Here is a 72,089-nt window from a genome sequence, read left to right as displayed (position 1 = left end):
ACTTCTCAGGGCCACAGGCAGGTCTCTAATCATGCCTTTCAGGGTTTTGCTAAATTTCTCAACAACCCCATTTGCTTGTGGGTGATATCGAGTGGAGGATTTGTAGGTTACCCCTCCTTCCACATAGACTGCACATAAGCTGACATGAAGTTTGTGACCCTGTCAGACACCAATCCCTTGGCGAAACCCGCTCAGGTAAAAATCCCTATCGGGGTTTTGCCAGTTAAAGTGCCGTAGTGGGCCTCAGAGGGATGGCCTCTGAGTACCTGGAGCATGTTCCACCAGGATAAACCTGTTGCCTGAAGTTCCATAGGCACAACAATGTCGATGCCCACCCTCTCAAAAGGTGTGACAACACTAGGCAAGGGTTTAAGGGGGGCTTTAAGATTATGTACTGCCTTCTCACTGGACTGGCAGGTTACACAAGTACTACAGAATGCATCTGAGGAAGTCTTGATCCTAGGCCACTGAAAGTGGGAGACAAGCCTTGCAAAGATCTTGTCTTGGCCCAGGTATCCTGCCAGGAGAGGTTTGTGAGCCAGCTCCAGCAGGAAGGCCCTATAGCATGGAGGGACCATCAGGGCCCTTGTTGTCCTATGCACAGAAACCTTAGGCTCACTTTAAAGGAGGTTGTCCTCCCAGTAAACCTGATTACCCCCAGAGGCATCACCTGCTGCTTGGGCTTTTGGCCTGTTGCCTCATGCCCGCAAAGGTTGGGAACTCCCTCGGTGCTCTACAGAACTCCTTGGTGGGTCCTCCTTCCATATGCCATCCAGCAAAATTTGGTAGGTCACAAAGGGGACAATGCCCTCCTTAATATGGGCTACAGGCCGCGACAGCAGGTGCCTCGTGCACCTCACTGGGAAGACATTCAGGGGCTAGATTCCCAAGCCCTCTGCCTTTCCCCTTTCTAGCAGCTGGCTGGGCCATTGTTCCAGGTTCCAGCACTTGTTGAATCCCATCCTGGGTAGCCATGGACCGCCTGGGTGCATAGAACAATGAGGTAGCCACAAAATTTACACATGAGTCCTGAGCTTCACATCCTTTCAGGCAGTGTGGTCAAGGTCATTACCAACCAAAGAGTTAGAGGCATTGCAGGGCTGACAGCAATCTTCAGAAGACCTGTGCCCCACACCCTACACTCAAATGGAACAAGGACCACTGGATAATGACCATCTCTGTTGTCAGCCACCACAACTTGGTGAAATGAATTGGGCATCACCTGCTCTAGGGAATCCAGTGTACTCCCTAACATAATTATGCTGGCACCTGTATCCCTCAGAGCCGCCACACCATGCCCTTTGATGGTGACCTTTCTGTGTTTAGAGCACTAGTTATTGATCATCTCCTTTCTATGTCTGTGCGCCCCAGTTCGTTATAGCTGTGTGCTGACTACCTAAAGTGGCAACTGCGCTCTTGTTTGGGAGGTCAGGTTCAGGGAAGAAACAAAAGGGCAAGGCAAATCATCTCTGGATTCTTTACTTTCTTCGCAGGTGGGAACTCGTTCCCCTCTCCTTCCCCCACCTTCCAGGACATCTTCAATATTGTGCCAGTTGTAGAGAAACTATTGCTGCTCATATAATGCATGGCAGTCTGGGGGCTGCAGGTGAAGAATACAGAACTGAACCCTTCCGACGTATCAGAGCACCATGGAGCAAAACCTCAGAATTTTGAGTAAGGAACGTTTCTGTAGACTCCACTGTTGAGACCAAGAGGCTAGCCATAGATTGGCCACAGGTGCTTAACTTGAAGGCATGTTGCACCTTACCTTCACTCCAAAGAGGCATGCCGCACTGAACTGGACATGGAGTAGTAGGCACACTGGACGCTTTTTTAATGAGGGCTGATTCAGCACTCATCCATGAATTTGACCTTACTGAGCGAAGACTATCATTAGAGCCCCACATTTTGTTTAATAGATCTGTACCTACTACCCTGATTTTGCAAGCCAGTACTGAAGATAACCCTCCTCAACCGATCGATCAACAAACCACGGTTTCAGATCCCGAATCTATTGGTGTCTTCGAGATAGTCGATGGACCAACTGGGTCGAATGTAATTACTTGGGGTTAGAAAGCAAAAAGTAGTCATGGGAATAGCCTAGATCTGCCACCTAAGAAAAGGAAGGGGCAGGGTCCCCATAAACAAATCCTTATCTGCCAAAGCCATCGGGACGTAAAACAAAAACTGTAGATAGGGATGTCAGCCAGGGGTCTAGATCAAATCCGACATACAGTATGGCTTTCAGCAGGGTCTTGGGACATCCGAACAGAGTCTAAACTTAGCCATCTTTGTTGGGAAATATACTAGGGTGAAGAAGGGCAGACTGTTTTTAGCCTTTGTGGTTCTCACCATGGCCTTTGACTCTGTGAGGTACAGTAAGAGTTGGGAGATCCTCGAGACAATGGGGGTAGACGCACAAATGATTTGTTTCCTTAAGCGCCTCTATAGTGATGCCAAGGCTCGACTGTGTTATAGCTTGGGTGGTGAGTGCACAGACCCTATTCCAATCAGGGGGGGTCAGGCAAGGCCGTGTCCTGGCCCCCTTTTGTTTTAATCTTTACATTAATGACTTGGGCCTGGCTTTGCTTAAAGATGGCTGTGATTTTCCGCAAATAGATGGACGTCCAATACCTGCTCTCCAATATGTGGATGACGCAGTTTTGATGTCTCACACTCAAATAGGCCTCCAGAGGGTTTTAGACAGTTTTTCTAATTTTATGGCTGAACTTGGCCTTAGTGGAACACCTCGAAGACTTTTATAATGAGGTGTGGCTGTGGAAGCCAGAGGTCTATGGATATGTTTGTGGCTGGGCAGAAGATAGCCCCCACAAAGAGTTTTGCATATCTCAGCATTTTATTTAATCAATGTGATACGTGGGCCCAAGCAGTATCTACCAAAAAATTGGCGATTGCAAGGACAACGGCCCTAGAGGATATTTCTAATAAACTGGGTAGAAGATCGCCAGCAGAGCTTATCCAAATTTATAAAGCAAAATGTATCTCCCCTGTTATGTAAGCGGCAGGGGTCTGGAGACTTGCTGATATGCACTAATTGCAACTGGTGGAAAATGCTTTTTTAAGATACACTTTGTCTGTACCGGCTAGTACTTCTTCTTATGTCTGCCATGAGGCACTGAGGCTTTCTTATATTTCTGACCTCATAAAACTGGAACCTATTCTCCTCTGGCATAGGAGTTGGACAAAAGAACAAACCAAGTTGAACAGAGATATCTTGTTGGATAGCTTTAAATGGGAAGAGGCTTTCAAGATTCCTTAGGTAAGGTACGTCCGAAACTTCATGCGTGATCTAGGTTATTTAGAATATTATACAGACCCAAAATAATTACAGCTGATCACGAGAAAGGATTTAAAAAAGGAGGGTCTCCACCTATTGGATATGTTAAGAATCTCTGTAGAGATCTTAAAACCTAGAGTTCCAGCAAAACCAGGTGATTTTGACTACTTTCAGCATTCAACCGTACCTGGTATTTGTTCCTGGTAGATATGATAGGGTTTTATTAACTAGATTTAGGTTGGGGTCCATTGAAAGATTTGTAACCTTTCCAAAAATGAATGATTGGGCCTATGAACTACAAGTGTGCCAGTGTGACAATTGCCCAGCTCAATCCACTATTCATGTAGTTTTATTTTGTAAATGTTATGGTGAGTTAAGGAAATTGGATTGTTCCAATTTCAAAAAATCTGGGTTTGAGACAATGTCGCCAAGCACTTGGTAAACTTCAGTTTCTGGAGAATGAACATACAGCCTGGAGGATAGCAATGTTTTGAAGAAAGTAATCCATCAAAGGAAAATGCATTGTAATATAAATATTTAGATTAATCAGGCTTATTGTCATTGTTGTACTTCCTATGTAATATTTATGATATTTTTACTAAACCATATCATTTAGTTCATTTTTCCTTTTATACCTATTTTGAGTAATGAATTGTGTGTTTTTATCTTTTTTATGATTGTCTAAAAAAGCAATCAAATAAAGTTTCCTTGACTCTGACTCTGGTGACCCATTGGCTATATTTTGCAGTATTAATGGGCACATGGATCTTAGGAACCATTTCCCTGTCACCCAGGGTCACTAGTGTAAGATTAATGAACCCCCCCACATTAACTGGAACAAACTCCTCTCCCAGCACTACAGTCACCACCCTTGAAACATTTCCTCCACTGGAGGTTGTGCTCATTTTGGACGGCTAGGGTCCCCCCTTGCAGTGACCATACAAGATGCACTCACAGCACTTGGTGGGCTTCGGCTGCTGACTCTTTTCAGGGTTGTTTTGCTGCTGGTGGACAGATTGAGAATGAGAACCAGACCCATTCTCCTGTGAATTGTTTTGGGGGCCTTTAGAGAGATCTGTCTTTATCCCCCCCCCACTTTCTTCTGATGAGAACACTGACAACCTCTTTGGGAGTTCCCTCCTGATACCTTCTTCCACACACTAGTGCTGATCCAGATGCCCACCTCTTCAGCGAGCCTGCAATCATGGAACCAACCAGGTGTTGGCACAGCTCTGGAAAACAAGTTTCAATTATGTTCTCCTTTGCAAATAATCTGTGCAGCCCTGAATAATCATCAACATTGTTGGCCCTCACCCAGCACTTCAGACCCTTTCAAGCATAATTCAAGAAATAAACCACATCTGTTTGGAAAGTTTGTGGCTGGCCCTAAACCGTTGCCTATACTTTTCAGTGATCAACCCAAACTTGCTGACTAAGATGGTTTTCATATCAGTATAGCATGTTTGATCCCCCACTTCTAGTGTATGGAGTGTGTCCCTCCCCACTGTTGGCATGTACCTCCATAAACTACCACCCCATAATTTATCTGGAACCTTGTGCACTCTCAGAGCCACTTCATACACTGCAAACCACTTATTTATGTCATTCCCCAATCCATAAATGGGCACCACATCGATGGGTATCTTGACTCTTGAATCACTAGTGGACACTGCAGGTATGCTTCCACCATTGCTGTCGCTGGACCCCACTTGTAGGGCTCTTATGTCCAGCTCTCAGAGACTGGTCTCATGGGAGATCTTCCTCTCCTTGATGGCTAGTCTCCTCTGGAAATTGCCTTTTTCTCCAATCAAGCAAGGGCCTGTGCCTTCTCTAATTTGATAAGGGGCTGCTCCTTGTCAATTTTGGCCAGCTCTAGCCTTAGCTTTCTTTTCTCCCTCTTATCAGCCAGCTTCTCTGAGGATAGGTTCTTTGAGGAGACACTGTGTAGTAATGGACAACACTACATTAAAGGATGATAGGTTCTTTATTTCTAAGTAAACACATGGATGTCGTCAGCTGTCTTCTGTCGGTGGCGCTGCTCTGTCAACATTCTAGAGCGAGCGCCGCTTGACACATGGAGCATACCAAGTACAGCCATAAGGGAGGGGGGAAAAGGGCACAGGGTGAAGAATCAGGTCAAGGGGCAAGTTACAACACATCATCCTCCCTATAGAACAGACAATAGAAAATGAGAACTATTCTGGACAATACGGAAAACTAAAGTAGCTATCTCATTAGAAACTGTTTTTGCCATTGGGGGGCGTGCCTTTGCCTACCACTTCTCCTGTCCAATCTAGTCTCCCCTCTGACGTCTCCACCCTCATACCTAGCGGTGTGTGGACTGGAAACCTCTCTCCCTGCTGGCACTACCCTATCCTGGCTCCACATTCTTCCATCTTCCATGACTACTGAATTCTTGTTAAGAGTCTTGATCGTGCTGGGGGCATAGAATTTGTCTCCTCCTATTCTCAGCCTTTCCGGTTTTTTTACATACACTCTTTGACCTTGCTGGAATCCTCTCTCCTTAGCTCCCCACTTCTTGTCATACCATTCTTTGTATTTACGTTGATTGGCTTCAATCTTCCTCTTGATCACCTGGGGGTCAGTTTCCACAATTTGACTTCTTCCCATCCAACTGGGTGTGAGCTTAGTGCCTGCTTTCCTTCCTCTCAGTAGCTCAAAGGGTGTGCATCCTGTGGTAGACTTGGGCGTGGTATGGTAGGCCCACAGCATGTCCCTTAACGCTTCCTCGATGTTCCGTCCCGCTTGTTTTGCCAGTTGTATGCACTCTTTAACCATGCGGTTAACTCTTTCCACCTTGCCGTTAGCCTTGGGGCAGTACAGTGGCGTGCGGACATGTGCAATGGAACAGTCCTTGAGGAATTCCTTCATTTCTTCAGATATAAGCTGTACGCCATTATCCGTCACCAGAGTCTCAGGCACACCTTCTCTTGAGAACACCTCTCTCATGAACTCGATGATCGTTCGGGTGTTCACGTTGTGGACTACCTTGTAGGTCACCCAACTAGAATAGTAGTCCACCATGACAATGAGGTACCAGTCTTGGGGCCCTCTTCCATGTATCGGCCCAGTTATGTCCAAGCCGAGCTTGTTCCACGGAGCTTCAGGTACCTCCACAGGTGCCAAAGGTGATCTTCTCACGGTCTTGGACTTGTCGCTCAAGCTGCATGCGTAGCAATCACGCACTTTGTCCTCCATCTCACTGTCCATCATAGGGAACCAGTAGTCCGTACGAAGTCTGGCTTTGCTCAGGCTCCTTCCCAAGTGACCTTCGTGAGCCAGCTCCACTATTTGGTTTCTCAGTGCTTCTGGGGGAACCAGTTTCCCGGACTTCAATATTAATTCTCCCTCCACTGATAGATCCTCTCTCACGTTCCAATATGGCTGGATCTCGCTCTCCATGTCTTTGCACTTCTTCGGCCATCCCGTGAGTATGAACCTCTTTACTTTCTTCAGTGTCTCATCCTGACCCATTTGACTTTTCCATGTGTCCTTTTCTATGGCTGCTAGCCGCAACTCCAGGACTGGGTCACCTCTAATCTTCTCCTCCGCCACTTCCTCCGCCGGCGCTCTCGATAGGAAATCAGCTACCTTATTCTGCTGTCCTGGAATGTATGACACTCTGAAATTGTAGGCTTGTAATCCTACTGCCCATTTGGCTATACGCGGCGTCATGCTTTCCATATCTTTTTTTGTGAATAAAGAGACTAAAGGTTTATGGTCAGTCTGCACTTCGAAAGGAGTTCCCCAGATGAAGAATTTGTAGTGGCAGACCACCCAGTAGACCGCTAGTGCTTCTTTCTCTATGGTAGAGTAGTTTTTTTCTGATGCCGTGAGTGTCCTGGATGCAAAGGCCACCACCTTGATTTTGCTCCCTTCTCTTTGTGCTAGGGTGGCCCCTACCCCCCGGTTGCTGGCATCCGTAAAGATGATAGTCTCTCCGTTTGGGTCAAACTTCCCAATGAATGGGGCTTCAATGATGGCCTTCTTGATGTCTTTCATTGCCGTCTCTTGTTCCTTGCCCCAATTGAAAACACTGTCTTTTTTGATCAAGTCTCTTAGAGGCTGTGACACCATCGCAAAATCTTTAATGAACTTGGCCATGTATTCAGCTAGACCCAGAAATGACAGAATGTCCTCTTTAGACTTAGGAGTAGGGGCATCTCTCACCGCCCTGATCAGGTCACTCTTGGGCTTGATCCCATCTTCCGAGAGGGTGTGACCTAGGTAGTCTACAGCACACACTCCTAACTTGCATTTTGAAGGTTTTGTGGTAAACCCCACATCTCTCAATTTTCTCAGTACCTCCTTTGCCATTTCGTTGTGCTCCACTTCATTGCCCCCGTAGATCAGTATGTCATCTTGGAAGCAAAGTGTGTTCATGCAGTCCTTTAGTACATGTTGCATGACTCTTTGGAAGGCCGCAGCCGCAGACGCCAAACCAAATGGCATGCGCAAGAACTTAAAGTTTCCAAACGGGGTGGTGAATGCAGTGAGCAGTTGAGAGTCTGGGTGCAGTCTAATTTGATAATAAGCTGACGATAAGTCCAGCACGCTGAAATACTTTGCTCCCTTAATCGTGCTCAACATTTCGCCTATTCTGGGAAGTGGATATCTGTCCACCAGGATGTTGGCGTTGAGGCCTCTCAGGTCCACACAGAGCCTAATGGTATTCCCTCCATCTTTTGCCGTGATAACTATCGGGGCCAACCAAGCAGAACTTTCAATCTCTTCGATAACTCCCTGACTAATCAGTCTCTGAAGTTCCTGCTCAAGAGGTTCTCTCATGCGCAAAGGTATGGATCTTGTCTTATGCACAACTGGTTCTGCCCCCTCCTTGAGGATGATCTTGTGCATATAATTCTTAAACACCCCTAGATTGTTACTGAACACTTCTTTAAACTCTTCCATGAGGTTTCCTGCTATGCCCAAGGGGTCAATTAACAACACTTGTTCTGTGTTATTGGGATCTAAGGTGATACCTAACTGTTTCTGATGCTTCCAGCCCAACAAAGTGGAGCCCCTGGAGGAAACATACACCTTTCCCACCGTGTGTCTATCCTTAAAGGAAATCTTCATCGTCACCATGCCCTCCAGTGGTATTCTCCCCTCATTGTACCCCTTGGGATTGATGTCAGGTTGCAACAACTTTACAGAGTGATTAACAAACTTTTCTTCAAAAACATTTTTATCCACCAAGGTGTAGGGTGAGCAGGAATCAGCATACATACTAAATTTAACTCCATTTAGGAGAACATCACATTTGGGATACGAGATCACTTCATCTTCCTCATCCCCACTCAGTTGAAAAACATATGATCTTTCCCCTTCCTCCCCTTGGGTGGTTTCTTCAATGACATTCACTGACTTGCCTGGCGTTTTACACACTTTGGAGAAGTGCCCCCATCTGTTGCACTTCCTACACTGTACATTCCTAGCAGGACACTTCCAGTTACTTGCTAAATGGTTAGGACTACCACATTTGAAGCACACCATGGGGCCTGACTTACTACGCACCCCCTCTTTATTTTTGTCCCCTACTTTACAGACGGTTTCTCCCTCAGAACTAGACTTGCTTTCCGTCCTCTCTTTGCTTGCCCCCTCAGGTAATTTCATTTCCCTGATACATCTCGCGGTATGTTCCAGACCCTTGGCTATGTTCACAGCTTCTTCTAGGTTGGGATTCTTGGTGAGTAACTCCTCCTGCGTCTTAGTGTCATTTGTGCACCGCACCAGTTGATCTCTGATTAAAGAGTCGGTGAGTTGCCCAAATTCGCATGTGGCAGACAGCCCTCTCAGTACCGCTACGTAATTGCTCACTTTTTCTTCCCTTTTCTGCACCCTCTTAAAAAACTTGTGCCTCTCCATCACCACATTTATCTTCTCCTTAAAATGTGCTCCCAGTTCCCTGAGTGTGCTTTCATATACATTGACACCTTCCTCCACTTCCTCCTGGTCGTCTTCTACTAGCCTCCCTGTAATGTCTTCATAGACCTTTCTCCCATGAGTACCCAGGTTGTGGAGTAGTATGTGTTGCTTGCGTATATTGGTGTAATTACTACCGCCTATGGCAATCAGGTACGATTTGAAAATGCCTTCCCACCTTCTCCATGGAATGTCAGGTTCTCCTAATTCATTTAGAAAGGGGGGAGGTTGACTCATGCCCGCCCCCGCCATTGCCATACAGGTGTGGGATACCTGAAAAACTTGTCTTCAAAACAGACCACAGAGATGCAGGAGAAACCTTAAAATTTAAATATGTAGACACCGCAATTTTTTTTTCCTGTGTGACCCCAATGATTATTAATTCCACTCTACTTTGAAATCAACACATATATATGAGAGAAGACATTAATTGTGAAAGTTGTAGTAATAGTCCCCTTTCTACTTCCACAGAATGCCTCTCCTCAGACCAATGAGGTAACTGGCCCCCTCCCACTGGCGGGACCTTCCTGTTGAGGTGGCTTCCCTTCACACGATCTTCTCCCGTCACCTCAGGCAAGCTCGTGGAATTTCGTTGTGAAAGCAGGTGAGCTTCTCCTCCAAATATGCCCGTAGCTCAATATAGCGTAGGCTTAGAACCAAAGGTTGAGTCAGTTAGTGCAGCGCGATATGAGCCAATCTCGAGGGAACCACTCTGCCCCACATCGTAGCCCTGACAGAAAGTTCAGCTTTCACTTTCCGCTTCACACCGCTGTCACCCAGGGGAACGCAGAACGCAGCGCGTAGCTAGGTCTTTCCCTCACGCCGCCTGCTGAGAACGAGAAAATTCCTCTCAGAGACAGCTGTTTTCACCGTGCTCAGCCTGCGCTTAGCTGTGCCCGACAAGACACCCGACTTTTCCCCCAGCGCGCTGACAGCAGGAGCCCCGCTGGACTGGTGAGGAGAAATCCCGGTGCCCGACCCGACACCCGACGATGGTCCCCACCACCCTTATGACGCAGGGGCTGACTCTAAGGGTTCAGACGCTCTTACTTGAAATTCACTGGAGTCGGCACCTTAAACGCTCGCGCTGCCTCAGAGTACTGCTCAAACGCCTGGCTCCGTAATATTTTCCTTAAAGTTCCACTTCAGGCTCGCCTGCCGAAGACGTTATATACTTCTCATGACAGCACTCACTTCACCAGGGGAACGACATCCGCTGTCCCTGGCACAGCTTTCCCCGTCCTCGTTGCCAAAGAATGTAGTAATGGACAACACTACATTAAAGGATGATAGGTTCTTTATTTCTAAGTAAACACATGGATGTCGTCAGCTGTCTTCTGTCGGTGGCGCTGCTCTGTCAACATTCTAGAGCGAGCGCCGCTTGACACATGGAGCATACCAAGTACAGCCATAAGGGAGGGGGGAAAAGGGCACAGGGTGAAGAATCAGGTCAAGGGGCAAGTTACAACACACTGCTCCCTGCTCTGGGTACAACTACTGCTTTCACCATGCTGTTGGCCCCTCCACAGGTAGTTTGAGAGCCACCTCAGACTACCGAATCAGGTCATCTCCTTCCTCTGGATTTTCTGCTCCTCCTCCTCAAGAGGAATCAGCTTCTGCATTGTGGGCCTCTGCCTAGGCTCTCAAAGCCTTCTGCAGCTCCACCTTCCAGGTGAAGCCTTGAGTGGAAACCTGAAATTCTTTGCAAAAGCTCTTCAGCTAGACCACAGTATAAGACTCTAACTGGGCCAGCTCAAAATCAATGACTTCAGGAGCATATGTAAGTGCTGCTGCTTCTCTAGACTGAAAGTAGTGGTGAGCGGGAAACTCTGCTCCGCCGGTGGAGTTTGCAGAGTTTTGCCATGCCGTGTTCTGTTTGGAATGCAGAGGTCCGAAAAAACTCCTCCAACCATTGGTGGAGCGGAGTTTACCGGATCAGTCACCATGGCAATCGAAAACAAGTATTGTTACAGCTCTAGGCCCAACCCTTATGGCTTCCCATTAGCTGGGCATTATAAGGATGGATGACTTGTAGCTTTGATTACAGGCATATTTCTCACACCAGCTCAGTGCAGTGTCATTGCGGTCTCTCATTGGCTGGGCATTAGGTGAAACTATCCAATTGGTTGTTTTGGCCAGTTATTCTTCAGAAGTTCACTTGGGCTGAGCCTTCAGTTGTACTTGTTATTATGTACTTTTTCAGTACTCATTGGCAGGAATTGCTGTGTCCTACCTAGCCTTATAACAAGCCATGAAACTCAAGAAGTAAGTTGTTATGGGCAATGTTGTAAAAGTGGTAGTATGCTGCCCTAATCGAAAAGAAAGACAAATATGTAGCTTGGAATCAATTATGCAAGCACCTTTTGTGGAGCCATCCTCTCTGAGAGACACCCAGCTAATACGTGCCTCTTCCTAGCAGCGTCCTGCTACAGGCTTTCTCCGGCTCTCACGGTTTACTACGATCCTATGCTGTACTTCATATAGCTTAAGCTTTCACACCAATCTTCTGCAGGCTGCCTACAGTTTGACACAGAATACACAATTAACAGGGGGTCCTAGGGGATTTATATTTAAAGACCAAGTAGCAATCTAGCCCCCAATCACAGTATGCAAAACAAAATAAATGCTACTGGTCTGGCAACACCATGACTTCCCAATAAACGTATCCCTGTTATCGTAATAGTCAATTTTAAACCTCACCTTTGTTTTCCTTTCACAATTAAGTTACACTGCATAATTAGTTTTTTCAGCACCACAGAGTTTACATCTCATGGCTTGTTCCATCACTGGTGGTTTTTGTTAGGACATCTCATATATGTATCAGGTGAGATGCCTACCATATGCCAGTTACATAAAAATCCCAGATGATGAAGTTCTGCCATCTGGTGGACTGATGGGATTAATTTCCAGTTCAACACAGGCCTGCCTGCTTTAGATTTTGTTCCTTAGCCGTATTCATGGTGTTGCCAGACCAGTAGCATTTATTTAATTTTGCATGCCTACGGTTTGAGCCTGCATTCTGAATTGGTGCCTCTCTTGCTGGGCACCAGCGGACTCCCTCCTGGTTACCAGGTAGGTGCACCTTTCCATCCACAGCTATTTACCTGGGGGTTGGTCTCCTAGATGGGGCTGTCTGCTATGAGGGGAATCCTGCCCTTCCAGCTCTCTGTGGCTACAGCTCCAACCTTCAATCAAGGTGCATTTACCGACCACAGCACCTAGCAGCAAAAATCTACTGGGTCTGGTGTATACTCTGGAGGCACAATACTGGCCGGGAGCCAGTTAACGGGACCTGGACTTAATGCAACAGGCCTCGCCTCCTGAGGGATGCCGTGATGAGAGTAGCCCATCCCGGGGTACACTGGGTGAGTGGAGCAAGCCTCGCCCTCTGTACTCTGTATCAGGTGACCGGTGACCTGCAACCTGCCCCAGAGAGGATTGCAGAAAATCTCTGACTATAGAGGCGGTAACAGATAAATTGGTGTCATTTTAATTCCACATTTCCCGTGAAGTTTATGTACTTTGAGTTGTATTGTGTTCTTTAGTCTGTTTGTGATTGTTATGTTGCATTGGAGAATTCTCAATCACCCTGCTACCACTACTATATCTTCCAATGAGAGATGCTTTTATTAGGAGGAACGAGGAATATTTGTAGTACCAGTCAAGGCAACTACGTCAGCATGATGGATGTCCTGGAGGGATATATTGGGAAAGAAGCCTGTTTCATGTTGTGCTTTTATCACAAATGAATTGTTTTAGCGTTCTGCTTGTGTTCCCTGGTATTTTTAGTTCTTCTAATGTAGTGAAAAGATAAAATCAGACAAAACTACAATTCTTAAATATTAAAAAAACACTTCTTTTTGAGTTACTCATGTCTGCAACTTGATATCTAAGTGGTGATAACAGGAATGGCAATGTTTCTGCCTAGAAAACAGGAGGGGGGTCTGGTTTGATAATTTGTGGTGGAGATGGTTGTCTTTATAACTGTAAGACAAAACAATTGTAACAAAAATGTATTAAATAAAAAAGACTGTGTGGATTACTCAAACGTGATATAGGTGATCTCGTAATCTGTCATAAAAGTTGCCCTAACTTCTGGTATGTTGACCAAAGTGCAACAGAGTGGTCGTACGTTAGCTCCATGTCATCAGAACAATAGTTTTCAGTGACATCCTTTCATTTACCTTATTGTGGTAATTGTAGTCTTATTTCTCATCAATGGTATACTGCCCACAGAGAAGCCCAGATTGACTCTACAATAAGCAGTCCATTTGTTTCTTTATGTAAACAAATTTTACTTCCTGTGTCTGGCAAAGATTTCTGAGCATCCCCTGACTGGAAATGTGATGCCAGGGAGATGTTAAATCATAAGATATACACCAGATACTGTCACAGATGCTATAGCAATGACTACTCACGCACACAGACACACCCAAGTGGACTGACACCTTTCTGTAACTGCAGTCAAGTCTGTTCTGACTCTGAATGTCTGCTTTTCATTGTGCACTGATATGGTGCAGCAGTAGATAGATATTGCTGATATCTGTTCATGCATGTATGTGCTGTGTAATTGAATTCACAGTGCAATGCAGAGTGTTTTATGTATGATACTACTGAGGAAGGTGTGGGACTCAAAGGGATTCAGCAGTGTTTGGTTAGTCTGTTCCGAGTGCCACTAGTTAAAATTACGGTGGCCGAACAATACTCCTCCCTCTCGCGAAACAGCATGAAAATTTGTGGCGTTTTTCAAGAACTCTGTGGAATTCTGTGTAGTGGAACTCCATGAGCTCTGCCCAGGCCTAGTTGAGACATAATTTAGCAGAAAAATTAAAAAGGCCAATTAAGGAGAATTGAAAAAGGCTCAAATTGGTTTTAGTGTAGAGTTGTAGTAAACAATTAGTTACTATATAGTATTGCACAAACACAAGTCCTATCCTCACCGCTGATCACCAGTGTTTGAAGTTGGGTTTTTTGTTGGCAGAAGTATACACCCTGTCCAAGCAGGATCCACAATCCTAGTCAGGGTAAGCTAGACGCACTAAAAGATTTCCTGTGCTCAACCTCTGGTAGCTTGAAACAGAGCAGTCAGGCTTATCTAAAGAGGCAATGTATAAAGAATTTGTGCAACACATATACACACACAGTAACATAATGAAAACACCACAGAAAGACCCCACACACGTTTAGAAAAATAGATAATAATGTAATAAATAATTCAAGGCCAAAATGACAAAAATCCAATGTATAGAAGTAGAGATATCATTTATCATTACCATTTCAAAGATATAAAACATGACTCAACAACTCCTTTCTAATCAGAAATTACAGCTTAAAAGTGTATTAAGGAATTCCAAATGTTAACATATGGGATGAGTAGGCCTTGCAGTAGTGGAAAACTACCTATTTGTCACTGCCAGGACATGCAAAACTTAAAAGTCTGTCCCCTGCCTTTTATTTACACAGCAATCTACCCTATGAGCTGCTTAGGGCCTACATTCGGGGTGACTTGTGTGTCATAAAAGGGGAGTTTAAGGCTTGGCAAGTAGTTTTAAATGCCAAGTGGAAGTGGCAGTAAACTGCACATACAGGCCCTGCAATGCAGGCCTGAGACAGGTTTAAAAGGCTACTTATGTGAGAAGCACAATCAGTGCTGCAGACCCACTAGTAGATTTCAATTTACAGGCCCCAGGAATGTGGTATACCACTTTACCAAGGACTTAGAAGTACATTTAATATGCCAATTGGGAATACACCAATGTTAACATGTTTAGGTAGGAAGCACATGCACTTTAGCACTGGTCAGCAACGCATCAGCAAAAACAGGAGATAATCAGGCAAAAGGATTGGGGGTGAAACACAGAGGGTACAAAGTTCCCCGAGAGCATCTAGAGAGGGAAAGGGGGGGGAGTGTGTAAACAAAAAGAGAGTGGAGTCAGGGAGCGGAAGGCTCCCTTCTTAGAACTTAGAGGCCTCACACACCCAGCGAGCTAGATGTCAAGCTTCATCATTGGCCTCTTGCTCCTCGTCAGACTGGCGCTGCAATGCCTGACGGGCGCCTAGAACACTACCTGCAACACGACCACCGTGCAGACAGCATCAAGTGGGTAGTACTTGAATCCCATCCTTCGATCACGCAACAGGCCCTATTCAGGATCGAACAACGTTGGGTTCACCGCTTGCAGTTAGATACCCTTGGCCTAAATGACTCGGTCCCATGGTCATCCCTGACGAGGTAGATCTATGTCTGCCATTAATGGTTCATTTCTCCACACCATACCCCCCCCATGTGACAAGTGCCATTCCACATTAGGCACTAATTCTTAGTATCCACTTTGCCACGAGGGGTATACTAACACAATATCCGTTTACCCCTCAGCTCCTGCGTGGGTGATTTATGACAACATTGCAATTTAAGGACAACAGGTCCACAATGGTCGTCCGTTCTCGACCTTGGTTTACACCTTTATACCTTTTTTGTCACTAATCCCATGATTGTCTTGAGCGTGTTACTACCCGGTTACCCATTCATTTGTAACCAAGCTCCCCTCGAGAGAGATATATATTTTTATTTATATCTATATTGACTTTTGATTATCACGGAGCCTGATTTTCACCATGATAACATGGCCGCCACATTCCCTATGATTCACATGCAACCCTGAGACCTTGAGAGTGCACTCTGCCCACGCAGGCGCAGTCGGTCTAGCCTTGTGACCACGCCCCTCCCTCCCGGTTGCCGAGGCGGAGCTGAGGACAGCTTTTAATCCCCACACACCGGAACTTCCATGACCAGCTGTTCCGCGCTACCAAGTGAGCGCCTCGCGTGCGGGTAGGTTCGCAAGCCTTGGGCTGCACTGACACCAGGTAAGAGCTGCGCTTGTACTCACCCAACGGGGGCCCCCCTGACGTCACCGACTCTGGCCGCCCATACCGTCAGTACGGGGTCCACGATGTCCGTCGGTTTTTCCCGAGCCTGTTTTCCGGCCGCTCTGGCCCCGTCTAAGATTGGTGGGTGGTCGTGCGGTCCCGGTGGGGCTGTGCACCAGGGTGGTTTGCTTGGTTTCCGATGTGTGTATATCCCGGATGCTTCTGGTCTCTGCCCCTGACGTTCATTAACCCGGATGTTTGGAGGCTTAGATACATTGATTTTTAAACACATGTGCCATGACAAAGTGCACGGGGTTCCACATGCCTACACTATGGGGCCGCACTGCACGCCACCCTGACGGGGGGTCTGGTGGGCTGGGCCTGGCTTGGGGTGTTCCGGATGTCGGGTCCCGGTGCTGGCAGTTGTCCTACCTGACCTCCTGATATCATGGTACTCCTATAGCCATTACCTTCTCACGAGTCTTCACTCGGTTTCCCCCCTCCCCCCTTTTAACCTTAACTTTGAATCGGGTGTGTGTATTTATTGTTCTCTCTCCAGGTTATTATACCTTTTGTGCTGCCCCACGGGAACAGACTGCGAGGCCCTTTAGGGACTCCTTTAGGGTAAGCATTAGCCTACGCCTTTCATTCTTATGTGTTGTTTCCATCGTTATTATCTATTCCTAATGTTCAAAGGCCTTGCCTGTTGTTTTACACTTTGTTTTTAATATTCCTTGGAGAGGTATATTCCCTAAGAGATTAAGGGGTACCTCTGACTGGATGAGGTGATGATGCCATTATAAGTTAAGCGGCTTGTTATCTCATATCTCTTCTAGGTTAACCCCTCACCGCAGAACCACTTGACCTGCACCCTTACAGACCCAGAGAGGTTGTATTGATCTTTTATCTTCACTTTTTGTTTTTCACTGTGTAGTACTGTGTATTTGAGGTCCTGAAGAATTGCGATACTAAGCAAGAAACATGTCGACCTGACTAGAGGGTCGAGGTAGTTCCACTGTGCCCTTTACAGCCTCTATCTCCCCTCCCACCTTTTAACCAAGGGAATCAGTCACGCGAATAAAAATCCTTGTGAATTGGTTCACCTTTTTTAATATCACTTTCCCTACATGACTACACCCCCCATTCTCCCCCTCACACGCACACAACCGTTGGCTTGAACTAAAGATCTCCGACAAAGAGCGCCTTTTAGGCGCCCGTCAGGCATTGCAGCGCCAGTCTGACGAGGAGCAAGAGGCCAATGATGAAGCTTGACATCTAGCTCGCTGGGTGTGTGAGACCTCTAAGTTCTAAGAAGGGAGCCTTCCGCTCCCTGACTCCACTCTCTTTTTGTTTCCACACTCCCCCCCTTTCCCTCTCTAGATGCTCTCGGGGAACTTTGTACCCTCTGTGTTTCATGTTTGACTGGACATGTACACTGGACCCCGCTAAATATTGTCCAGAACTGGTTCCCCCCATTTGTACTGAAAAGGATTGGGGGTCCCACCCTTAGGATTACATGTCTAACATAGAGGTTATGGAAACTGCTGCAGAAGCCAGAAAGAGAGCATATTTTATATACGTTCTCACTATCTTTCTCAGCCATATGATACAAATGGCTGATATTTTGAGTAAAACCTGTACTCCCAAAAGCAGAAGCCTGTCAATTAATTCCCCAAGTGTTCTAATAACTAACTAGACTGCTAATTCTGTATTCATGGCACAGTTGTGGTACATCTGAATCCGTATTTATTGAATCAAAGCTGCAAAATTGTAAACATAAAGCATTTCCCTAAGAAAGGTACAAAATGAGGGTGTTAATTATTGGTAGAAATCTTGTCTAGTGCTCCAGAAGGCTAAAATGAGGGCATATTTACTATGAGCTCTTGTCCATTTCAGTAAACCATTTTGACATGCAGACTGGAACAACAGCAGTTAACTCCCTTATGATCAAGTGCAGTGTTATCATAAAGTTCTAATAAGAAACTGGACTGCTAACATTCTGTATTTATGACAAAACTGGGGCACTCCTGAACACCATCTTAATGGAATCAAAGCTATAGAACTGAAAGCATTTCCTACAGAGGATCCTGCAGTAATCAAGCATTGCAATGCAATTGGTCTCACCTGCTTAGACCTTTTATGATTTTAGCTATGCAGCATATTATCCTGGGTGCTAAGAAACGTAAGAAAGATTGATCCTATGATGAAACTGTTATAGGCCAACTAGAAAGCCCAGATTGCAGCAAGTGCATGATTGAAGAAAACTAAAATAGAAGATGCTTTCCACAACCATTACAATGCAGTCGGTACATCATTACAAGGCAATACCTTTCCAACGCAGTCATTACAACACAAGATCCTTTACATTGTATGCCATTACAACATAGCCATTACAACGCATGTCACTACAACGCATGCCATTACAACGCATGCCACTACAACACATGCCACTACAACACATGCCATTATGGCGCATTATAAGGTAATTAATTGGGAAATTGTAATTTTTACCCCCACACTATCCAACAGTTACCCTACTGTTGCACTCACTGAAAAGGGAATAGTAATTTTTACCCCTACACTTCCCAACACTTACCCTACTGTTGCACTCACTGGAGTGGGAATAGTAATTTTTATCCCTACACTATCCAACACTTACACTACTGTTGCCCTAAAAGTATTATGCTTTGTAATGGTATTCGTTGTAATGGGATGCGTTGTAGGTGTAGTTTCTAAAAATGCGTTGTAAAATCATGCCTTTTAATGGATGTTGTGATATAAAAACTGTGTTGTAAAGGCATGCATTGTAGAAGTTTGCGTTGTAATATGTCCTTTTCGCTTTCCTCTGTCGATCTACCTAAGAATGGGGTTGTAAATATTTTCTTGTAGGCAATGGAGGGTTAAACAGTCAACTGGGGGGGAAAGGGCAGAGATGCCTTTCAGATTTAATCGGCTAAATTAGCACTCCTTAGAAAACCTGCGGTGGGCGTCCTTTCCAGAACAATGTGAGCAGCAACAGTTAGAAGTGTCCAAACTTGACACTCATAAATAAAGATTTATTTGAGTACTTACACCACCACTGTGAAGTGCCCTGCATGACCAAGTGCAGCCCAGGCTGCACTGCTGCCCCGCAACAGCCACCAGGAAAATCAAAAAAGTATTTCTAAGTACACAAACTCATGTAGCACTAATTCAATTATTTCTAAATCTTTTTGTGACTACCCTATATAAATTTACACCCGTAAAAAAATCTACATGCATACGTTTTTTTCCTGTTTTTTTTTATTGTCCTCATACATGCCATCAAGCAAGCTCTAGATGGGATTACTCCACGCCCTTCAGACAAGCCCATTTTGGAGCCACCCTTGTAAGGGGCCTAAAAGAGAGGCAGAGTTCTCCCAGAGGTACGGTTGTATCCTGGTCCCACTCCTGTTCACGACACCTGGGAGACCGTATGTTACTAAGGAGGACCGGACCGACAAACCTCTGGCATATTCATAGGACTGACCTTACTTTTCTCTCTAGACCTCTAGGGCAGCCCAGATCTTATTGGTGCTAGAGTTATCACACGCCATGTCAGATTGACTGATCATAATGATGTTCTTTAAGCAATCCGCAAAGGAAGGAGGAACTTCCAATTTCCAGGCTCTACAGATTTCCCCATGGCAATGATTACTACTTAGAATACAAGCTTCGTTGCTGGAACATTCATGCAATAGTCTGGGAAAAGTCTAAAAAAGATTAGCCTTGCACTTACTTCAATCTGTACAGACAGCAACTCCTCTAGGAAACCACATACCTCAATCCAAAAGGAGCCGATCTTTGGGCAGTCCATAAATATATGCAGGTCATCAGCAGTTGGGTACTTACATCTGGGACAGTGGAAGATCGTCGTAGTCATCTTAGATAATTTCCATGGAGTCCAGTGCACTCTATAAGCCGGGTATAAATGGTTTCTCCTAAGATTAGCTGGTTTAACCACAGCCTGTAACATAATAAAATAGTGACTCCAGAGTTTCCGTAGACTATCCCCACTTTCGGGAAGGGCACTGCCCCAGCGTTTCACCAACTCTGAATCTAGACAATACCCTGAGTTTATAAAGGCCCCATACCAGAATGATACTTCATGTTTCCATGGTCCTAATCTAGAAATAGAGCCAATGCTTGTACTTGTACTCAAATCATCATTGCTCCATGACTTCCATGACTGTGTTGCCCACAATGCGGACAATTGATAGAACTTAAATCTCGTCAATGTCCCGCTGGTTATATTCAAAATTAGAGCCCAGATGATGAGTTGTGTATCATTCTGAAGATCTCCCCACAACTTAATACCTGCTAATCTAAGTGGTTGTGATAATTGGTCGTGGATAAGCATGGGCGTAAAATCCGTTCCGCTCGCGGATTTTGCAGATTTTCGGCAAATTCGCAATCCGCGAACTCTCGCGAACTTGCCGAAAATTCGTAAATCAGTGCAAAGCGAATTTTTTGCTTGGTCGCACTTGCCAACTAGAATACTATACAATTTCGCGGGAGTAAACACTTGCGAACATGTAGATGCGGCGGGCAGCGACAATCTCGCAATTGCGAGATTGCAAAATCTGCAATTTCGCACAAGAAATCCACCAGCAGGCAGCATAAACCTTGAAAATTATGATTTTTATCAGAATAACTCCTCAGGTTGACATTTGCCTGCACTTTTTTTTTGCAAGGAGTCCATTTTGGGTGGGGGTGGGAGGAAGGAAGTGCCCCACAGTCTCCAACTTCCTGTTCCTGTCCAGCAGGCTCCTCCCAGTGCTTTCTTCATATGCTGGTCACTTTGATTTGGATCTTGACCTGGAAGGATTACTTTTTGTGGATGCTGCTGGATATTTGGATTTTTGCAAAACTGAAAGCACTCAGCAGGTGCAAAAGTTCAATCTTATCATTAGTAACTATTCCCTGTAGTGCCTGGAAGGATTACTTTTTGTGGATGCTGCTGGATATTTGGATTTTTGCAAAACTGAAAGCACTCAGCAGGTGCAAAAGTTCAATCTTATCATTAGTAACCATTCCCTGTAGTGCTTCCTGAGGGGCCCCTTCAGAGTTCAGTTGCCTACTTGCAACTATTCTATGACCCTGCTCTGACCTTCACAGCAGGCTCATAGAATAGCTACAAGTAGGCCACAATGGTCCTGTGAAAAAAAATTGCACTGCAACAGAAAGCAAATTACAGATAAGGAAGCAGGTGCCAGACTGGAAGTTTAAATTCAGTGACACATTAATCAACCCCAAATTAATTCATGTCAGTTGAAGCAGGGCAGGTGTGCTTGCTTTTTTTCACCGCCATAATCTACAGTGATAAACCAACCAGAGGGTGGCAGTGATGTACCAGAGGGTGGCATGGGTGTACCAGAGGGTGGCAGTGGTGAAACAGAGGGTGCTGTGAACCTCTGATGATGAACCAGACGTAGAAACAACATAGTCGCGGCCGTTGCGAGCCGACAAGTAAGTTCGCAATTGCGAACTGGTACAAAACCCTCGCGAACTGGCAGAAACCCTTGCGAACACAAAAAAAATAAAAAATCCGCAAATTCGCGAGAGTTCGCGGATTTTGCGGATTGCGAATCCGTAAATACGCAATTTCGCGGATTGCCAATTCGCAAAATCCACCCATGCTTAGTTGTGGAGGCATTCGGGGGTGCCTGGGGAATCCCAGATTGGAGCCTGCGCCGTGCAATAAGATATTCCCAGACTTTTCCTAATGTACCCCCAGTTATTTAGTGCAGCCAATAAGATCTTAAGTCGGACTTTTTTGTAAAACTTAGGATTGCCAAATTTATAAAGAAAAAACTCCTGCCCCTGCGGAACATCATATAGAATTGCATCCAACAGGAGGCCCATAAAGGATGAATCCGCCTTATTAGCTAGTATTCTAAAATGTTTACAATGAGGTGACAATAGGCAAGTAGGTCAGGTAAGGCCAGTCCTCCTATCTTTAACCCCTTCCTGAGCTTTTTCCATGCTATTCTCTGGGTTTTTGTGGCCCATATGAATGATACAATTTTACCTTGGAGGGTAGCAAGATCTTTGATGTTCAAGGAAAGTGGAATTGAGTTAAACAAAAAAGTTAACTTGGCCAAGATTATCATTTTTACAAGGTTGACCCTCCCGTATATATTCAATGGTAGATCCGCCCAGCATGACAATAGACCACCCACGTCCTTAGAAGCCTTCTCCCAGCTGATTCTAGGCGTATCTCTTCTGAACCTTCGCCCCTATTACATTAGTGCAGTTCCAATCATTATTTCAGTTTTTTCTCTATTAATTTTATAGCCAGAGATCTTACCGAATGCCCCAGCTAATTCAAACAGCCGTAATATAGCTTTCTCATGGTCAGATGTATACATGAGAAGGTCATCTGCATATAGGACAAACTTGAGTTCCAGGTCGGCGATCCTAAAAGGCCTAATAAGGGGATCTTCTCTAAGGGAGCAAACAAAAGGCTCAATGTATATATTAAACAATAAAGGTGACAAGGGACAACCCTGTCTAGTGCCTCTAGAAATACAAAACCATTCAGTTAAAGTACCATTGACTGGCCCTTTTGCCCGAGGATTTGAATACAGGGATTTGACAGTCTCGATACAATTTATAGGAAAATCAAAACTCCGCAAGGCCTCCAAAAGATAATTCCAGCTGACCTGGTCAAACGCCTTAGCGGCATCGATTGCAACAATAGTAAGTGGCAACTTTTTTTCCATTGCAACATCTATTGCCCCCGAGGTTTGAAAGGTGAGCTCATTGAGCTGCCTTCCGGGTATGAACCCTCTCTGATCGGGATGTATAATGGTTTTAATGATGTTTGCCACTCTGTTAGACAGTATCCCAAAGAAAATCTTGAGATCAGAATTTAATAATGAGATGGGCCTATATGCCTCAATTTTTTTGGGATCCTTATCTTGCTTAAGAATCAAGGACACAGTCGCTTCAGACCATGAGGGGGGGATACCTTCTCCCTGTAGATATATTTTATTGAAAAGGGTTTTTAAAACCGGCACTACCCTGTCTGATAGACCCAGGTATATCTCGACAGGGAACCCGTCTGGCCCAGCAGCTTTACCCCTACTCATTTTTTCAGTTGTTCTTTAATCTCACCCTCCAAAATACTGGTAGATAGATACATCCTATCTGCTTCGGACCGGTGGGGTAGCTTCCTTCGACTTAACAGCCTCTGGTCTATGGTCGGTGTCCTTCTGATATAAATTAAGCATGAAGGATCTAGCCTCCTCTCTGATCTCTTCATCTTCCTGCAGCAGGGCCTCCGACCCTCTTTGGACCAAGCTCTTGATATGGTTTCTTACCCTATCCCCTCTGGATTTCCAAGCTAGCAGGGTGCCACATTTTTCACCATAGGCGAAATGCTGTAATTTACTGGCATCCCATCTATCCTTAATATTTTTATCGATCCTAGCCTGGATATCAGCTTGTAGGGACACCAAGTCCCTCTCCAAGTGTAACATCAGACTTCGGGAGGTCAGGGCTGCCTGTTGCAGCTCTATCTCGTTCTCCTTAATTTTCTTGAGGCTGTCTAAGTCTGCTTCTTTAGCACATTTCTTCTTGTTGATCATTAAAAAGCTCAAGAGTCCCCTCAAATATGCTTTAAGGGCCTCCCAAACTATCTGATCACTGGTAGAGGTTGCATTAAACCTAAGGAACTCTTTTGTTTTTACATCCAGGTCAACCCTCACGTTCTCATCTAACAGCAGGGTCCTATCTAAAGTCCATCTCCTCTGGCACTCTTTGAGCTTGAAATTGGGTGCCAGCTCAACAATGATCTGATATCGACGCTGGAGTGTGGGCAATAGACCTAAGATCTGAGAGCAAACTCTGATCTACTAAGAAGAAGTCTATTCTTGAGTATTGTTTATACTTTTTACTGTAGAAAGAGTACTCTCTGACATTCCCTTTAACCACCCTCCAGATATCCAGCAAACTGAACTCCTTAACAACAGTCTTAAGAATGGATAGGTGGCACGTTATATCTTACTTTAGATGTTCGATCCAATTGTGTATCGAATACTTGGTTAAAATCCCCTCCAAGTATTACTGGGGTAGATGTATTCATCAAGCTGGCCTGGAGATTCAAAAGAGGGCCTGGATTATCTTCATTGGGCCCATGGTAGGCGGCACATACTATTCCTACGCCACAAATGGACAAGGGTGCCACTATCCACCTCCCTGGTTGATTAGTATCCCATTTCTTTACCTTAATCCCCATGTTACATCTTATAATATTAGCTACCCCTCTTGTGCAACCCCTTTGATTGGAACACATCACCTCCTGAACCCAGCTACACTTGCTAAAACCTTGTTTACATTCCTGGGCTTCCAGGTGAGTTTCCTGTAACAAGAAAATATGAGCCTCCTTATTCTTAAGAAACTCAAACACCCGAGATAGCTTTCTGCCACTCCTGAGGCTATTTACATTCCAAGAGAGGAACTTAATCTCCTGTGACCTACTCATACTCTGTCCAGAAAAGAGCTACCCAGCCTGGGCTGATTAAATGTATTATTGCTCGTATGAGGACCTTTTTTCCCAATTCTCCCCATCCCCCACACACCCCTCCTTGCCCACCCTTGCCCACCCTTGAGGAACCCACCTTTCATCCCTTGGCGCCAAAGACCGCCGGATGGGACCCTCCAAGAACTACAGGGCGCCCTGCTATATTTTCAACACATAGAGAAGTTAAATATCCGACAGAACCCGGAATGCGTAGAACTCAGCCAAGGTTCATGCAGGGCCTTCCCCCCTTCTTTTTTTTAAAATTATATTTTTCTTTACTTATTTTATTCATTAGGCCTGTCGTGCCACGATGATGGCACTAGGACCCAGGGGACGCTGGGTTGGGGACAAGTGACACCGGACACCACATCCGGTCAGGGGAGGGGATCGGAGGGCGGATTGGGCCAGGACCTCGGGGTGAGAGGTCGGGTAATGATGAGCGCTGTACCATACATGCTATGACCAATAAAAGGTACCTGTACACCAGCACGGCGTCCTGAGTGTGTTCCTGGGCTGGGGAACACGACATCTGGTGACGAAGGTGGGATCGAGTGCATCTAGCGTGCAGGACTCACGATTTTAACCAGGAGCCCACCCTGGATCGCCTCTTGATCAAAAGGAGGAGTGAAGCGCCATCTGAGAGATCGCAGCGACGTGGGAGCCCACCCCGATCGCTGCAAGAAAGAAAACAACTGCACCGGTAGGCGCCTGGAAAGAGCGCCAAATTAAAAAAACTGAAGAAGCCAGCACGAGCTCTCGCGAGGCGAGAGTGTCGGCGGCCATTTAGGGTCAGGCGCGAGAGCCAATAGAAACGAATGCTCAGCGCGTCGGCAATTTTGGAGTCAGGCAGCGCTGTAATTGGACGCGAAGTCCCGCGAGAGCACCGCAGCCATTTTGAAGGCAGGCATAAGAGCCAATAGGAGCCAAGAATGAGCATGGCGGCCATTTTAAAGACAGGCAAAGCGCGAAGACAAAAGGAAAGTGAATATAAAGAGGAAAGCACCAGCAAAAAAGGGAATTTAAGGTGCAAATGAGGCCAGAGTCAGCAATAAAAAGGCACACAAGTGAAAAATAAAGAAAGACTAAAAGGAAAGGAGCAAATAAAAGGGACACAAAAGATCATTGAAGTACCAAAGGGGTTGAATAACAGTCACAGAAAGGAACAGAGATAAAAGAAAAGAAACAGATAGGAGAGAAGCACACAAGAACAAGAAGAAAGGGTAACAAAGTGGAGGCAGAATGACAGACCCAAAACCGAGCGCACAATACAGGAGTCCACTACCATTTAGCCTATCAGAACCGCAAACTATTATAAGGTGGGAGAAATGGATCATACGTTTTGAGTACTACTTAGACGCAACAGATGTCACGGCGGCCAAGAAATGAGGGTTGTTTCTGAACCTAGTGGGAGATGAGGTCGTGGATCTGTTGGTAACACTGCCAAGAGACGAAATTGCCACCTATGACAAACTGAAAAAGTGTCTAACGGACAAGTTTGATCCGCAAAGAAAAGTTGATTTCAAGAGATACAGTTTCATAATAGCTTTTCAACAAGCTGAAGAATCACTAGATGATTTTGCAACGAGACTGAGGAAATTAGTCACCCATTGTGAATTCGACAATTTTGACAATGAACAGGCAATAAGGCTACGGATCATCGAGGGCTGTCGGGACATAGAGTTCCGAGCAAGAGTACTAAAAGAAACGATATCGCTAGAAAACATCCTGGCACTAGGAAGGGCAGAAGCGCGAGCAACAGCACATGCGAAAGAAATGGAACGTGGCAAGGCAAGAGGTGGAGAACAGATTCATCGGATGGCTAACAACAACAGAGCAGGAAATTGGAGACAAGATGGAGGTGATCAGACAGGGAAGAAGCAACAAGAAGGAACATGCTACAGATGCGGTCAAGAGTTCCCACATCGAGGCCAGTGCCCAGCATTTGGCCAGACCTGCAGAAAGTGCAATGGTAGGAACCATTACGCCAGCGTATGTCAAAGGGCACAGTTTAGAAATGAACAAGGAAGATCAGGAAGAGCGAGAATGCCGACAAGCAGGCACATCAGTCATGTAGAAACAGGAGTGAGAAGCTCATCCTTAGAGTCAGGGGAGGATTGCGAAGAAGAAAAAACGGAACAACTGTATCTCATGACGCAAGTCACAACGGAATCAGAAGAAGATGAAGAAGAAAGTGAAGAAAGAATATGGCTGGTGGACAAGAAGAAAATAAAAAAGACAGAGTCAGTAACAATAAAGGTGTTTCGTGACCAGTTTCGTCCTAGACAGTGGTGCGACGTGCAACATAATGTGTATCTCTGAGTATGAGAGAATGAAAGTAAAGCCGGTCATAAAGCCATCACGGGTGAAAGTATTCACATGGGGAGCAAGAAGACCAGTGATCAACATGGGAAAATTCAAAGAAGAACTGGCATACAAGGATCTAAGACTAATGGAAGAAATACATGTGCTCAAAGGAGACATCCCAGCGCCATGCCTATTGAGCAATGTCACGGCACAAGGGATGGGGCTGATAGCAATGACATACCAAATGTCAGAAAGAAAAAACATTTTACATGAATATCCCAAGCTACTACAAGGTTTAGGCAAGCTGAAAGGGCGACAGGTAACGTTGCACATTGACGTAACAGTAAGGCCAGTTGCGCAGCACCACAGAAGGGTGCCCATAGACCTACAGTCACAAGTCGAAGAAGAACTAGAAGCTCTACTAAAACAGGACATCATAGAGCCAGAGGATGGACCGACACCGTGGGTATCCCCGATCGTGGCCGTCCCGAAGAAAGACAAATTGAAAATAGGAATATGTGTAGACATGAGGATCCCGAACAGAGCAATTGAACATGAACGACATCCTGGTCCACACCTAGACGACATGATTAGCTGTCTCACTGGCACAAGACGATTCTCAAAACTGGATCTATGCAAAGGGTATCACTAACTGGAGCTGGACCCTCAATCAAGGTATATCACAAAATTCTCCACCCACCTAGGCCTATTCAGGTATAAGCGCCTGAGCTTTGGGATCTCATCGGCTGCGGAAATTTTTCAAGAAACAATTCGTCAAGTCATCAGGCCAGTGAAGAACAGCCTGAACTATAGCGATGATATCCTCGTGTTCGGCAAATCTGACGAGGAGCACGACAATGCCTTAAGAGAGGTGTGTTCACATTTAGAAGAAGCAGGCCTGACACTCAATGAAGAAAAATGCGAACTGGGGCGAAACGAACTGGTGTTTTTCGGTCACATCTTTTCCAGGAGAGGAATGCGACCAGATCACAGCAAGGTAGAAACACTAGAAAAAGCGAGGACGCCCACAGATGTGGCGGAAGTGAGATCATTTCTGGGGCTAGCAAGCTACTGCGCGCGATACATCAAAGACTTCGCCACTGTAAGCGCGCCACTAAGAGAATTGACGAAACAAGGGCAAAGCTTCTTGTGGACAAGCGAGTGTGACAAAGGATTTGAGGAGATAAGAAGGGTGGTGACAGCAGTGGATTACTTGGCCTACTTTGACCAAAGGTTATGCACAGAGCTGACAGTGGACGCAAGCCCGGTGGGGTTAGGAGCAATTTTAGCACAGCATCAACCCGGGAGAGAGTCCCCAAGACACATCGTGGCGTATGGAAGCAATAGTCTGACATATGTCGAAAAAGGATATTCACAACCAGAAAAAGAGAGTCTAGCGGTAGTGTGGGCCTGCGAACATTACCACATGTTCGTATATGGGAAGCCCTTCACGATCATAACGGACCATCAGGCTTTGATAACAATATACGGAAATCCGAATGCTAAGATACCGCCATGGATAGAGAGATGGGGAATCAGACTATAATTTTAAGATAATTCACAAGCCAGGAAAAGAGAAAGAGAAAAACCCTGCAGACTACGTGTCAAGACATCCCCTGCCACAAAACTCACAAGTGACAACGATGGCAGAAGAGTACCTCAATTTCGCACTGAAGCTCAGCACACCTGCGACAATAACACTGAGAGAACTGGAACAGGAAACACGTCAGGACGACACCATGCAGGAGGCAATGAAGATCAACAAGGCGCAGAGATGGAGACACGTGAATAGCAACATGTGCGTAGAAAGGGGAACAGACAAAGAGGAACTGCTGGCGCTCAAAAGAATAAATGAGGAACTATCGGAGTGCGAAAATGGAATAGTAATGAGAGGCACGAGGATAGTAATGCCCCGAACATTGACAAGAAGAACAGTGGAACTGGCACACGAATCACACCGGGGAATGGTGGCCACCAAGAAAATGCTGCGGGAAAAGGTGTGGTTCCCAGGACTCGACAGCATGGTGGAAGAAGTAGTGACAAGGTGCCACACATGTCAAATAACAGGACCACCCTCAAAGCCGGAACCTCTACAAATGTCCCCGTTACCAACAGCGGTGTGGACAGAGCTAGCAGCAGATTTCTATGGGCCTCTGGAAACAGGAAGTTACTTACTCGTCATAATTTATGAATACTCGAGGTTTTCCATAGTAAGACCGGTGTCCTCAACATCAGCAAACGCAACACTGCCAGTTCTAGATGACATTTTTGCAGCTTGGGGATCACCGCAGACACTTAAAACGGATAATGGCCCACCATTCTCAGGTGAGGAATTCAAGCGATTCATGGCCTACCTGGGAATACATCACAGGCGAATAACACCTTTGTGGCCACAGCAAATGGGATGGCAGAGCGGTTCATGGGAACCATCAAGAAAGCAGTGCAAAGGGCAAAGCTGACACAAGCTTTTACTTGTATAAGTACTAAAAGGACTTAAAGCACTTATAGGGTGATTAAAATTTAGTAATTAGTTAGGCTGGACTACTAGTTCAAAGTGTGAATGTGTTTATGGTCCCAGGTGAGTATGGTAAAATTTAGCTCGTTGGTCCCTGCGCGCTCTATCAGTGTCATGATGTGCAGTGATGTTCTGTGCTCTGATGCTGGCATAGCGTGTTGTATGTACCTGGTTACACACAGTTCACCGTATTTTACATGGTCTCTGTATGCAGCGTCTTAACTGCATATTAGTATACGACACTGCCGTAGAACCCTGGCAAGTTTCCTAATGGTTGCCATCGCAACGTGTACATTGGAGGACACTGCTATCTCAGCTGCTTCACCCCAAGCACGTTTGCTTGACATCATGAAGCAGATGCGGACACGGAAGTCCATCCACATCTGATGCGTTTCAGGGACCTATTATCATTTATAAGGCACCTTGTCCGCGCGGCCCCTTACTCCCTCCAGAGTCTGTGATGGAACATCACCCACTTTTGTAAGGTGAGCATATTTTTCAATGTACTTTAGTCATTCTGAGCTTGAGGTCGACACAATTTATTGAGGGCTTCACAGTGTTAACATTGGTCGGCCTCTTGAGTCTGATGCCTGGATTGATACCATTGTCACTTGGGGCGCGTTCTGGACTGGTGCGGGCGTGTACAGTCTTAACATGTTAATAGTGAGCCCTATGTATTTGTTGGCTTTTTCTGTGTGGGTTAGCCTCTCTCTATCCCAGTTAGTTTCATAACACTATTTGCTCTCTGGGAGGTGGGCCCCTGGATATCCTTGGACCAGAAACAAGCATCCTAGGACCGGTTGCGGGGTTTCACTCCTCAACAGCCAGAATAGCTTGAATCCAGTGGCAGAGTGAGCCCGGGACCCACGTCCCCGGTCCCGGGATGCTTGTTTCCGGTTCAGGGATGACCTGGCTTGGCAGTTTGCGCTGGACTCTTCCCATAAGGAACAGAATCAAGGCTGATTTGCATATGGCTGGATCCAAACTGGAGTGGTGTGGTGAGCAAAAGAATGATGGATTAAACCCAGATCCTTGTAACTGGGGGTAAATGTTTGCATTGTCCAACATTCCGTCCATCAATTGTTTCTTTTGTTATATGTTGCATTGTGACGTTATAGTCTATGGTGCTGTGCCATTTGGTGTGCTCTTGTTATTTAAGGTGTGTTGATGTAGTGTGCTGTGCTGATGCCTGTTGTCATATGGTGTGTTGTGTGTTTGTTACTTCAACTTGATACAAGGTTGTATGATGTCCTTTGATCCCACATGGAGGCTCCCGATGTGCTGAGCTCTGGCAGGCTGTGTTGATATGCGTTGTGACGTGCTCTGACGTCACAGGATGTTAGTGGCTCACTGGAGTGTGCTGTCCGGTTCTTTGCTTTGTTGTGTTGTCACGTGCTCTGGTGTGACCTGTTGTACGCGGTTGTACGCGGTGCCCTCTCTCCTGATGTGATGTTCTGTTTTCAGAGGTGATGTCCTGGTCTGGTGTGTGCTTCAGTGTAATGTGATGTCGTATGGAATGCTGTTGTGTGGTGTCATATTGTGTGATTTAATGTGCTGTGCTCCTATGGTATAAGCTGTACACTGTACTGTTACATGCTGAGTTATAAGGTGGTGGTGGGGGTCTGTAATGTCTTGTAATGTGCTGCAGTGTTCAGTGATGTGTTATGATGTGCTGTGAGGTGCACTTCTGACCTGTGATATGGCTTGAGTCTGAAGCCACAGGGAAATTCAAGGAAACCAAAAGTACCCGCAATATTGAATGCAAAAACAAATACATATATTTTATTAAGAAATTGTCTACGTGTACTGCATTAGATTACTGCAGATAGAAGAAGAGGCTTCTAATAAAGCAGAGTCAGAGTTGGAGGTGAAAACGTGGCCACCTGAAAGCATTAATCCTCCTGCAGAGCTTAAGTTTGAGCACATGAAAGATGCAACAGGAACTTAGGAGTCGGGTGGGGGGGGGAGGAGGAAGAGCCTGGGAGGGCTGGTGTTTTAAAGAAGCATGGAGTAAAAGCAGAGTTTCAAAGCACATGACATTTCTAATCTTTGTTCAAGATGTTTTCCCTGTTTGGTGGCACAGTGTGCAGATTATTTTTATGGCATATTATCTGCTTGGCATGTTACAGCGCTTTCCCTGAAGTGTACTTAATGAGAAAGGCTAAAGAAATGTAAAATATTTACAGCATGTCTAGTATGCCTAAGATTGGTAACGTGGAAATAACTAAAACAACAAGATAAAGGCACACAAACAGTGTGCACGTTGCTGCTCGTTCCCGCTGCAATGCTCCATGGGTCAAGGGTTTGTTTATGTTAATTCTGCCAGAGCATTTCAGGGGAGGAGTGGGTGGAGCTTCGTGGGTACACCGGTTGAGGGGAAGGCGCTGTGCACCTGAAGCAGAGTTGAAGGGTGTTGGCTCACTGAAACTGAGTTCAGTTAGAAACAAACAATAATAACAAGAAGATAAAGGCACACAAGCAGCATACACATCTCTGCTTGTTCCTGCTGCAATACTCCATGGGTGTTAACTTGTAAGAAAAGTTGGGACATGCAGCAACAATAAGCCCTTTGCAGGCTACCATTTTTAAATCACATATACAAAAGCCAATCTAAAGTGTGGGAGGACTCATACCCCACAAAGCACGTACAACGGATCACCTAACAGCACAAGCAACATCTAGGCTCGACCGAATGAAAAAATTAGGAATTTCCTTTTGTCATAGAATTTGTAAATAGTGCTATAGAAAGCTAAAATGAAGAAACAATTTCTAGGAGTACTCAAATATCTTAATCGTCCATTTCAGTAAAACATTCTAACATGCAGAGTCAAACATGTACGTCCAGCATCCAGCAACAGTCAATCAGTGAACTACTTAGTAACCAACTGTAGTTTTCCAGAGTGTTCCAATGAACAACAAGAGTAATATGATTCTGGATTTATGACAGCAGTGTGGCCCACCTGATCCTATCTCGAAGAAATCAAAGCTGTAAAGATGAAAGCATTGTTTTAAAAATGAACAGAGTTAGGTAATTCATTTTGTCATAGAAATGATGGTCAGTGCTCTAGAAAGCCCAATAAGAACACATTTTTAAATAAATTCCCAAATATCTTCCTCATATTGTCATAACAAAGTCTAATATGCTGAGTGAAATGTACTTCCAGTATCAGACTGTCAGTTGAATCCTCTGCGGACCCTTTAAAGCTCACAACCGAAGACCAATATCCCGGCTACCATTCGTGGCCAAGGTCTTAGAGAAATCATTAACAGACACCTGACCAAATACCTCAACAACAGCACAGAAACTGCCTCATCACTGCCACAAATGACTAGTCCATGGCTGGGCAATGGAGACACAACACCTCTCCAAAGAATTTGGCACAGTTTTCCACCCCATCCACATTCAATGCCTATATAACAATAGAGTCGAAATACACACACTCTGATGGATCTGTTTCTTCCTGGTTGGACGGGCCCAGTCAGCCAGCCTGGCTCTGTACACCTTGAGCGCCTATGACTTCATCTGCGTAGCTCTTCATGGACCCTTGCTGAGCCCAACTATTTTCAATGAATATATGATTCCTCTGGCCAGCATCATCCAGACTTCCGACATCAATGTCCTTTACCACACCGATGACACAAACTCATTCTCTCCCTCACAAGCAAGACAGTAAGTACCCGGATCAAGTTCAATGCCTGCATGACTAAAATCATCCACTGCATGAAGACCAACTGCCTAAAGCTGACACTGATAAGACAGAAATCGTGATCTTTAGGAACAGCACATAACTGTGGTACTCCCTGGTGCAAAAAGAGCTAGGACCAACACCCACCCTAACTACCCATGTCAAGAAGATAGGGATCATCATCAACAGTATACTTGATGTGACCGCACAAGTCAATGCAATCACCTTCTCATGCTTCCATATCCTAAAGATGCTGAGGAAGATTTTCAGATGTCTCCCAATAAACACCTGTAAAACTGTCATGCACATCAAAAGACTGCAGACCATTCATAGCTCGGTGACTAGAATCACTCTGAACCTCCCACACTGCACTCATATCACAGCACTGCCCATTCACAAAAGAGCACAATTCAAACTCCTCACCCACATTTTCCGGGCACTACATATCATTGGCCCAGCATACCTCAACGATTGCATCTGCTTTCACAAACCTTTCAGACATCTCCGCTTGTCCAGACTCCTACTTGCACAAAATCCACACGTACTGAAAACCAGATCCGGCAGACGTGCCTTCTCAGACATCACTCCTAAAGCATGGAATGACATGCCGCTACACATAAGAGCATACTCCTTACTTCTTGAACTCTGCACAAAGCTGAAGACCTGGTTTTCTAGTAGTCCCACTAAACCCTAGGTGTAGCTAGAATCACACCTGCTCAGTGCTAGGGTACCTTCCCAAGTATTAGCTCGCTCTACAAATCTGCATAAAATAACATAACATAACATAGCAGCTTAAGCAAAGAGCTCTAATAAATAACTAGAACGATACCATTCTGCATTTATGATCAGAGTGTAGGACACTTGAAATCTGTCTTGATGGAATAAAAGATGTAAAACTGAAAGCACTAATTAGAATACTGCAGTAAATGAAGACAGTAGGGGTTCCATTTTGTTTTATAATTGATGTTTAGACTCTGCTAAGCTAAAATCAAGACACATTTTCCATGACTTCTCAAAGAAATTCTCAATACATGCAGAGTGAAACATGTACTTCCAACACCAGCGGTTACAAGTAAGTGAACTCCCTACTGTGGACTACAGCCCTCCATTTGCTTTACCAACATGTTTATAAAAAGAAAAAAGAACATCCCATTATTCTTAATGGCTAAATGGCTAGGTGCTGCTCTTAAAAAAGTGCTTCCTGTTTGGGATAGCTCTGCAGGCAGACAGGGATCCTATGGGCCTGTGTCTGCACCACCTGAATGTGAATTTATTTACAATGTTGTCGGCCCACTTGCTGCCTTTCAGATAAGAAAAATACATATATACATGAATTTTATGGGAGCATTATGTAAAGAAGATTTTTTTTAAACCACATTCAAATCATCAAATAAACATGCAAATAAAACACTAATAATCACTTTTTAGGTCGAGCCTATAGCAGCAGTGCGCATGCGCTGCTCGCTCTGCCAGGCAAGCAGTGATGGAGTATTGAGTGGAAGCTCCGCCCACACTCCGCCCATGATTTTAATTGGCTCATGTCATTGTCTTTCATAAATTCTGCCTTCTAATTGATTATGAGGATTGTTAGTCCCTCCTTATTATGTCATGTCGTCATTTGTATCCTTCGATGCCTACTGGCCCCTGTATTTCGAGTGTTGCACTTTATGTCTTATTAAGATTGTGAGTACTATTCTTTAATAAGGTTCTCTTACTGCCCATGCCTTCTCCCCACCTACCACAGTTCGTGCCTTCTTGCCCCCGCACTCCCGTTGTCCGTGCCTTCTCGTCCCCCTCCCCCGCTCACCTGCACTCCTGTTTGCAATGCAATAGGTCTCGCCTAAATGCGAGTGCTATTGCATTGCAAATGCTTGTCTCTTATTTGTATTTGTCTGGCCAGAACACCAGTGCTCGTGTTTTGAGTCTCTGTTGGTTTCTGGCCGTAATCATTTATTTGACATCTCTCTGTAGTGTGTTGTCACAACCAGAGATACTGCAGAGTACTGCAATTTGCTGAACCTGAGGACTTATGAAAACCTATTTTGCATTACTGGCTCTGCTTTTAAGAGTATTTAAGCATGTGAAGATTGAGCAAGCACTCACATGTTTAAGCCAAGCTCTTAGTTACTCAAGCACGCCGCATTTAGAGATTCCCTTCTTCCTGCCGCCACTTTTATCATCCAAGTTAAAGCCCTGATTAAAGTTAAGCAGATATAAAAGATTCAAATCATTGTCTATGTGTAGTCCTAGGGTGTGGGAGGGGAGTAGTCTTTACTTAATGCAATTGTAGTTTTTTGGGAATACACATGAAAATAACTTCCTCCTCATTTGGCCTCTGTGTCCTTGTGACTTAGGAGCAGATTACGATGGAGGATGTTCCGCAACCTCCGGGCCGGCAGAGGCCACCGCCGGCCCGGAGGATGCGGAAAATCCTCTGCGGACCCACCAAAGACCCACCGCCACATTAGGATGGCTGGTGGGTCCTGGTTTCAGTCCGCCGCTTTTCCGCCGCAGTTGGCTTACAACCGCGGCGGAAAAGGCCTAATGTCGTGGCGGTGTCTCTCAGACACCGCCAGACATATTAGGATGGCTGAAAAAACATGCTTTTCCGCGGCGGCTTCTCCGCCGAGGAAAAGCATACGGATCTACACCTCGGGGGCCCGTAGCGGGCCCCCTGGATGAAGGGGGGGGTTGGGGGTGCACATGGGGGGTACCTATGCATTGCATTGTATTTGTATTTGCATTTGCATTTGTATACAGAAATTGGCAGGCACCGCGCGGTGCCTGCTGCTTTCTGCATACAAATGCAATGTATACATTTGTAACATTGCGGCGGGGGCAGCTTGAAGCCGCACCCGCCGCAATGTTAAAAATAGAGAATGTGACCGCCAGGGTGGCGGTCACATACTAATTGGACAGGAGGGAACTCCGCATGCCCATGCGGAAGTGCCCTCCTCCTCGGTGATCGCGGACGGACTTGAGTCATAATGGGCCCCTAAGTATGAAGCAGCTTTCTGATTGCCACTAATGAGCGTCCGTAATCAATCCACTTGTCTCTCTATACCCACAGTCCATACACAAAGGCAAACACAAAGAGATGATGGACAGAGCACTGAAACTTTTCAGACACTTACCCCCAGTCACAGATCTGGGTTGAATCCATCATTATTCTTTAACTCACTTTGCCACCTCAGTTCAGACCCAGCTATTTGCAAATAAGTCTTGACCCTGTGCCTCATGGGAACATTCCAGCTCGAACTGACAAGCCAGGTCTTCCCTGAACCAGAAACAAGCATCCTGGGACCGGTTTCTGGGTAACACCCTTCATCAGCCAGGCTAGCGTGAATCCAGTGGAAAAGTGAGCAAGGGACCCACGTCTGGGCATACCCTGCCAACTTAAGGCGAACAAAGCAAACACAAAGAGATGATGGATGGAGCGCTAAAACTCACCTCCAGTCACAGATCTGGGTTGAATCCTTCATCATTCTTTAGCTCACTTCACCACCTCAGTTCAGACCCAGCTATAAGCAAATCAGTGAAAAAGACAACCAATAATACAACAGGTCTGCACTGATTGACAGGCTGTGTGGGCAGTACCAGACTGCCCACATGCAGTAATGATCCATTGATAAATAACCCATTGCCAGATCAGAGTGAACTGCTCACCACCTCAAAAATGACTGTCAAGTGCATGGGGGCTAGCTTTCCAAGCACTCTGGGCACTCTTGGCGCTGATGCTGGAGAAAGGAGTCCCATGAAAGGCTACCTGGGTGGCATGTCTCTGGCCTGGGTACAGAGAGCTTGCCTTCCCAGAAGAGGCCTTAGAGCACTGGCAGCAAGCAAGGACCCGTCAGCAGCAGGTGAGCAGCTAGAAAAGGGCACAGGCAAGGTCATTTCAGTGCCGGGGAATGTGCTAGGTTCTCATTGTTAGCCTGAGTCAGGGCGGGGGCATGCCAGGTGCTGGCAAGAGCCGTGAGCTGCCATGAGGCGCTAGTGACAGAATTATGCATTGTGTTCACCTTACTAGGCCAAGCTTAGGTAGACAGGAGGATGCTAGCAACAGCGTCTGACTTGCCAGAGGCTATCATAGTGATGGTGTCTCTGTTATTAGTTGTTTGCCAAGCAGGGGCCAAGCAACAACTTGAGAGTGTTGAAAGGACAACACAGTGACTCTCAGCCCAACTGCTTCTGAATTTCAACAGATCTAAGTTCCCGAGCACAGATCTCACGTAGAAATGTTAATTGATTCTAAACAGATAGCTCTTACCCATCAGTATTTCGCTGATAATACTGAGTTACATATAAAAATACACACACTCGCCATATCCAGGCTGAGTATATGTGGAATCCCTTTTGTCCTGCACTACTCGTGCTGCACTGGCTGCCAGAATACGAACACATAAAGATCAAGTCCCTGTATCTTGCCATGTATAATCTATTTCTCAGTTCTATTACATTTTTTTCCAAATTCAGAAAGGGTCGCCCTGACAGCTGTTTTTTTTTTAGAAGTACTCTTCCACGTATTTTACATTCTTTCAAAGCCACTGTGCTTTTTGGAACGTAGCTGATTATTGCACTTGTCAGTGACCTGTAGATGCATTCTAGAATTAGAGCTAAAACCTAAGGGGCAGATTTACAAGCCCCTTGCGCCTATTTTACGCCGCCCTTGCGTCACCCCGCGCCATGGTGTGGGGCATTTACAACGTGACGCATCTTCCAGATGCGTCACGTTGTAAAGCCCTGCGCCAGAAGGAGGCGTTTCTGCGCAGGGGGTGGGAGTTCCAGCGCAGGAACGCCTCCTAAAAGTGGCTGAGTGAAATCTACAAGATTTCACTCAGTCACTTTTGGGCCCATGCTGCGTCAAAACCCTGCGCCTGCTTGAAGCAGGCGTAAGGATTGACGCAGCATTGTGGAGATAGGGTCCCCCAGAGCATTGCTGGAGCTGCGTCGCGCTTGCGGCGCAACTCCAGCAATGCGCCGCTCTTACAGCACAGTTGCGTGACGCATCTGTGCTGTTTTTGCCCCAAGTTGTGCCACATTGTAAAAGCGGCGCATCCAGGGGGGCGGAGCTGCGGCGCACAATAACTGGCGCATCCCTGCTGATATGCAGGAATGCGCCAGTTATTGTAAATCTGCCCCTTAGTATTTACTTAGGCTAGTAGCCTCTCATAAATGAGAGGCAATGGCTAAATCTCCAAAATATCGATGCCCAGCTACCAGGGCCTGAAAGAACTTGTTTGGGACTAGGAATTGGCTGTAATGTCATGTAAGGTGGGATGGTCTGAGAGCGCAGGGCGCAATATGGTAGGCAGGCGGCTAAGAGTGTAGGCAGTGCTGTGTTAGGCACAAAGTGGACTAAAGGTGGGAAACATGAGATCTTGTTTGAACTTACAATGTGTGTCATTAGACAAACGATAGTAACATTTTGTTTATGTATAAGGTGCATTGATAAGAGTCAACGCCATGTGTGGATTTATTTCTTCTCTTGTTTTGGGCATGCACTGCCAAATGTTTCTCACTTGACATATTTGCCTCTTGGCTGCAGTGAATCACCAGTTTCTAGTTTCCCTTTCTGTGTTTACTCAGTGGCAAGAGATGTCTTGCTCTTTAGCGCGGTCTGCTTCCCACATACAGGTGAACCCAAAAACTGTCAGTTGGACTAGTTCGAAAATATTTGAAAGCATAGTACAGGCGAAGTTCCCAGTTGCAGAAATGTGAAGAATAGGTGCTATGCATTCTGACATTTTATTCTAGCTATGTACACATGCAGAATTTTCAGGAAAATACGTTACCCCTTTTATTGAATTTATCAAATAAGAGAAGACGATGATGGTAATTAATCCCATAATCTCTAAGTGTAAGCAAACGTGTGTTTATAATTTGGACTATCACTGAGGGGAACAGCGTTTACAATGCAACTTTTAGAACGCAGTACCTTTACGACGCAACCATTACAACACAAGTCATTACAACGACTTGCGCTGGGGGGCGCTCTAGGATAGGGAATAGTTTTAATTTACTATCCAACACCTTCCCTACTATCCACGGGGACTGAAGTTGGAACAGTAAATTAAACTATTCACTATCCAGCGCCCCCCAACGCAAGTCGTTGTAACGACTTGCGTTGTAAAAGTTGCGTCGTAAAGGCATGCATTGTGAAAGTATGCGTTGTAACGACGTACATCCATCACTGATCAATAGAGACATACCTTGTCTGGGATATTAGGCTGCACACCCTGGTCTTACTTTTACAGTGTAGTGCGTTATCTGTGTTAATGCTATGTCACGCATTCCATTTTGGAATGCTAAGAATGGTATTTAGGTGACGTCACCCAGTGTTCCTGTCATTTTCCCTTCCCTACCTTGTTCCCGTATCTGTCTATGCCCCAGCTGTTCCAGTGGGCCTTTCTATATTAATAACTAATTAAATACTTTATTAACTCCACCGTGGTCCGTACCTACTTTACAACAATGGCGACGAGGGTCTAATGGAGGAGAGGCTCACAGAACCACCGACGCCGTCAAGGTGAAACTCAGCGTGGGAATCGAACTGGGTTGAGCAGAGGGTAAATCCTAATAAGCAGAATAATAGTATAACATCAAAACGAAGTAACTGAATCAATGATAGCAAGCTGAAAATATATGACTGTGAGGTGAGGTGCCCGGCGAAGCTAACGCGCACGTGAAGCATCACGGGATTGCACCTAGTGTCACGGTGATTCTGCAAGCCCATTGGTGCGCTGTAACTGACGTCATAGGGGCGGCCATTTTGGAAATCTATGAGGAATCCTGTCAGTTTCACTGGTAAAATACGATCTGATGGAATAAAGCGCGAAGTAAAGGAAAAAGGGAAACAAAGCTACAGACGGCGCTCGCATAATGCGTAAATAAAGAGCTGATATGAGAAAACTAAATAAACAATTGAATAATAACAATAAATAAAGGACTGTTGTCTAGGGACGAAATATCGGCAAAATATAATAAAACTGGGAGTGCCCACCAGGAAGGCAGCCAGTATAGAATATATGTGAGAGCAAAATAAGAAAATAAAAGTGCAAACCATATAAGAATAAAGGAATATAGGACTGGCTATCAACAAAAAAGTATACTACCTGTCATAGCTGAATAGAGGGAAATATGGCCCAAAGTAATAACATTTGTGTCCCACCACTCTTCCTTGAGGAACCTGGGAAACCCATTATGAAGTGGAAAAATGGTTAAGAGCATTTGAGAATTATATTGTATCTATAGATGGAAAAAAATATGACGCAGAGAGAAAGTTATCACTTCTGTTTGGTTTGTAAGGGAAAGCGGGCCAGGAAGTATTTGATAGCTTACCAGAGTACGAGAATCCACCTAGAGTATTTATACCTCTCAATGAATATGAAGAGGCTATCAATAGGCTTGAAAAACTGTACGATGAGGAGAGCAATATAATGGTCAGAAGACATAAGTTTGCGCTGAGGAAACAGGAAGAAGGCGAAACAATTGAAGAGTACATAGCGTGCTTGAGAGTGCTAGCTAAAGATTGTGAGTTCAATGAGATGACTGATATCTACATAAGAGATTAGGTGGTGTTGTATTGTCACTCTAAGAAGGTGCAAGAGAGATTGTTGACGTGCAGGAACCCCACACTGCAGGACGTAACGGACATAGCTAAAGCCATTGAAAGGTCGTTGGTTACCACAAAAGTATTGTCAACCAGCAGTAGCAATACGAATGTGTGTTATATACAGGACAAGAAGAAAAGTGACCACAAAGGTCCTGAGAAAAATTGGGGAGACAAAAAATCAGGAAGTAGGAATTTGAGTTGCTTCAGATGTGGCTCGCAAGAACATCTTGCAGATCACAGGTCATGCCCGGCGATTGGTAATAAATGCTCTAAATGTAAAAGGTTTGGTCACTATACAGCTCTGTGTAAAACAAAACTCAGACCAACGGAAAACGTGAAGGTGAATACCGTGGGAGATTTTGACATGGAAATGTGTGGAAAAATTGTGCTGACATGTAGAGATGGAAGAAGGTAAGATTAAGGGGCCCATTGGTGAAGTAAAAATTGGAAATGTCGAATTGCAGTTCACTGCGGATTCAGGGTCACCTATAACGATCATATCGGACCAGATGTTTGAAGAAAAATGGCCAGACGTATCACTATATGACACGGATGTTAACCCCAAGGCTTTCGGGGAACAGGATATTGAAATGAAAGGATATTTCTGTGACACACTCATGTTCAAAGGTAGAATGATAAACACAAAAATATACGTGGCCGTAAAAGGCATGATCCTAGTAGGGTGGAAATACTTGGCAAGGCTAGGTGTGATTCTCCAACCAGGAGCTAAGGAACCAATCATACTCAAAGAAGAATTCGTAAACAACATATGCATGGTGGAAAGTCAAGGGAATGTCGAAGAAGTAGTGGAAAAGTACAATGAAGTTTTTAAAGACTCAATAGGTTGTGTAAAAGGATTTACGCATGAAATCAGATTGAAGGATGATGCGGAACCCATCAAACACAAGGTGAGGGCAATTCCACTGTCAATTAGAGAAGAACTGAAAGAGGTGCTAACTAAACTATGTCACGAAGGAGTAATAGAGGAAACAGATGCATCCGAGTGGGTATCCGCAATAGTGGTCTCAAAGAAAAGGAAAACGGGAGAAATAAGGCTATATGTGGACCTCAGGTCCTTAAACAAGAACATCTTAGTAAAATGCCACCCACTTCCATTAATCCAAGAAATCCTAAAATCTGTGGCAGGAGCAAAATACTTCACCCTGATTGACTTAAAAGCCGCATACCATCAGGTCATGTTGACAGAAGAATCCAAAGATCTAACAACATTCGTGACGCCGTTTGGCACTTACAGGTATATAAGACTACCCTTCGGCCTGGCCTCCTCATCAGGAGTGTTCCAGAAGTTAATGGATATACTATTTGGTGAGATCAAAGGATTAAAGGCGTTCCAGGACGACATCCTGATACATACAGAAACTGAACAAGAACACCTGCAAGTGCTCAGAAAGGTATTAGGCATCCTAAAGAACAGAGGAATGACGGTATCAAAAGAAAAGTGTAAATTTATGAGAAGGAAAATAGAATACCTAGGACACATGTTATCATCCGAGGGAATAACTCCAAAAGATGACCTGGTCCAAGCAATCAGAGAAGCACCAGAACCGAAGGATAAAGAAACCCTGAAGTCCTTCCTAGGACTCAGCGAGTACTACGCCAAATTCGTGAAAGGATGCGCGAATAAAGTGGAACCTTTGCGGAAAGTATTAAGGAAAAACGCAAGTTATGTCTGGGCAAGTGAGCAAGAACTGGCGTTTAATAAAATAAAAGAAGATATTGCAGAGGCACCTGCTCTGAAAGCATACGATCCCAAGCTGGAGAACGTAATCACTGTAGATGCCAGTGCCAAAGGCATATGAGCAGTGTTTTGTCAAGTAAAAGGAGGCGAAGAAAACACTATCGCATTCATTTCAAGGAGACTAAATGACACAGAGAAACACTATAGCACGATTGAGCGAGAAGCACTTGCGTGTGTGTGGGCCGTGCAAAAATGAAAGAACTACCTATGGGGGGAAGAAATTTGAAATTGTGACAGACCACAAGCCATTGGTGTATATGATGGATGGAGAAGGACGTTAAGACTTTTATCCAAGCTTCAAGAATACACGTTCAGCATCAGGCACATCAAGGGAGGTCTCAATAGTAGGGCCAACTGTCTATCAAGGCTGCTTATGGACAATCAGGAAAATGAATCATTGGATGATGTGGAGTGTGTGGTGGCCTGGATAGATGCATTGGAAGACGACTATGGTTCCATAACAGAAGCAGAATGGAAAGAAGGACTTGAGAAAGACTGGACAATAAGTAAAGTAATAAACTATGTAAAGTCCAAGTGGCCCCCAATCAGGAATTTAAAGAACGAGTTCAAAAGCTACCAACAGATAACCGAAGAGCTAACAATAGAGAATGGACTTCTAAAGAGATGCTATCAGTTCATTACTCCAGCAGACTTGTGGGAGAAAACAATAAGGTTGGCTCACAAAGGACACCCCGGAAGTAGTGCAACGAAAAACACTATCAAGAAACACTACTGGTGGCCAGGAATACATCAAGAAGTGAACAACTTTATTGACAGATGAGAGTCATGCCTCAAGGGAGATAAACATTGGAAGATAAACAAGGGAGAGTTACAGATTGTGGAGATACCTAGTGGACCGTGGCATAAAATCGCTATTGATTTTGCAGGCCCGTTCCACAAATTGAAGGAAGACTGCAAGTACCTCATCGTTCTGACAGATTACTACTCCAAATGGGTGCACTACAAGTTTGTACACTCAATCACAACAGAACAGGTAATTAAGTTCTTCAAGAAACCGTTTGCAACAGAGGGACAACCCAAAATCATCGTCTCCGACAACGGAACGCAGCTGGTGTCAACACAAATGACTGAGTTTCTTGAGAAGGCTGGTATCAAGGAGGAAAAGACACCACTGTATAGCCCAAAGAGTAACGGCCAAGTGGAGAGGGTGAATAAGTTCATAAAGGAAGGAATTCAATTGGCCATCGCATCGCAGTTAAATGTGAAGGACAGCATCTGGGAAAAAATAAACACCTATAACAACACCCCAAATGAAACTACCAAGTTCACTCCATTTTCCTAATGAGGGGAAGAGAGTGCAAGGACATACTAACGCCTAAGTTTAACAATTGGTATAGAAGTGAGGAAAAAACCGAACACGTAAAGGACAGTGAGCTACATGTTAGAGAGAGTATTGAGCGCAAGCAGGAAAAGACCAAAAGGTATTCCGACCAAGTCAACAAAGCAAAGGTGAAGGGAATAGAACGTGGAGATTGGGTAATAACGAAAAAACCATACATGGTGGCCAAAGGAGAATCGACCTACAGTAGTACTGTGCAAGTACAAGAAGCTACCAGAGGAGCAGTATATCTAGGAGGAAAGGGTTGGCGAAGCAAGGACGACATAGTCAAATTAAAAAGTGGACAAGAAAGGATCATAATGAATGGGAAAAGAATTGAGGAGGGAAGTGTTGATGACAGTATTCTGGAGTGGGATGACGTATCCGATAGCCATTATTCCAGAGTAGAAGAGGAATTTAGTGACATGTCTAATATCGGAAGTACGGCTGAAAGCAGCATACTTGACAGGAGTCACAGCAGGGTGGAAATGGACAGTGCCCCTGCGACCGCTCCAGTACTGGATGGAAAAAGTGTTCAGACCAGATGTGGAAGGCAAATCAGAATGCCCAAACGTTATTAAGATTTTGTTCAAAATTAACTGCATTACTGTTAATGTGTGAAGGAGGGAGATGTTGTGATTTAATAGTGTTGGTCCTTATCGGCGACCTTACTTTTACAGTGTAGTGCGTTATCTGTGTTAATGCTAAGTAACACATTCCATTTTGGAATGCTAAAAATGGTATTTAGGTGACGTCACCCAGTGTTCCTGTCATTTTCCCTTCCCTACCTTGTTCCCGTATCTGTCTATGCCCCAGCTGTTCCCGTGGGCCTTTCTATATTAATAACTCATTAAATACTTTATTAACTTCACCGTGGTCCGTACCTACTTTACAACACCTGGGTACCCTGATCTGTAATGGAAACCTTCCCTATGCAAAAAAATGTTTCTCTTTATCATTTGTTTTACAACCTCAAGAAATTCCCAGGATAATGTGTTTCATAGCTAAAAGATTATAGGGTCCCAAAGTTGAGGCCTATTGCATTGCAAATGATTGTTCAGTTTGGGAAAGGCAGTGAACCTCATCTGCTCCTATATTTGAAACGAGCACTCACCCTGCTATTTGGCTTTAGAGACCTGTGGCAGGGCAGGTGTAAAGTCCCCTCTTTAACAGGTTGGTTCTCTGTTGCCAGTTGCTTCTTAGGAACCTTCCAGTCCAATTTGATGCCTGTCCAGACAGAACACTTTCGAGGAAGAAAACGTGCTAATCAGGCTCATCTAGGTGTTTTTGTTTAAGCAGCTTGGTAATGGTACTCTTTTTTACAGGATATTTTAAGGGGCAGTCTAGTAAAAAAAAATTTACATCTTTCGTGGCATCTCAGATTGTTGTATGTACATGTTAGATTTTGGTTTGAATGTTTTGGTTCACGGCGTGATCATGATGTTCTAGAATAGAACATCTGATTGAGGCTGTGAGTCAAGACAAAACAGTTGTGGGGAGCCGAACGAAGCAGGGAATACACTTGTGGGGAGCCGACCGGAGCAGGAAGACGTTTATCCAGTGGTGCTTCCATTGTATGGAATAAACCTACTTTTTACTCATCCCTCTTGCTACTTTTCTATTTAACAATTGGTGACAAGCTGGGGAAGCACCACAGAGGAGAACTACACGTGTGAGGCTACTTTCGGAATTTATTCAAGCTGGCTGCAGTTTTCTTTTTGGATGTATGTTTGGAGTTCCCTAATGCTTATGGTTCTCGTGATCCTGCCCTGATCTTGGGAAACTGGAAGAGCGTTATTGCTGAAGTGGCAGAGTGTTTTCGACATTTCTGCTATCCCATTTGAAAGTCCCCAGAGCATTGTGTCCTGCCGCTTCAACTATCAGTATTTGTATTTTTAAAAGTATACAACAATGCTGCATTTGTCTTCAAAGTTCGAGACTGCCCTGCCGTCATCTTCAGTGATCGAGACTGCTGATGGAGGAGTTTGATGTTCATGTGATAGCGCAGCTTAGGAGGATTCGTGAAGTTTATACGTTGCTGCATGATCGTGCTGCGGAAAGGAAGACTTTTTTTCTATTCTTTTTTTTCCTGTGCTATTTTCTTTTACTTAATTGTTTTTTATTTCTCTTCTGCTTATCTTTTCTCTCTATCTGCTATTGTCCTTCTTTCTCTCCTCTCTGTACTTCCTTCCACTATGTGCCCTCTCTCAAAACTATTTGTTGGCTCCGCCGCAGTGTTTTTGGGCAGCGGGTAGCTCACCTTGTATGCGTTGGGCAGAATGGAAAGCATACATCCTAAATTACATAGAAACATTAGATGTAGAAGGCGAGATATCAGCCAATCAAAAGAAAGATATTTTTTGTTCCATTCATTAGGTCCTGAAGGGCTTAAAATTTTCAACCAATTGCCTAGAGTAGAGAATGAAGGTGATAGGAATGTGTTTTAGAAAGCTATTTCTGATTTTGATCGCTATTTTTCATCAAAAGTGTGCATCGGCATTTCTAGATATAAATGCTTTCAGAGGAAGCAACAGATGGATGAAAGTGTAGGTAGTTATGTTTCTGATCTGAAATCATTATCTCTGGCTTGGGAATTTGGTACTCTTCAAGAAGATTTTATTAGAGACCAGGTCGTTATGCATACTAACAATCCCACTATTCAAGAGAGGCGACTCGAATCTTGAGAGCATTTTAGCCAAATTCAAGATGTCTTGAAAAAGCGCAAAATAAGTTAAAAGTGACACAAGTTGCATTAGTAATGAAACTATAGCTAAAGTGGGTAGCAAGTATATGAACAAGAATGCTGAGTTCAAAAGGAAGAAACAGTTCAACTCTAGTAAAGGGAAATTTACGGAAGCCAGTAAGGAACATTTGAGGTGTTATAAATGTGGTAGCAGGTCACACCTCACTAACAGCAAACTGTGCCCAGCTATTAAGCAGAATTGTGCCAACTGCTGTATCACAGTTCATTCTGCAAAAGTGTGCAGGAGAAGTAAAAAAAATAAGGTCAAATGCATAGATGATAGCGATGGAAGTGATAGTGAACAGTCTATTGCTGAGTACAAAGAAAGTAGTTATTTTGTACTTAAGATAAAAGATACCAGTCCTGCAATTCTTAACATTGATAATACTATGATAGGAAAAAAAAACTGTTTGTATCATGGTCATTGGCGTGGTGGAGATTCTGACGTAAACTGACTCTGGATCACCCTATTCTGTTGTTAATAAGTAGGTTTGGAAATCTCAATTGGCTAGAAGATTGGGAGGAGATTTGGAGGCTCCAGATATCTATCCTGAGGGTTATTCCGGTGAGAGAATAGAAATTATTGCTTCAGAACTTTAATTTTCAGATCCAAAAATCGTCAGTGCACAGCCAAATTATATGTATCTAAGAAAGGCCCTTCGGTTCTGAGTTGGTTTGAGCAAGGGAAACTTGATATTATACTAAACCCAAATAGTCCTGAGCCTGTCATGGTCATTGGAGACCAAGATGGTATAGGGGATCTAATGTTTGAAAAATTCTCTAGTGTTTTCAGAAATGAAATTGGAAAGTTGAAGAGCTTCAAACATGAAATACGTCTGAAAGAAAATGCAAGTCCCAAGATTCACAAAGTGCGCAACATTCCTATTGTAGTTCGAGATGAGGTTAAAAAGGAGCTTGATACTTTAGTTAGTGAATGCATCATCGAAAAGATTGAGTCATCTGAATAGGTTTCACCCATCGTAGTAGCTAGACCTGCTAATGGCAAGATCAGACTTTGCATTGATTTGGGCCATTTAATTAACAACATTTTGGTATACCAGTTCCCATTACCAGGCATACAGAAATGTTAGCCACTGTTGGCGGAGCAAAGTTTTTTTCAACTATTGATCTATCGGCGGCTTACCACCAGGTTGAGTTGCGTGAAAAGTGTTAGGACCTAACAGCGTTCATCACGCCCTCTGTCTGTTTTAAATACTACAGGAAGCCATTTGGACTAGCGTCTGCAGCAGCAATTTTTCAATGCATTATGCATGATCTCTTGGGTGATCACAAAAATGCAGTATGTTTCCAAGATGGCAGCCTGGTATTTGGATGTAGCAAGCAGGAGTACAACAAGGCTCAAGATGACATCCTTAGGGTGCTTTGTGATAATGGGTTAACTGTTAAACATTCTAAATGCAGATGTCCTGTGAAATCTGTCACCTATTTGGAAGATGAGGTGTGTGACGAAGGCATAAAACTTAAAACTAACTTAGTGGAAGCAATACAAGCCGCCCCACATCCTAAATCTAAGGATGAAGTGAGATCCTTTCTAGGGTTAAGTGAATTTTATTCTAAGTATGTTCAAAGTTTTTCTTCCAGAACATTGAATATTTGGCAGTTAGTTAAGAACAAGAATAATTTTACATGGACGGATGAACGTGAGAAAGAATTCCAAGATGTAAAAAAAAGCTATTTGGAAGCTACTGCATTATGTGGGTTTGATCCATTACTTACATGCATCATAACCACAGATGCCAGCTCTAATAGTTTGGGTGCTGTGTTGGCACAAAAGTCTAAATCAGGAAAGGAATTCATTAAAGAGCATGCATACAGAGCACTCACATCTGCAGAGGAGAAACATTCTACTATGGAAAGAGAGACTCTAGCATGTGTTTGGGACCCGGAACATTGTAGGGTTTTTGTTTGGGGTAAAGTGTGCTTAATAAGAAGTGATCACAAACCTTTAGTGCATTTGCTGACGACGGGAGGCATGCTCAAAACTTGTGCGCGCATAGCTCGTATGTCAATGAGGTTCCAGTATTTTGTTTACAGTATTGTGTACGTGCCTGGAAAAGAAAATGTTACAGCTGATTTTTTCTCCAGGATGCCTTTACCTATCAAGGAAGATGTTTACAATAAATGGGATGAGTTTAAAATTGCTTTGGTGCATGATGAGGGCTCTATGCCTATTGATAAAGTTGCATGGAGTGAAGAATTTGCCTGGGATGAGGTAATGCAAAAAGTGGAAAAATACATCATGTGTGGAGGACCTACGGAAAATATTATTTAACCCGATCTTAGGTGTTTTTGGGAGGTAAAAGATGAGTTATCTTGCATTGAAGGAGTGATCAGAAGAGGTGACCGTGCTATTCCCTCCAGTGGTTTGGGACGCAGTATAGTTCTACATGGGCATGAGGGTCACAGCAATAGAGTGAGAACTAAACCGACTGTTAAACGAGGAATTTGGTGGCCAGATGTAGGACGTATTTGTTGAACGTGTAGTTAGGAATTGCATCACATGTGCTAATTCTGATAAGGCCCTTAAAACACTCAAGCCCAACATGGGAGAACCTCTTATTCCAGAGAATCCATGGGACACCATTGCGATGAACATCATGGGTCCTGTTGTTCCTAATTCCAAGTTACTTTTGCTGCTATTGATATTTTTGCAAGGTGGCCAGTGATCAAAGTTGTGGAGAAGTTTGACACTGATGCTGTGTTAATGTTTTTGATGAGACCTTCACAGAAGAAGGTTTACCTGTGCATCTCATCACTGATAACGGTGTTCAATTTTTATCTGGCAAAGCAAAACATTATTTCAAAAGAGTTGGAGTCACTCATTGTACTCCGTCCTTGTACAATCCCAGTGGGAACGGGGTTATTGAGAGATTTATTAGGGTGCATAAAAGTGCCATACAAATTGCAGGTGTGAACAATTACAAGTGGGAACTACAGGTTTTCAAAACAGTTTGGATGTACAGAACAAAAACCAACGATACGACTGGCTGTTCTCCTTTTGAGGTAATGAGAGGTAGATTACCTAGGACTATGTGTAATCCCCTTTGGTTAGTTCAAGCTACTTCTTCTAATTTGGATTTGGAAGTAGTTAACAATAGGATTGCTAGAACTCATGCCATGAACAAGAAGAATTTTGATAAAAAAAGAGGTTTGAAACATGATCCCATAGTCACTGTGGGTACGTTGGTGAAAGTAATAAAGCCATGGAGGGTGAGAAAAGGAGAAAGTCAGTACATGGGTCCGTTTGAGGTTAAGGAGGTGTTACAAAATTCTGTGAGATTAACTGATGGCAGAGTGTGGAATATGAGCAGAATAGCTTTTCTTAAAGCTGACACAGATGTTTATGAAGTCAAAGGTCACAGCATGTCTGAGGAAATAGAGTGTGGAACTGTTGATGCAAATAAGTTAGGTTCACAGGATCTATTTGGTGAGGATGAAATAGAGGGAAACCTTGTTCTAGTACCTGATGTCGGTAATGAATCGATTGAAAATATGTGTAATGAGCTAACAGGCAAACGTCCTCGAAAGAAACCAGGATGGATGTCAGATTTTGTTTCTCTTATCAAAAACAAGTTTGTAAATTGAAATGTTTTTATTTGTTTTATTTTATTAAAAAGGGAAGATGTGTTGTATGTACATTTTATGTTTTGGTTTGAATGTTTTGGTTCACGGCGCGATCATGATGTTCTAAAATAGAACATCTGATCAAGGGTGTAAGTCAAGATAAAACAGTGTGGGAGCCGGCCGGAGCAGGAAGACGTGCATCCGGTGGTGCTTCCATTGTAGGGAATAAACCTACTTTTTACTCATCCTTCTGGCTACTTTTCTATTTAACACAGATGCAATTTGCAAACATTTCAGCATTTCGATTATACAGAAGTTTGTTTAATATCAGGCAGGTACCTCTTGTCAGGAGGGTTAAATATTTCTGTGCAGTTGGTGAGGGATCAAATAAACCTCTGAGGTCCGTGTAGTAAAGTTTATCCAGTGCTTTGTTCTTTTGACAGATGAGCAAAATGGTTGGAAATTGTGGAGTTTATTTGCATTTTAAAGACCAATTGAAGATTAATCGGTGCTTTTGGTAATATCTAGTTGAGTCTCTTGCTTTCATTAATCCAAAATATTGCGAATTTAATATTTAGGTTGAAGTGCTCATCGCAGGCCCAGTCCACCAAGTTGCTTTTTTACATGCTTTTTGTAATTTTAGACCATATTTCAAGAGGGCCATCATGAATTTATTTTCTATAGACGTGTAACCCACAACTTCTTCTAGGATAGCAGTAGGGAATCCTTTTTGGTATATTAAGGGTTGTTTTACAGAGTTATCTCTCAAAGCGACCTACGAGGTTAATGCTCTTGTTCAGAGCTGTAGGCAATTTTGCTTCCTAATTTTGCTAAGAAGACTTTATCAATGTGATTGGAAAAGTGGTGGCATGTTTCGTGATCATTCTAGCATTAGCGTTTGCCGAAACCACTGATTTATTGAGGTGTTTTGAATGTGTTTTTTTCAGTTTAAATTTCTGTTTAATTCTTTTCCCAAGTATCTGAAGGATTCCACATCTTCTATTGAAGACCCTTTTAGAGAGAACACATATTGCTTCTTTCTATTTGTCTTAAGTGCAATGTCTGCTCCCCCTGAGGCTGATCATATGATTTCAAACGAAAAACTGCTCCTCAGAGGTAGCTTCCCATTTGTGATGCTTTCAGCCAACACGTAACTATGGAGCACCATCTAGAAATTGTATTCTTATACCCAAAAATAAGTTCTACAAGAAACGAACACAGCGTGGTGCCGCAAGTCATTTTGCTGTGTTGCGCTGCGTTAGTTTTGAAGCACAGAGATGTGACATATTTATAACAATATGTTGCATTTTGTGCTTCCCCCTGCGCTGGCGCACAAACTGCTGCCATACACCGGCGCAGGCACCTGCATCGTGGGGAGATTGTTTTTGTGCAGGAAGGGGCACCTTCTTGCACAAAAACAATCAATTGAGGTGGTTTTCTCTTCCAATGTGTGCAGTAGAATGCAGCACGCATTGAAAGAGGAAAATAATGAGGAGAAATTAAAACATTGCTCCTCGTTGCACCTCGCTATGCCACCCCTAGGGTGCATAGCATTCTGATGCATTTCCAGAGTTATGATTTGGAATGTGGAAATGTATCAGTGGACATGGATGTATCGTGGGAACACCCACAGCAACACCCATGTCACGCCCCTAACACCCAAAGAGTTGCGTGAAAAGGGGGCAATATTTACAAGCACAGGTTAAGTCACGCAGGGTGACTTTACCTGTGCTTGTAAATATCACTCAGCAGGCTGAGCCACTGGTGCGTCACGCAATGTGATGCATCTGTGGCGGAAGGGGCTTGTAAATCTGCCCCAAGGTATCTTACATATCACATATTACATTCCTGGAGTAAAGATTTTAGACTATAAGGGGTCGATTAGGATGGCGGACGGAAATGGGTACTGTCCGCCATGGTGGGGGAAATTTCACTCCCGGCTGCGCCGCGGAGATTCCGCGGTTGGGATTAGGATAATCATGTCACGAAACTCCGACCGCGGCGGACGTATCATAACCAAAACCGTCCGCGGTGGACGGAACACATCCAACTCCGTCCGCGGCGGACGGAGTCCAATGAACAACCACTGCCGCGGACGGAAATGACCGCGGAAAATAACACATGTACCGCCATACCTGTGAATACTCCGTGGCCGCAATTAGGATAAATCCGCCCGTACCACGGAACTCACAGCCATCCACGTCCGCGGCGGAAAGAATGCTACGATAACCACAGCATCACTGCGGAAGGCCAACACGCACAACATCCCTAGCGGCAAACAAATGTTAGAAAGTGTACCGCAAGTCCAAAGCAAACATACGAACATTGTCAACGCCCCCCCCCACCAACACCAAGCACAAGCCACCATGACACGTCCCAATTATCCAATAATGCACACTAGTCAACACGCCCACTACCACCTGACTGCCAACAACCATTGAGACACGACTATAAAATGACACCCACACGCTACCACAATCCTTTGCATCACAGCATTGCTGCCAGCAAGAGGCCCAATTCGAGATACTGCAAACTCACATAGAATACACCCACCCACCACCCTACCACACCCACCACACAAACACCCACCACACAAATCCTACACATCACACACCACACACCTGCACCCCCCAACTCACTCAACTCACACACTGAGCACCACACACCATGGCACCCAAAAAAAAACCCAAATTCACGGAGACAGAGTTGAGGGTAATGGTAGATGAAATAATCCGTGTTGAGCCCCACATCTTCGGGGCCCAAGTCCAGCAGACGTCCGTGGCGCAAAAGAACCACATGTGGGACAGGATCGTCACTCGGGTGAATGCGTCGGGGACTGTGCCGAGGACGAAGCATGACATTCAGAGGCGGTGGCATGACCTGAAGACCAGGGTCAAGGGCATCCGAGCTAAAAACTTTGCTAGAGCCAATCATACTGGCGGTGGCACACCCCCGGAGCCCATACCCTACACCGATTGGGAGGAGAAGGTGCTGGTGATACTACACCCAGAGAGCCTAGACGGACTTGACGAAGGAGAAGAGACTGGTGAGTACAAACCAAGCACCACGATCAGCACGACATGGTCAGGCTCACACAACTGAGAAGAAACATCTCCTACGCCCCAACCCATGCACGTTGGACACCAACTCACAAACATGTACATGGCTCCCAACAGGCCCCCATGTTCACGGGGAGGGTGGTGGTGGTGGAGGGTGTGTGGGGTGTGTGAGAGGCCCAAACTACAACTCCCAACAGGCCCCCATGTTCACGGGGAGGGTGGTGGTGGTGGAGGGTGGGGTGTGTGAGAGGCCCAAACTACAACTCCCAACAGGCCCCCATGTTCACGGGGAGGGTGGTGGTGGTGGTGGTGGAGGGTGGTGGTGGTGGAGGGTGGGGTGTGTGAGAGGCCCAAACTACAACTCCCAACAGGCCCCCATGTTCACGGGGAGGGTGGTGGTGGTGGTGGTGGAGGGTGTGTGGGGTGTGTGAGAGGCCCAAACTACAACTCCCAACAGGCCCCCATGTTCACGGGGAGGGTGGTGGTGGTGGTGGTGGAGGGTGTGTGGGGTGTGTGAGAGGCCCAAACTACAACTCCCAACAGGCCCCCATGTTCACGGGGAGGGTGGTGGTGGTGGTGGTGGAGGGTGTGTGGGGTGTGTGAGAGGCCCAAACTACAACTCCCAACAGGCCCCCATGTTCACGGGGAGGGTGGTGGTGGTGGAGGGTGGGGTGTGTGAGAGGCCCAAACTACAACTCCCAACAGGCCCCCATGTTCACGGGGAGGGTGGTGGTGGTGGTGGTGGAGGGTGTGTGGGGTGTGTGAGAGGCTCAAACTACAACTCCCAACAGGCCCCCCTGTTCACGGGGAGGGTGGTGGTGGTGGTGGTGGAGGGTGTGTGGGGTGTGTGAGAGGCCCAAACTACAACTCCCAACAGGCCCCCATGTTCACGGGGAGGGTGGTGGTGGTGGAGGGTGGGATGTGTGCGACAGGAAACAGAAATGTCTACAAATCTATATAACCATGTAATGTCCACATTACTGACCAGCTCTATCTTGTCCCTCAGGTGATCGTCAACTGACTGGGGAAACCAGTACCCAGCCGCCAGCCTCGCCTCCCACACCTACAGGACTCTCTGGTGACGAGGACACAGGCAGCTCCGGTGCGGAGGATGGAGCGGGACCAAGCACGCAGCCAGGGCCATCTGGCTCACAGGGACTCCCGGGACCGACCAACGTCGCATGTGTGACTCCAGCGACACCTGTCTCTGTGATCTGCACAGTCCCCACCACCACCAGTACCACCAGTACCACCAGTACCACCACTACCACCAGCACCACGACTCCTGCCGGTGCCACCCAGCATAACCCAGCGCACGACGCTGGTCCATCGGCCTCACACACAGGCAGGGTGAGTGGGCCACAAACACAGGCAACGGGACATCAGCCAATCAGGCGAGCCACACACCGCCGTGCAGAGGAAGGACAGCTACCCCATCCAGTGGCACAGTCCCTACAAGCCCTTGCCAGGTGCCAGGCGTCATACGACCTGTCCCAGGCAAACGCAGATCGTGCACACCAGGACTCAGTGGACAACACCAACGTCCAGCGCGAAATCTGTGGCATCCTTGGCCAGATGTTGCAGATCATGGGCCATGTACACGGTTGTGTACATGGCCTGGCACGGCGGTTGTGTACATGGCCTGGCACGGCGGTTGTGTACATGGCCTGGCACGGCGGTTGTGTTCATGGCCTGGCACGGCGGTTGTGTACATGGCCGGGCACGGCCATCCTAGGCCCGGCCGCTCCGGCCGGTGTACGGTGGATGATGCAAGGTGACTGTAAGGGGGTCATGAACTGGCATGTCCATTGAGTACATCTACAGGGTGTATAGGCCTGCACCTCCCCCGCTGAGTACGTGCACCGCCATGGAGGCGCCAGTGATAGCACATTGTTGCAACTGAAGCATCCGTGCCTGAGGCTTGCACGTGCGGTTGCCGATGTGTGCCCGTGACGGTCCCTGCACATGCAGCCAATGGGAAGAGGGCCGCTGGCCGCATATGGCCAATCGCAAGTAGCTGAAGCAGTGCACCGCAACAACAGGGCCAGTCATTGGCCCATTTCACGATCACGCTTCCAGGGCTGACCAATTGCTGGCGACGTATGCCACTGACACGTGCTGAGGGCCCTATATATGTGTGTTGGCCAAAATGACACTTCCTACCCTGGGGACCAGTGCTGCCTGTTCACCTCGACCTGCTGCTGCTGCTGAGCTGACCACCAACTGCTGCCTGTGACCATCACCTCGACCTGCTGCTGCTGAGCTGACCACCGACTGCTGCCTGTGACCATCACCTCGACCTGCTGCTGCTGCTGAGCTGACCACCGACTGCTGTCTGTGACCATCACCTCGACCTGCTGCTGCTGCTGAGCTGACCACCGACTGCTGCCTGTGACCATCACCTCGACCTGCTGCTGCTGCTGAGCTGACCACCGACTGCTGCCTGTGACCATCACCTCGACCTGCTGCTGCTGAGCTGACCACCGACTGCTGCCTGTGACCATCACCTCGACCTGCTGCTGCTGAGCTGACCACCGACTGCTGCCTGTGACCATCACCTCGACCTGCTGCTGCTGCTGAGCTGACCACCGACTGCTGCTCTAGTGCCATACTCCGTGATCTTGCCATGTCGAGAGGCAAAGAGATCCGGTCTCGACCCTTCACCGCCGCGGAGCTTGATGTCCTCGTGGACGGTGTACTCCGCAACTATGGACGCCTCTACGGCGCACCAGGACGGGTGGTAAGTGCAGTGTGGGACATGTTGGTGTGCATGAGGGGGCCAAATAATCACGCCTATTTCTATCTTAGCTGTGTAGTGTGGGCTAGACATATGTTCCTGATTGTGCATGGCTGCTGACAGTTACGTCTTGCCCCTATGTGTGTGACAGGCCACCTGTCCACTGACTTTAACCCTTTTGTCTCCCATCATGGTAGGTCAAGCTGCACCTTCGCAAGGACCTGTGGAGGAGCATAGCACGGGAAGTACGGGCATTGGGGGTGTGCAACAGACGACATACACACTGCCACAAACGCTGGGACGACATTTCCAGGCTGAGCAAGAATGTAGGGAAGTAACACTGGGCCTGATTCCAAGGACGCCCCGTCTGGCCCGACGCTCCATGACCCCTCTCATGCACCGTATCATTGCAGTGACGCATCCTGAACTGGCCGAACGTCTGAGTGCCGATCGACAGCAAACTAGCGGTGAGCATACTGTCTGTGTAGGAAACATGTGAGTGCTATGCATGTATTGGTGCACAGACACACTTTTGAGTTCCGTGTTGCGTATGTATGTCTGTGATGCCATTTTGGTCCCATTGGGTGGTTCTCATTTGACATCCAGGTCCGCCATGTTGACACGCCACTTGCTTAGTAGTTGAGTGTTGAAGCACATCCCCTAGTGGTCCATGGCCCCATGGCAGGAAATGTGAGGATGACTGGTAGAGGTGGGCCATGTGCAGGATGAGGGCTACAAAATCTTTGTCAGCTATGTAATTTGGCAATCCTGTTCCTTCTGTACGTCAGTCTGCCCATGACTCACACATCTTTTATGTGCATTTCAGCTATGACAGAGGACACTCAGCCACAGACGGTGGAGAGTAGTCGAGGAAATGAGTCCGGCTCAGACTTCGCACACACGCAGACTGACACAGAGGAGGCCAGTGCCGGAGAGGGGGACAGGACCGTCCCTGAGGACTCGCATGTGGAGACACCATCGTCCTCCTCGTCGGACACTCTTGGTGAGCCTGCACTGTTGTCACAGACTGGGAGTGGGCACTCATCACCTTCTGTCGGAAGACAGCACACAGGGCCCACACTTCCGCCAACTGCACCATGTACTGTTCGTGGCCGGAGGAGTAGGGGGAGCAGAGTGGCGTTCGGTGCAGGCACCGCTGCCCCTGCCACGGTGAGCCAAAATGCACTGTGTGCTGAGGCCGTTGATCTGCTGCGACAGCTGTGTGTGGGGCAGACCAGTATGACAAATGCTTTCCAGGACCATGATAGGAAGTTGGGGCAGGTGGTGGCATTCATGGAAGGGATGCATGGCGATCTTGCAGGTCTACACAGGACAGTGCAGTCATTGGCAAGCAGTGTGTCGTCTGCAATAGTACAGTCGCATGAACAGGGTGCTACTTCTGTTTCCCCATCTACACCACTGGATGTCTCAGGGGGTAGTGATTATTCTGAGCAGGACTCAAATACAGGTTATTGCACTAGAAGCAGCGTCAGACAGCACGTCAGGGCACGCAGGGCACAGACCCCATCCCCTAGATCAGCTAAATCTGTTCACGTAGACGACGTCAGATACACTGGAGTACACACACAGGATCCACAAGTGTTGTTGGGGGACATGCCTTTAGGAGCTACACAGGCATTCAACACAAAAGGTACTCCCAAGGCAAGGGATACTCACATGTCCATGGACTGTACCTTGGACAAGGCCAGTGAGAAGACAAAGGCACCTACTAAGAGCAGGGAGACTCCCAAGGGCAGGCCCACAGCAGAGGAAAGGGACACTCCCAAGGACAGTGAGAAGACAAAGGCACCTACTAAGAGCAGGGAGACTCCCAAGGGCAGGCCCACAGCAGAGGAAAGGGACACTCCCAAGGACAGTGAGAAGACAAAGGCACCTACTAAGAGCAGGGAGACTCCCAAGGGCAGGCCCACAGCAGAGGAAAGGGACACTCCCAAGGGCAGGGACAAGACAAAGGCACCTACTAAGAGCTGGGAGACTCCCAAGGGCAGGCCCACAGCAGAGGAAAGGGACACTCCCAAGGGCAAGGACAAGACAAAGGCACCTACTAAGAGCTGGGAGACTCCCAAGGGCAGGCCCACAGCAGAGGAAAGGGACACTCCCAAGGGCAGGGACAAGACAAAGGCACCTACTAAGAGCTGGGAGACTCCCAAGGGCAGGCCCACAGCAGAGCAAGGTCCATCTCCCAAGGGCAGGGACACACACAGAGAGCAGGTGTCTACTGGAGACAGGTGCACCACAGACGACAAGTCTGCTGGCAGGAACAGGGCGGCGACCAGGGCACAGGCTACATCCAGAGACAACACTCCACCTAAGGATAAGGCACATCCTACGGACAAGGCATCTAGCATGGACAATGGCGCAATCAAGGACAGGCATACTTCACCCCTGGCTGCACTGAGGCTGATGTTTTCTACTAAACGCCAAACTGATGTCTCCGCGGCGGAGTCCCCCCATACCTCCACTCCCATCCAGGCCAGTCAGAAGCAGAGGAGGGTGTCCCCTGTAGTTGCATCCCCCATTACACATGAATCCGAGTCCAGGCGGCAGGCACAGAGCAAACGACAAGCAGGCTCCAGCACGTCCCCAGAAACCAGATCCCCGGCAGCAGATGCTCCACCTATGGTGGGTGGTGATTCTTTGGAGTCCCCACCACTTGGCAGTCCTGTCCTGGCCAGGGTGCACTCACACATCCCTAAGAAACGCAGACACACACCATTGACACCTGCCAACCCCGATTTGGCTCTAGGTCAGCTATCCCCAGCTCCCAGGCCCACCCTGCCTCCTGGCCCATACAGCCCTGTGGCTCATCATTTCAGTTGTCCCAGTGGCGCTGGTGCAGTTGACTCTCATGTATCAGATGGTGGCACAGTGTCAGTTGTGCCCTCTCCTGTTGCAGGTCCTGGCAGTGTATCTGGGTCTATGGCTCACGTGTCAGTTAGAAGATCTGTGGCTGTGTTGCACACTCCTGTTTCTGGTGCTGGCAGTCTGTCTGGGTCAGTGGCTCACGTGTCAGTGACTACATCTGTGGCTGTGTCTCACACTCCTGTTGCTGGTGCTGCCAGTGTGTCTGGGTCCGTGGCCCATGTGTGTGTCACTCGGGCTGTGGCTGTGTCTCACACTCCTGTTGCTGGTGCTGCCAGTGTGTCTGGGTCCGTGGCCCATGTGTGTGTCACTCGGGCTGTGGCTGTGTCTCACACTCCTGTTGCTGGTGCTGCCAGTGTGTCTGGGTCCGTGGCCCATGTGTGTGTCACTCGGGCTGTGGCTGTGTCTCACACTCCTGTTGCTGGTGCTGCCAGTGTGTCCGAGGCAGGTAGTTCACGCAGTCCCCCTGATTCTGTGATGTGAGGTGCTGAACACTTCACTCAAATGTTATTTCACATGGTGTGTCCATTGAGAACTGCGTGGCACTCTTGTGGTTCCTGTGACGGGTTGGTAGGGACACGTACTTGTGCAGCCTATGATGTACCTGCTCTGTACTGCACAATGCCCTGTTGATGCTCTGATACTGCATACTGCCCTCTCGTTACCTGCCTATGATGTACCTGCTCTGTACTGCACAATGCCCTGTTGATGCTCTGATACTGCATACTGCCCTCTCGTTACCTGCCTATGATGTACCTGCTCTGTACTCTACAATGCCCTGTTGATGCTCTGATACTGCATTCTGCACTCTCATGTGCTGCCTCTGATCAACCTGTTCAGTGCAATGGACTGTTGATGCACTTAGCCCCTCTCACGTGCTGCCTCTGATGGACCTGTTCTGTGCAATGGACTGTTGATGCACTTAGCCCCTCTCACGTGCTGCCTCTGATGGACCTGTTCTGTGCAATGGACTGTTGATGCACTTAGCCCCTCTCACGTGCTGCCTCTGATGGACCTGTTCAGTGCAATGGACTGTTGATGCACTTAGCCCCTCTCACGTGCTGCCTCTGATGGACCTGTTCTGTGCAATGGACTGTTGATGCACTTAGCCCCTTTCACGTGCTGCCTCTGATGGACCTGTTCTGTGCAATGGACTGTTGATGCACTTAGCCCCTCTCACGTGCTGCCTCTGATGGACCTGTTCTGTGCAATGGACTGTTGATGCTCTTAGCCCCTCTCACGTGCTGCCTCTGATGGACCTGTTCTGTGCAATGGACTGTTGAAGCACTTAGCCCCTCTCACGTGCTGCCTATGATGTACCTGCTCTGTACTGCACAATGCCCTGTTGATGCTCTGATACTGCATACTGCCCTCTCGTTACCTGCCTATGATGTACCTGCTCTGTACTGCACAATGCCCTGTTGATGCTCTGATACTGCATACTGCCCTCTCGTTACCTGCCTATGATGTACCTGCTCTGTACTGCACAATGCCCTGTTGATGCTCTGATACTGCATACTGCCCTCTCGTTACCTGCCTATGATGTACCTGCTCTGTACTGCACAATGCCCTGTTGATGCTCTGATACTGCATTCTGCCCTCTCGTTACCTGCCTATGATGTACCTGCTCTGTACTCTACAATGCCCTGTTGATGCTCTGATACTGCATACTGCCCTCTCGTTACCTGCCTATGATGTACCTGCTCTGTACTGCACAATGACCTGTTGATGCTCTGATACTGCATTCCTCCCTCTGATGTGCTGCCTATGATGTTCATCCTCTGGTGCCCACTTTGCCCATGCTCACGTATACACTGTGATTATACCCCTATTTTGTACAATAAAGGTAGTCTATCAAGTCTCGTGGTCTGTCGTTGTCATTCCTGCTTGCGTACTACAAATGTGCATTCGTATATGCTTCTCGTCTGTGGTTTCGGTAACATGACACTCCCCCTCCCTACGTCACGTCCCTTGCTGGTATTCCCCTCCAGACAGCCAATGGTTTGTGCCTTACCTGCGTCGTCGCCCATAGTGGGCCATGACTAGGACGTGGTGGATCGCGAAGAGCATCGGGAAAGCGTGTAGCGCTGGGTCCATGGTGGTGGTCAGCTTGCGATGGGTATCTCTGCTATGTCACCTATGTTCGCTGTGGGGATTCCGCCGTGTTCAGACAGGTTGTTTTTCCGCTGCGGTTTTATGTGTGTTTTCCGCCATCTTGATTTGGGGGACGGTCTTAGACGTCAGTACGTACGGCGGGGCCTCCGGATGTGTTCCGTCCGCCACGTGGTCGTGTGTAGTTCGGCGGCGGTGCGTGCTTTTCCGTCGCGGGCGGAAATTTGACACGTTTTCCTATCCTGATATGGCGGACGGAGTATCCGCGGCAGGCGGACACGGAAAAGGGTTTTTCCGCCTACTCCAGGGCCGTTGTGGCTCTTCCGTCCGCCATCCTAATGAGCCCCTAAATGTGTTCTCTTGTAGGAGGGACAGATGAGACGACATGTGACTCTTGTTCTATCACAGTGAGAAACAGTGAAACTGATTTCAATGCCCAAGTGCCAACTTATCACAAAGATCCCAAACTGATTTAGAGGAAGGCTCATTGAAGACAGATCGTTTGTGGACTGATAACATACATGGTTATATTTATCCTAGCCAGGGGATATTTTGTGACACAAACACAAAAGAGGAGTGCAACAAGATTTGACAGGTCAATACGTTGTTTTTGCCCAGTAACATAACCTGGTAGATATTTAACATGCAGAGAAACATCAATTTGAGATAAGTTAATAAATGTGGTCTGTTGTGTGAGCTAGTTGTTTACAAATGTTTATTGCAAACCTTTATTCTAGTCCTGTGTTTTACCTAGATACAAATGTACACATATGCATTTTTATTGAAGAAGAATGTGGCTGTTCATAACTTCTTAAGAAAGTAAGGAAGGGATTGAAATAGCACTTTTGGCAGAAGGAAATGGCCTTTTGATACCTTCAGAGCCAGTGAGTCTCATGGGATTGTCAAGCATCTATCACTAAGAAATGGGAGCAGAGTTTGAGAAGGCTTTCTGTTGTGGGGAGCCCGATGAATAATTTAGATTGCGTAAGGATGCAAGAAGCGTTCCTTTTTTATATTCAGGGAGTGCAGAAGGGATCCTGAGCATCAAAGGAAGGAAACACAAGAACAGTGAGAGAAGCCACCAGAGGTCCTTAGTGAATGAGGTACCATCAACTTCACTGAGTGGTACTTGTGGTAGTCAGACCACAGTGCAGCTTATACTCCCAGAGCAGTACTTAGGATAAATAGCATCCACAACACTGTGAATGCCACTCTTTTGGTATTGTTCACCATGGAATGGCAGTTGAAAGTTGAGCGATATCAAGCCTTAACAAAGATTTTAGATTTCAAGCCTCTAAGTATTAAGTTAGTTCACCCTTCAGAGGAATTCAAAGTGCCTACCCTAAGGGAATACATAGACCCCAGAAGAATTAAAAGATAGGAAGCAGGAGGGACCTGTAGTGAAAAGACATTTGACGCTATGTTTCTTGGTCTTACAAAAGAAGAGTCTGGCCGTGATATAAGTATTGATAATACTAACTGGGAGAGTAACCAATACTGTCTCTGGACAGGTGGGGGGTGACCCAGGACACCCCCCACGCTGCATGGCTCGCCAACTGTAGCGCGTCTCTGTCCCGGTGCCACAGGTTCATCCCTGGCCTCGGTGCCCTCCGCTGCTGCTCGTTTCTTTCTTTCCCTGCTGTTGCCCTCATTTTGTGAATCTCGTGATTGTACTTATCTTTATTTCTGTTAAATAGATTTTGTGCCTTTACGTTAGTATTGAACCCCTGGTGTGCCCCCCCGCTCCCCGCTTCCCGCCGCTGCTCCATCGTGGCCCCGCCCCCTTGTTATTTCTGTAACCCCATTGACCGCCCCGCTCCCGCCTCCCAGCAGCTCCTCCCTCCCACCTGGCCTCATATGGAGCCCGCACGGCGCAGGCAAGTGTGACCTGACCCAGGACACCCCCCACGCCGCACTTATCGCCAGCTGTAGCGTGTCTCTGTCCTGGCGCCACAGGTCCGTCCCTGGCCTTGGTGCCCACGCTGCTGCTCGTTTCTTTCTTTCCCCGCTGTTGCCCTCATTTTGTGAATCTCGTGATTGTACTTATCTTTATTTCTGTTTAATAGATTTTGTGCCTTTACGTTAGTATTGTACCCCTGGTGTGCCCCCTCCACGCTCCTCGCTTCCCGCCGCGGCTCCCTCGCAGCCCCACCCCCTTTTTCTTTCTGCAACCCCATTGGCCGCCCCGCTCCCGCCTCCCAGCTGCTCCTCCCTCCCACTTCGCCTCATATGGAGCCCACGCGTACACGCAGCGTTCACGCGCAGCGGGCGTGCCGATTGTGCGCCAAAGGCACACCAAAGGCAAGCCCATCTATGCCCATCCACGCCTGGACCGCGACCAGCGCCAGTACCCTTGGCCCCCGACGATGCCAGCGCACCCGACGAACTTACGACGCCGCCACCCTCCACGCACTCAACGCCGGCCGAAACCTCGCCTGCTACCGAGCCACCCCAAAACGCACCCACGGACCCTTCACCTGCCAAGCCTGCCAAGTCACCTGCCTCCGAACCTGCACCACACCCGCCAAGCCGAGCACCAGCAACAACCACCTCAAGTGCATCCTGCTCAACACCCGCTCCGTCCACAGGCACCCCGTCGAACTCTGGAACCTCCTCGACACAACATCACCAGACGTCGCCTTCCTCACAGAAACCTGGATGAACGCCTACTCAGCCCCCGACATCCCCATAGCCATCCCGGAGGGCTACAAGATCACCCGGAGGGACTGCGTCAACCAAACCGGAGGAGGCATCGCCATCGTCCACAGAAACACCATCCGCATCACAACCAACTCCGACGACACCCTCACCGCCGCCGAGCACTTACACTTCCAGATACACACCGACCCCAAGACCACCTTCAGAGGCACCCTCATCTACAGACCCCCGGGACCACGCACGCAATTCAGCGAAGCCATCGCAGGCTTCGTCAGTCCACACGCCCTCACCTCCTCAGACTACATTCTCCTAGGGGACCTCAACTTCCACCTGGAGAACAACAAGGACTGCAACACCGCCGCCCTGCTGGACAACCTCGCCATCCTCGGACTCAAGCAACTGGTGAACACCCCCACCCACTACGCCGGCCACACGCTTGACCCCGTCTTCTCCTCCAGCAAGCACATCTCCTTCAGCCACTCCACCGGACTACGCTGGACAGATCACAGAAGCATCCACTTCAATTTCAGGAGAACCACGACCCACGATTACCCACAACAGGTTCCCCGTAGAAGCTGGAGCAAGATCACCGCCGACCAGCTTACCACCGCCCTCAGCCAGAACCCACCCACCAACAAAAGGGACCCCAACGAAGCAGCCCGCAACCTCACACAGTGGCTCACCAACTGCGCAGATGACCTCGCACCACTGAAGACTTCTCCCAGCAGATCCGGCAGCAGGAAAGCCTCGTGGTTCACCAACGACCTCAAAAACTCCAAGAAAACCTGCCGCACCCTCGAGAAAGCCTGGCTCCACGACCAGACAGTAGAAAACATGACAGCCCTCAAGAACGCCACCCGCAAACACCACCAGATGATCAGCACCACCAAGAGGACAACATTCAAAGAACGACTGGACAACAACACCCACAACAGCAAGGAACTCTTCAGCATCGTTAAAGAGCTCTCCAACCCCAGCCCCTGCAACAACGACATCACACCCTCGCAAAATCTCTGCGACTCACTCGCCTCGTTCTTTCATCGCAAGATCGCCGACATACACAACAGCTTCGGCGCACCCTACCACCGAACCAGCACCCCCCACCACCACCCTGCGGACCTGGAAACCTGTCAGCACCGAAGACACCACCCGCCTGATGAACACCATCCACTCCGGCTCCCCTACTGACCCCTGCCCACACCACATCTTCAACAAAGCCGACTCCATCATCGAACCCCAACTCCGGAACATCATCAACATCTCCTTCGCATCCGCCACCTTCCCGGAGAGCTGGAAACATGCCGAGCTGAGCGCCCTCCTGAAGAAACGCACCGCGGACCCCACGGACCTCAAGAACTTCCGCCCCATCTCGCTCCTCCCCTTTCCAGCCAAAGTCATCGAGAAGACCGTCAACAGACAACTCTCCGTCTTCCTCGAGACCAAAGGATCCCTCGACCCCTCAGCAAACCACAGCACCGAGACCGCTATCATCGCAGCTACTGACGAAATCAGGTCCCTGCTCGACAACGGGGAAACTGCTGCCCTCATCTTCCTAGACCTCTCAGCATCCTTCAACATCGTATGCCACCGCACGCTGATACAGCACCTCAGCAACACCGGAATCCAAGGGGCGGCACTGGAGTGGATCATCTCGTTCCTCGCCGGAAGAACCCAGAGAGTCCGCCTCCCCGTTCCGATCCGCAGCCACCGAAGTCATCTGCGGTGTTCCGCAAGGATCCTCACTCAGCCCCACCCTCTTCAACGTCTACATAAGCCCTCTCGCAGCCATCGCTTGCCAACACGACCTCAACATCATCTCCTACGCCCATGAAACCCAGCTGATCCTCTCCCTCACCAACGACCCCGCCACCGCCAAAGCCAACCTCCAGGAAGGAATGAAAGACGTCGCAGAATGGATGAAGATCAGCCATCTGAAACTGAACTCAGACAATATGGAAGTACTCATCCTCGGACCATCCCCCTCTGCCTGGGACGACTCCTGGTGGCCCCCTGCCCTGGGCATCGCACCCAAACCAACGGACCATGCACGAAACCTGGGCTTCATCCTGGACTCCTCCCTCACGATGACCAAGCAAGTGAACGCCGTCTCGTCATCCTGCTTCAACACCCTGCACATGCTCTGAAAGATCTTCCAATGGATCCCCACCAAAACCAGGAAGACGGTCACCCAGGCCTCGTCACCAGCCGTCTGGACTACAGGAACACCCTCTACGCTGGAACCACAGCCAAACTCCAGAAAAGACTCCAGCGCATTCAGAACGCCTCAGCACGACTCATCCTGGACATCTCTCGCCACAGCCACATCTCTGCCCACCTGAAAGACCTGCACAGGCTCCCCGTCAACAAGAGGATCATGTTCAGACACCTCACCCACGCACACAAGGCTCTCCACGACACAGGCCAGAAGTACCTCAACAGCTGCCTCACATTCTACACACCCACCCGCCCGCTCCGATCCACCAGCCTCGCCCTCGCCTCCGTCCCACGATTTCGGAAATCCACCATCGGAGGAAGATCCTTCACCTACCTGCCAGCCAAGACATGGAACTCCCTCCCCACTCACCTACGGCTGACCCTGGACCATCTCTCCTTCAGGAAACAACTCAAGACCTGGCTGTTCGAGCAGTAGCGACCCCCCCCCCTTTAGCGCCTTGAGACCCTTACGGGTGAGTAGCGCGCTATACAAATTTTGCTGATTGATTGATTGATTGATTGATTGATTGATTGATTGATTGATTGATTGGGGCAGTAATCAGGGACAGACTGACTCTTGCATGACACATGACATTGGCCCTCTTTATGATTGTTGATGCCGCAGTCACTTAGGTGGCAAAACAAGTGTTGAGTGGCAAATCAAGAGCTCAGTTTTTAAGCTCGAAAAGAAGTCTCAGAGCATCACCACTGAGGTAGTTGAAATAAGGATGGAGAGAGAGCCTTCAATTCTTGGTCATGAATATCCACAGCCTATAATCACCATGGGGAAGCAAAAGGGGCCTCAAGGGGATTCCCATGCAATTCAGTCTAGGGATGTGGGAGAGTTGCATGCACATTTAGGGAGATAAAAAAAATCTAAAGTGTGCTTTCTGAGAACTGTGAGGTTAACTGGGTATTGACCCCCCAAAGACAGGGCAACAAAGTGGCCCTGATGTGATTGGAAATATGTTGGCTAGTTTCCTTTCAGGAAATGGCAGCCATATTGATTGTGAAGGACCACAACTGAAGTGTTGGAAAAGTATCAATGACCTGCAAATGGTCCTCTAACTGTTTCATGTGTTATCGGATCCACAATACAAGGGGGTAGGCTTTAGGCTGGTGGCAGCGCCTGGAGTTTGCTTGAGGTCCCTGTGTTAGAGCGAGTCGAGCACTACGCTTTTAGAACTCGTTTTTAAATCTACTGCCTACTTTTATCCATTTATATATTGATTGTCACTTTGCTTTGTTGTGCACGATGTTTTAACCCTTTTTTGTTGTGCAGGAGTTATCGCCCCATCCCCGCTCCTCTAGCGTCCTCCCTCGACTCATTTCAGCTGGCCCCAGTGCCGTGAGAGGGGAGGGCGAACCGCCATCTTGGGGTGGGGTGTTCCACGAGCCTGGCCGGAGTTAGCGGTCCAGTACTTGGGTGTGGCAGACCATAAGAAGGCAAACGGAGCAGGGGCTCGGGTAAGCTTTAGGCTGGTGGCAGCGCCTGGAGTTTGCTTGAGGTCCCTGTGTTAGAGCGACTCGAGCACTACGCTTTTAGAACTCGTTTTTAAATCTACTGCCTACTTTTATCCATTTATATATTGACTGTCACTTTGCTTTGTTGTGCACGATGTTTTAACCCTTTTGTGTTGTGCAGGAGTTATCGCCGCATCCCCGCTCCTCTAGCGTCCTCCCTCGACTCATTTCATCCGGCCCCAGTGCCGTGAGAGGGGAGGGCGAACCGCCATCTTGGGGTGGGGTGTTTCACGAGCCTGGCCGGAGTTAGCGGTCCAGTGATTGGGTGTGGCAGGCCATAAGAAGGCAAACCGAGCAGGGGCTCGGGGTAAGCTTTAGGCTAGTGGCAGTGCCTGGAGTTTGCTTGAGGTCCCTGTGTTAGAGCGAGTCGAGCACTACGCTTTTAGAACTCGTTTTTAAATCTACTGCCTACTTTTATCCATTTATATATTGACTGTCACTTTGCTTTGTTGTGCACAATGTTTTAACCCTTTTTTGTTGTGCAGGAGTTATCGCCGCATCCCCGCTCCTCTAGCGTCCTCCCTCGACTCATTTCAGCCGGCCCCAGTGCCGTGAGAGGGGAGGGCGAACCGCCATCTTGGGGTGGGGTGTTCCACGAGCCTGGCCGGAGTTAGCGGTCCAGTGCTTGGGTGTATGTATGTATGTATTGCGACTTATATAGCGCACGTATCACCCGAAGGTATCAAGGCGCTTGCTTAGGGAACCCGTCCTGGTATTCCCCTGTGAGATACCCCGGCAGGGTATCCACAAGGTGAAAGCCAGGCATCCCGCCGCGAGGGGCCGTAGTGGAGATTAAGCAAGCTATTGCCCAGAGTTGCAGAGTGTGACCCCGTGAGTCGAGTAGGCACCGGAGCGAGAATTGTCGAGTCCGTGGAATTTTGAGCCCAAGACCCGCCGAGGCGGGGAATCGAACCCTGGTCCACGGCCGATCTCAGCTTCCGGGTCTGCCGGTGTGGCAGGTCATAAGAAGCGATGTGCTTTCGGGAGCGCAGCGGACGGGCGCAGCGGGCGTGACGATGGCGCGCCAAAGGTGCGCCTAAGGTAAGACCGTCAGCGCCCGTCCGCGCACCGTCAGCGCTCAGGGCCAGGAACTCTGCCAAACCTGTCTCTCACGTGACTGTTTCTCCCATCACGTATAACCCTGACGATCTGAGGGCCCTCAACTGCCCTCAACTGCCACCGCCCCATGGAATGTCTTAGATTCCTTTTCACGGATTTGCCCTGGGTGTTATTTTCGATTCAACCGCTCTGATCCCCCCTCCACTTCCCAGGCCAACAAAGATGGTGGGTCAATTCTTCAAGCTGCTCTTATCAACGCCCGCTCCTTACCGAAGCATTCAGAAGAAGTGCACAAACTTATCATTTATAAAAGGCTTGATATCCTTTTCATCACGGAGTCGTGGCTGAATGAGAGCTGCGCCCCAGTGGTTGAACTGGCTTTTCCCAGAGGATTCAAGATCACCAGACTGGACCGCATCATAGGCAGGGGAGGAGGTCTAGCTGTGATATATAGGGAGAAGTGGTCTTTGATGAAAGAATGTATGGGTGGGATTGAGGATGGGGAAGCTTTGGAATCCTCTCGGGCCCTGTCCCCTCAATTTCCCCTGGGGGGTCAGTTGATTTATCGCCCACCTGGTCCTTTGGGCGCTTTTATTAAATCTTTGGAAGAGGTTGTTATCCAGAGAGCGCTTAGATTTCTGAGTTTTTTAATGTTGGGAGATTTTAATTTACACATGGACACGGGCCTAGCTCCCGGAGTGAAGGACCTGGAGGAGATCTGCGACCTTGGCCAGCTGGTGCAACAGGTGCGCTCTCCCACTCATGTAGGGGGTCACTGTTTAGATCTGGTGTATTCCAACTTTAGTATCTTAACCGACCCACCCCTCCCTGTCACTTGGTCGGACCACTTTCCAGTTCACTTTTCATGGGACATTAACAACACTCATGTGCCGACTAACCCTCAGCTTGAGGAATACCCAAGAATAATTAATATCCCTGATTTGGCGGAGGCCCTCATGCACACTGCCCCAGCGATTGCACAAAACCTGAATGATGCTGTTGATAATTTTTCATCCTGGATAGACTCCACTATTAGATCACTACCAGAATGTAAAGGAAAAAGCATTGTAGGGCCACCCTCTCATCCCCCTGGTATACGACCAATTAAAGATTTTAAAATTAGGATGTAAAGAGCGAGAGCGAGTATGGAGAAGGAATTATTGCCCCATTGCAAAAACGGAACTCCGAATAGCACAACAAAATTACTATGCAGCAATTAAGATGGCCAAAGGGGAATTTTACGCGGCCAGAATTCTTAAAGCCAAGAATAATAGCCGAGAAATGTTCTCCATTGTTAAGAGCTTCACAGCCCCAGTGGCAGAGAAGATGTCAGCCCCGATCTCAACAGATTGGTGTGAGCAACTATCCACCTATTTTATTGACAAAATACAAAAAAATCCAAGATAGTCTCAAACCCTCTGACCAGCCCCCTCCTCTGCAAATCGATCAACTCTTACAGGATCGACTACCCTCGCCTTCACTATTCCAAGGAATAGAGGTTAAAGCCCAGTGTGATGACCTGTCTTCCTGGGTATTCTGGTTCCATGTTGGAACCTAGTGTTTGGAACCACATGACACCAAGGTTCCTATAACTGGTAATTCCAGGATTGTCAGTTGTTAGCTGACTGTTGGATGGGGCTGAATAAATATTACTTATTGAACACAATCCTGTGTGAATCCCACATTATTACACTGGCGACGTTTGTGGATGGGATCTACTCCTGCAAGATAGCCCCAACAACAGGTGAATAGCTAAATGCGAAGAGAAAGACTCACGTGACTGCTGTGTCGATGAGGGGAGATTGATCAGCATCTTCAAGCTACAGCTGTGGCCCAGCGAAGTAAACGCGGCGAGGGACGTAGAAAAAGTCAAAAACGCGACGAAAATCGACAAAGGTTGTCTTTTACAATGATTTTTGGAAGAAAATAGAAAAAAAACGGAGCTTGTAACTGACATCGATTTTCGGGGGTGATTTCCCTTAGAAAAAAGTCTATTTGTTTGTAGAAAAGGTGGCGGACATCTTTGAATGGGCGAGTTTGAAGAATGAAAAAAACAAGCGAGATTGGCCATAGAAAGTGATGCAAATGTTTCTTGGCGGCCATTTTAGGTCGGGAAAAAAAGAAAACAAGCTCGAATAGCCAAAGAAAGAAGCATTTAATGTTGTGGCGGCCATTTTGACTTGGTTTTGGAAAAAGAAGAAAAGAAAGCCCAATCCACTTTGGAAACAAGACTGAATGTTTGTCATGGATTAGTGGCGGCCATCTTGGATTTTTTTTGATCGTTTTTTTTCGTTTTTCTGTTATTTCAAGACGATTGCAACGGGGGAAGCAGCAGTTTGGAGCGTGACATTGTAAGGGTATCTACTTCAATGGTAAAGGAGGACAGAAGGACCTGTTGTAAGGAAAACGAGTGAAAACGTGAGGAAGAGAAAAGTTGGAGGAGCTTGGTGGATGGAGTAAGTGACTCATACTTGAAGAAGTACCGAGAGGTGCCGGAAAGGAAAACCAGACTCAAAATTTTTTTTAGTTCTACATTGACGAACTTGAAGCCTGTCGACGGTGATGGGCACACCTTTTTGAGGGAAGGGAGGTGGAACTTTGTTGTTAAAGGTTTAAAAGTGGAATAAGGGTAAAGGTGTTGAGTGGAACTGGGACAGTAAAATGCAGAATGTAACTGCACCTCCTTTCTTTCTGATGGAACCAGGGGAACCACTGATTAAGTGGAAAAAATGGAAAAAAATATTTGAAAATTACGCAAGGGTGTGTGGTGCAAATTTGAGTGGTGAAAGGAAGCATGCTTTATTGATGCATTGTTTGGGCGGAGAAGGCCAGGAGATTTTGGAGACTCTTCCAGTCATTCCACAAGCAGAACAAAGAGGATTGAATGAGTATGAGGTGTGTGCTAGGCAGTTGGATTTACATTATCTTCCTAAAGTGAGTACTATCATGGAAAGGTACTATTTCGGGTTACGAGAGCAGGGTAAGGAAGAGAGTGTTGAAGAGTACATTACTGCACTAAGAAAGTTGGCTTCAAGTTGCAAGTTTGGGGGTTTGGTGGAAGAACGAATTAGGGATCAGTTTGTTTTGAGATGTGTGAGTGATAAGATAAGGGAAGAGTTGTGGCTAAAGGATGAACCTGCACTTGAAGAAGTGGTAGGTATTGCAAAAAGGGTTGAACACATGTTAAAATGCGTTGGAGAACTAAGCAAAGAGAAAAAGGATGAAAAGCCAACTAGTTCTTCAACACAAGAAGTGGTGTGTCAGGCTGTGAAGAGAGAGGATGAGAAGAAAAAAAAAGAAGTGTGTGAGGAGGAAAGGTTGAAAGGGGAGATTGATGGTGGTATTTCTAAAATACAGACAAGTAAGACATTTTCAACTCCTTTTAGTTTCTTCCTTGTTTTTCTTTATCTTTCTGTTGCCTACTTCATTGCTGAACATGTAAACCTGTTTAATGTTTAAGAGGGAGAAGTGTGATGACCTGTCTTCCTGGGTATTCTGGTTCCATGTTGGAACCTAGTGTTTGGAACCACATGACACCAAGGTTCCTATAACTGGTATTTCCAGGATTGTCAGTTGTTAGCTGACTGTTGGATGGGGCTGAATAAATATTACTTATTGAACACAATCCTGTGTGAATCCCACAT

The sequence above is a fragment of the Lissotriton helveticus genome, chromosome 2_2, assembly GCF_964261635.1.
Source record: "Lissotriton helveticus chromosome 2_2, aLisHel1.1, whole genome shotgun sequence".
Classification (NCBI taxonomy): Eukaryota; Metazoa; Chordata; class Amphibia; order Caudata; family Salamandridae; genus Lissotriton; species Lissotriton helveticus.
This window is presented reverse-complemented; position numbering follows the sequence as displayed.